The sequence below is a fragment of the Gossypium hirsutum genome, chromosome A04, assembly GCF_007990345.1.
Source record: "Gossypium hirsutum isolate 1008001.06 chromosome A04, Gossypium_hirsutum_v2.1, whole genome shotgun sequence".
NCBI classification, from domain to species: Eukaryota; Viridiplantae; Streptophyta; class Magnoliopsida; order Malvales; family Malvaceae; genus Gossypium; species Gossypium hirsutum.
In genome coordinates this window covers 43,457,007-43,529,095 of record NC_053427.1, presented here as the reverse complement: position 1 = coordinate 43,529,095, position 72,089 = coordinate 43,457,007, and the positions used below count along the sequence as shown (strand labels likewise).

The 72,089-nt window shown below is 34.6% G+C and overlaps 1 long non-coding RNA gene and 2 other non-coding genes across 3 annotated transcripts; 1 reads left to right on the top strand and 2 right to left on the bottom strand.

Moving 5' to 3' along the window:
• The first annotated feature begins 2,871 nt into the window (after positions 1-2,871).
• LOC121228586 (small nucleolar RNA R71) lies at positions 2,872-2,978 on the top strand. The gene has a single exon (XR_005926162.1). It is a non-coding gene; the product is annotated as a small nucleolar RNA R71 (small nucleolar RNA).
• A 16,100-nt stretch (positions 2,979-19,078) lies between these two features.
• Positions 19,079-19,185, bottom strand: LOC121228682 (small nucleolar RNA R71). Its single transcript, XR_005926257.1, has one exon. It is a non-coding gene; the product is annotated as a small nucleolar RNA R71 (small nucleolar RNA).
• A 32,111-nt stretch (positions 19,186-51,296) lies between these two features.
• LOC121228005 (uncharacterized) lies at positions 51,297-51,484 on the bottom strand. The gene is made up of 2 exons (XR_005925540.1): positions 51,440-51,484; positions 51,297-51,345 (listed from the first exon to the last, which is right to left on the bottom strand). It is a non-coding gene; the product is annotated as an uncharacterized lncRNA (long non-coding RNA).
• Between the last annotated feature and the right edge of the window lie 20,605 nt (positions 51,485-72,089).

Here is a 72,089-nt window from a genome sequence, read left to right as displayed (position 1 = left end):
AGTAGAGAAATCATGTAGTGAGTAAGAATTTGAACATGAAAAAGATGATAACTTGTTCTATAAATGAAATTTGTGTGATAGAAAGATGAAAATAACATGAAAAATATAGATTACTATGACAAATAGCATTATAAATCAGTGAAATAAAAGAGAAATGAGTAAACAAACGCTAAAGGAAAGAGATTTGGCATCGAGAATGAAGTTGGGAGCGGCGCACGGGCGTGACAGGGAGGGCGTCCGGACTTGCAGCGGCTAGGGTTAAGGTTTTTTTTGGGTGAAGAAGACAATGAATAGTGCAACCTATTTATAGATTTCAGGTTACACGGCTAAGGAACAAGCCCCTGTTCCCCAATTTCAACCCGTATGATTCGCGAATTTTGAATTTGGGTGCGTCTGACAATTTCCCCGCGCCCGTGTACCTTGGGCGTGTTGGTTCACACGGTCATTTCGCACGACCGTGTCTGGCGTTGTTCGCTTCTCTCACGCCCATGTATGTAGGCCCATGCCCGTGTTAATTTAACAGGTTCGACCACGGTGCTAGGCACAGGCGTGTCGAACGCCCGTGTTAATTTGACAAGTTCGGCCACGATTTCAAGGCACGGGCGTGTCGAATGCCCGTGTTGTTTTGGCAGGTTTGCCCATGGCCATGGTGCACGGCCGTGGCAATTTATCATAGCCCGTGTTGGAGAAATCTTTGCCCTGTTTTCACACGGCCCTAAGTACGCCCATGTGCTTGGCCGTGTATGTATGGAAAAACCTGTATTCAATATCTCAGTTAGTAAGTTAGGTGTTAAATACTAAAATTTAAAGAAATTAATATTGTTAGTGCTCGGGTTACCTCCCGAGAAGGGCTTATTTATAGTCTAAGCTTGACTTACCTCTCCATTGAATGGACATGGTGGTTCGAGGAGTTTATACTCCTCATTTCTGCTATCATTCTTATCAAAATAAGGTTTCAGACGGGTGTTGTTTACCTTAAAAGTGTCGAACTTGGGATGACTTACCTCGATTGTACCGAATGGGAAAATGCTAAGTACCGTAAGAGGGATTTCTTCATTCGGTGTGGTAGTGACAATGTGAGGATCTGCGGCATCTAATAAGACTTTATCTCCAACCTTAAGTTGATATGAGAAGGTGTTGAGCTCGTTCTGGCATAGTTTCGGTTTATCATGTGTTCTCAATTTATGCGTCCACCATTCATATAGCTCCTCGATTTGTAACCTTCGATCTTCATGAATAGGTCCTCTGCTAATGCTTGAGAATGACACTTGTGCTTCCTTCAGACTCATTTCCTGCAAAGTAGGTTGTACCATATTGTCAGTTTTAGTAGAATGGTCTAAACAATCACCTTCAATTTTCGATATGTTGCCAGAATTGTGAGTTTGAAGGGTGATTGTTTTTTCTTCCACATGGAGTGTGAGCTCACCTGTGCCAACATCAATAATCACTTTAGCAGTTGCTAAAAAGGGCCTTCCTAAAATCAAAGGAGTGTTGCTATCCTCTTCTATGTCTAAAACAATGAAGTTAACGGGAAAAATAAATTTATCGATTTTAACTAGCACATCTTCAATAATACCCCTAGGAAATCTTATAGTTTTATCTGCTAATTGAATGCTCATCCTAGTCTGTTTGGGTTTCCCAAGACCTAATTGTTTGAACATTTTGTAGGGCATAACATTAATACTAGCCCCTAAATCAGCTAATGCATTATTAACATCTAAACTACCAATTAAACAAGGAATTATAAAACTCCCTGGATCTTTTAATTTGTTCGGTAGCTTATTTTGTAGAATAGCTGAGCAAACTGCATTTAGCTCCACATGTGACGCTTCGTCCAACTTCCTCTTATTTGCTAAAAGCTCCTTTAAAAATTTTATTGCGTTTGGTATTTGTGATATAGCTTTAATAAACGGTAAGTTAATGTGTAATTTTTTTAAGAGTTTAAGGAATTTACCAAATTGTTCATCTGAGCGGTCTTTCCTTGTCACGTTAGGATATGGCACACGAGGTTTATATTCAACATTCACTGATTTGTTTTTATCATAACCGACCTCACCTTGATCTCTGCTTACCACAGTTTCTTGCCTCGGTTTTGGCTCAGGCTCAATGAATTCTTCTTCATCTTGAACATTAATCGCGTTGAGCTGTTCCTTTGGGTTGGGTTTAGTATTACTTGGCAAGCTACCTTATGGTCATTCAGAGATTAGTTTGGACAGCTGGCCTATCTACGTTTCTAGCCCTTGGATCAACGCTTGTTGATTTTTAAGTGTTGTCTCGGTGTTCTGGAAATGGGTTTCTGACACCGAGATAAATCTAGACAGCACCTCTTCAAGGTTTGGTTTCTTTTCCTGTTGGTAGGGTGGTTTTTGAAAACCTGAAGGATGTTGTGGTCTTTGATTTCCTTGACTGCCCCACGAGAAATTGGGATGATTCCTCCAACCTACATTATAAGTGTTACTATATGGGTTATTTTGGGATCTAGAGTTATTGTTACCCATATATTGGTCTTGTTCCTCCTCGATGCTAGGGTTGAAGGGTTGATATTGTGTGCATGCTCCTCCTCCATTCGTCTCACACCTCATCACTGGCTGTACCTGAGTAGAACCAAGTAAACCATCAAACTTTTTATTTAGAAGTTCTACCTGGTTTGACAGCATAGTAACAGAATCGACGTTATAAACGCCTGCTGTTTTAGTTGGCTTAGTCCTCATGACTTGCCACTGATAGTTATTCAGTGACATATCTTCAATAAACTCATAAGCATCTTCAGGTGTTTTATTATTGGTGGTTTCGCCAGCAACTAGGTCAACCATTTATTGAGTCGAAGGATTCAGGCCATTATGGAATGTTTGAACCTGTAGCCAAAGCGGTAACCCATGGTGAGGGCACCTTCTCAGTAAGTCCTTGTATCTCTTCCATGCATCATAAAGAGTTTCTAAGTTCATCTGCACAAACAAAAAGATATCATTGCGTAATTTGGCTGTTTTAGTCGGCGAAAAATATTTTAATAGAAAATTTTCGGTCATTTGTTCCTAAGTAGTGGTTGACCCTAGTGGTAACGAGTTCAACCACTGTTTAGCTTTGTTCCTCAATGAAAAAGGGAATAACCAAAGACGAATGGAATCATCAGAAACACCATTAATTTTAAATGTATCGTATAGTTCCAAAAAGTTTGCTAAGTGAGCGTTGGGATCCTCATCCTGCAAACCATCAAACTGAACAAATTGTTGTATCATTTGAATTGTTTTAGGTTTTAGTTCAAAAGTATTTGCAGCTACAGTAGGTCTAACTATACTCGATTCAATTCCTGTTAAAGAAGGTTTAACATAATCATACATAGTGCGTGGAGCAGGATTTTGATTAACCACAATTGCAGGAGGTAGCTGATTGTCTTAGTTTTTAGCCATCTCTTCGGTTGGGGGTTGAGTATCGTCCTCTTGCTCATTCACTGTGTATCTTAAGCTTGGCCTTATTTCTCTTTCTTTTTTACGAACTGTGCGATCAATTTCTTCGTCAAAAAGTAGTGGTCCTGATGAGTTTCTTCTAGTCATAAACTATAAAAACCTGCCAAGAGAAAGAAAAATTAAATTAAGAAATAATTAAAATTAAATTGCAAGAAAAATAAATGGCTAAAGTAATAAAAATTGAGCGTTCCTAATATCTTAGTTCCCCGGCAACGGCGCCAAAAACTTGATCGCGATTTTCGTGTGACAGGTTTTAAATATTTATAAAGAATCGTTCTTGAAACTAACTATTATCGCGATGTAGGCAAGTGTACATATCGAACAGTAGTATAGTTTTAGCAAGACCGGATTGTCGAACCCAAAGGAACTCAAAGTACTAGTAATGACTGTCTTTTTATTATCTAGCCTAAGAATAAGGTGGTTTTGTTTTAACTAACTAATTAACTAATCTAAGAATTCACAAAAAGCAGAATTCGGAGATTACTTTTGGAAAACGATTGAATTAAGACAATACCTAAGGAAAAATCCACCTAGACTTTACTTGTTATTCTGCCTCCGAATTGGACAATTTATTCATTCAACTTTTTCCGTCAAGATCCCTAAGTTATGTTATTATCCCTATTCAAGACTAATAACGTCTAATCCCTAGATTGAATAATTGAAACTTTTCTCTAATTAACACTCTAGGGTTGCATTAACTCGATCTATGGATCCCCTATTAGGTTTCACCCTAATCTGGTAAAATTTTGTCACCTTATCTCTAGGCACGCAATCAACTCCGCTTAATTATGACAAATGTACTCTTAGACAGGGTCTATTCTTGCTCTGAATAAGAGCTTATCTTGGATAAGTATCCTAGGATATCAAAACAAGAATTAAGAACACATAATTAAGAACAAGTTAAATATTTATCATACAATTCAGAAAATAATAACAAGATTCGTCTTAGGTTTCATTCCCCTTAGATATTTCGGGGATTTAGTTCATAACTAAAAAGGAAAACATCTCAGAAGAATAATGAATACAAAACATAAAGAAAACCCAAAACTCCTGAAGGGAAATTGAGGGGAGATCTTCAGTCTTGATGATGAATCCAGCTTCTGAGATGGATCAATCGGCTTTATTCGAGTAATTCCTTTCTTCCTCCCTCTGTGTCCCCTTACTTTCCTCCTCTAGGGTGTATTTATAGGCTTTATAATGCCTAGAAGCCCTCAAAATTGGCCTTTTCCAAATTGGACTCAACTTGGGCTCGGCAAGGAAATGCCTGTGTGAGTCGTGCTTCGAATCTGCCAAATTATCACGGCCGTGTGGTCTGCCCGTGTGAGGAGGTCCAAGCCATGTTGAATTCGTACTTTGGCCCATTTTTCTCTATTTTTGGTCCGTTTCTTGTTCCTTTCGCTCTCTATGCTCTCCTAAGTATAAAACATGAAGTTAAAGCATTAGAAGCATCGAATTCACCAATGTTTATCGTAAATCATCCATAAAATGCGTTAAGCATGGGGTAAAAATATGTAAAAATTATGGTTTATCAATACCACTTCATCCGAGACTGCCCTGAATTAGATGAGAAAGAGAAAAAGTAAGATGCAAAGTTGAGTAGTGCTCTTTCGAAGGGTAGACCATATAAGAGTCTTGGAAGTGGGGTTAGCAGTAGAGGTGCGCCAAGAGATGCTACAGTGAGGTCTGAGGGCAGAGTGCCCACAATGACTTATGCTATACATGCCCGCTGTAACATCCCTAACCCGTACCTGTCGCCGGAGGGTTAAAGAGTATTACCAAACAAGCACGAAACTTCATTTAACTATATTTGAATAACTCCCAATGTCACACTTATAAAACTGAATTCCAAATTGTTTTTTTATATATATACAATATACAATATACAAAAGAGTCATCTCAAGATAATGGGCATATTGATTCATTCTTAAGTTCAATTCACAATAAAACATTGAAAACATTAATCAAATATCAAACACACATTCACATTAACTATATGGAATACATATAGTAACTTAACAAGCCATTTTCGCATGGCTATACATATATACATCATCAAAAAGATACTTATTTAACAACAAAAAGACAAGCCTATACATGCCATTATCGAAGTTTAACTACTAAGTACCAAATGGGCTTAGATAGTGTGGACGACTTCGACTTTGGGATCCTCAAGACCGTAGCTAACGAACAAGATCTATAAAACAGAGGATTAAAGCAACATAGTAAGCATTTCTATGCTTAGTAAGTTTTAAGTAATGAAATCATTAAAAAAATTAAGGTATATCATTCATAATGCTTATCATCTTTTCTTTGACCTAATATAAACATGTCTAAATATACTACTATTGTTCATGCCTGTCATTTTAATTTATTCCTTAAACATCAATTCATATCACATAGATAACTTCTTTTTATTCAACCAACTTCATTATTTAGCCGAATACATCTCATCCAATTTCAAGGCTAAATAAATACATATAAGCATATTCACATGTTCATGTTACTTCATACTTCAACCAATATACTTACATACTCAGAGCCAATCTTAACATGTTTTCACTTGAATCAAAATTCATATATCCTGAACAAGTTATATATATACTTCATACAACCATATGCAATGGCCGAAAGAACACTATCCAAATGAATAATCACAATTTAAACCGAATCAATTTTATAACATATATATGGTAATACCTGACCATCTTAGGTTTGTGAGCCCATTTATTTGAGTTATTACAGCAAGATCACACATTTCCAACCCAAATGCCTTCGGAACTTAGCCCAGATATAACATCAGCACGAATGCCTTCGGGACTTAGCCCGGATATAATACCAGCACGAATGCCTTTGGGACTTAACCCGGATATAATATCAGCACGAATGCCTTCGGGACTTAGCCCGGATATAATATCAGTACGAATGCCTTCGGGACTTAGCCCGGATACAAATCTCACACAAGGCCTGCGGGTCTTAGCCCGGTTAAAATCCTCAAATATCGTGCACATATATATATCTTAATACATTAGCATTTCGTTTACCTTACTAGAACACAAGCACAACATGCTTATCAATAATTTCACTTTTGGCTCAATAGCCACATACAAAGAACCCGATTTCATTTCAATATTCAACATGATCTCTATACGCATTCGGATACAATTCATATGTACAAATTATTTATCTCACTACTTAATTCAAGTAGAAACATTAGGTTACAATTTATATATTAAGCTTATATATCATGATTTTATAAAATCATAAGCTAAGTTCCATTAATCAAAAGCTTACCTCGGATATTTTGAATAGTTGCAGATAGGCTACTCAATTGCTTTCTCCTTTCCCCTATCTGAATTAGTTCCTCTTTGCTCTTGAGCTTAATTTAAACAAACGAATTTTGTTCAATTACTTATCAATTAATCAATTTAATTTAATACATATATATATATATATCATATATTTAAGGTACAAATGACCTTACTAAACTAGCTATTTAAACATCATTCATATGCCCTACTCATGCATAATCGAACATATTACTAGGCTACAATCGACAATCACATTTATTCCCAATTAATAAACTAAACTATCAAGGAACATTTTACTAACTTATTACCTTGCATATTCGAATTTCATAAACTAAATTTGCATACAATTTCATGTATTTTATCATGGAGTAAGTGCTGGATTATAATTTGTAACAAAATCAAAATATATCTCTTATCATAATTCCATATACATCATTTCATTTTATAAAATTTATAACATAGTTGAATATTCCTTCGCATATATGCACATAATAACACTTTACTCATGCAAAGACCATAATCGAATCAACCATAGGTAGTACTCAAATCATCAACTATTTTAATGTACTTAACTACTCAAACTTAATATTTCATACACTCATATCCGATGTCATAAGTAATGCCGAATGCCGAATGCCCAATTTAACCAAACTTAAAAATTTAACCTTCATCACTTAATTAAACCCTACCTATTCTCCAAAACTTCAAATAAAAAGTAGTTGTCACCTATACTCTTTTGCCGAATTAGCTAACATTTATAATCCTTAGCCGAGTGTTATTCAACTTAAGCCACCATTATATTTTTACTTATCAAAGCCGAAACCTATGCATAACATTACTCATATCATTCAAAATCACATTCTAAAAAAAATCATGAACAATGCCGAATCCTTAAGTGTTCAAACATCTAATTTACTCAATTCAACATATCGAAACAACATTTGTTCAAGACATCAAGCATTTTTATTTTCGGCTATTACATATATGAGAATTAAAAAAAAATCATATTTTTAGCAAGATCAATTTCTTTCCTCAACACATTCTTCATCAAAACTTAAAGGAAATAATCAAATTCCTTCTTTAATAACCATAGACGAATGCTCCATCCATCCATCAAAATTTAAAAATTTAGCATGGGCTAAGTAAGAACCATGATAATTAACCTAAAACAAGCTAAAATTTCACAACTTTAACACAATATGCTAACCTTCTTAAGCATTCAAATGATCGGAAGTCTTCCCCCTTTTCTTTCTTCAATATTTTCTTTCCCAAATTCGGCAATCAAGAAGAAAGATGAACATCTATTTTTTTTCAACTTTTATTGTTTTACTAATTAATTTCTTTAAAAAATAAAGCCATCACTTATTATAATAGTATAATAAAACATATATTATACATCAACCATCATTTATGGCCGGCCACTAAACAAAATTGGTCCATTTGACATGCAAATCCCTCGTGTCATCATTTCATGCATTATTTGATACTTTAAAATTTACCTATCACACTTTCAAGTTTTATCACATGAGTCCTATCTTATAAATTTCACATATAAATGACCAGATCAAAGCATGAAACTTTCACACATACATTTACACATATAATAAACACAAAATTTAACAGTTAATTATTTTTATGATTCAATTTTGTGGTCCCGAAACCACTTTCCGACTAGGGTCAAATTAGGGCTGTCACACCCGCAAAGAGTCAGAGTCTCCTGATGTGATCACGGGTACCTTTTCTATCCATGATATACTTGTTGTTGCTTTAATTGATCTAGGGTATACCCACTCTTATATTTGTATGGAATTGATATCTCGTATGAACATGTTAGCAGAGTCCACTAAATTTGTGGTAAAAGTGTCCAACCTTTTAGGTAGACATGTGTCAGTTAACCAAGTGTGTAGAAATTGTCCTTTGGTAATTAGAGGTCACTGTTTTTCGGCTAACTTGATCTTATTTCCGTTTAATGAAATTGTCCTTGGAATGGATTGGTTGACTATTCATAATGTTGTAGTGGACTGTGGAAGAAAAGTTATTGAATTGTAAGTGTGAAAGCGGGGATGTTGTTCGAGTTGAATCGAATAAAACGGATAACTTGCTTGTAGCGATATCATTCATGTTGGCAGTAAGATATTTGAGAAAAGTGTATGAGGCATATCTCACTTTTTTTCTCAATACTCAAGTTTCTGGGTCGAAAATTGAATCGATACCAGTGGTTCGTGAGTTTACAGATGTGTTTTCAGAGGAATTACCCGGATTACCTCCCATAAAGGAAGTTAAATTTGGATTCAAGTTAGTCCCCGGTACGGCACCCATCTCGATTGCTCCGTATAGGATGGTTCCTACGAAGTTGAAGGAGTTGAAAGTTCAACTACAAGAGTTAACTGACAAGGGTTTCTCGAGACCGAGTTTTTCCCCATGGGGTGCTCTGGTCTTTTGTGAAGAAGAAAGACGGGTCAATGAGGTTATGTATAGACTATAGATAGCTCAACAAGGTGACTGTGAAGAATAAGTATCCCTTGCCAAGGATCGATGATTTGTTCAATTAGTTGAAGGGAGCTACCGTGTTTTTTAAGATTGACTTAAGGTATGGCTACTACCAGCTAAGGGTTAAGGAACAAGATGTACCAAACACCGTGTTTAAGATGAGGTATGGGCACTACGAGTTTCTTGTTATGCCCTTCGATTTAACAAATGCCCTTGCTGTGTTTATGGATTTGATGAACCGTATTTTTTGGTTATATTTGGATAAGTTCATAATGGTCTTTATTGATGATATACTGATTTACTTGCGTGATGAGAGTGAACACGCGGAGCATCTGAGAACAATTTTACAAATCTTAAGAGATAAGCAGTTATATGCCAAGTTTAGTAAGAGCGAATTTTGGCTTAAAGAGGTTGGATTCCTAGGACACATTGTATTGGGTGATGGGATCAGAGTTGACCCGAGTAAGATCTTGGCTATCGTTGAGTAGAAACTGTCAAGAAATGTAACCGAGGTTCAGAGCTTTTTGGCTTTAGGCTAGGTACTACAGAAGATTTGTGAATGAATTCTCTATGATTGCTACTCTGATGCCAAAGTTGTTACAAAAGGATGTCAAATTCAAATGGACGGATAAGTGCCAACAGAGTTTTGAGAAATTAAAGGCCTTGTTGACCGAAGCTCTAGTTCTAATGTAACTAGAATCGGGGAAAGGATTCATGGTATATAGTGACGCCTCCTTAAAAGGATTGGTGCACGTACTCATGTAAGAAGGCAAAGTGATAGCATATGCCTTGAGACGACTAAAGCCACACGAGAAGAATTACCCAACACACGATTTAGAGTTGGTCGCCATTGTGTTTGTGCTGAAAATTTGGAGACACCATTTGTATGGCAAGAGATACCAAGTGTTCAATGACTATAAGAGTCTAAAGTATTTGATAACTGAGAAGGAGCTGAATTTACGACAACGAAGGTGGTTAGAGTTGATAAAGGATTACAAATTGGTGATTGACTACCATCCCAGAAAAGCGAATATAGTCATCGATGCTTTGAGTAGGAAATCATTATTCACCCTAAAGGCTATGAATACTCAGCTGAAAATGATTGATGATGGATCGATTCTAGCCGAGATGAAAGCTAGACCTATGTTCCTTCAAGAGATTTGTGAGGCTTAAAAAAGTGATGAGGACTTGCAAGCTAAAATGGCTCAGTGCGAGACGGGAAGTGAATCAAAATTTCATATTAGTATCGATGGTTGTATGATGTACCGAGATAGGATCTGTGTACCCAAGGATAAGGAACTTATTCAGAAGATTTTACGAGAGGCACATAGTGGTTGCTTGTTTATCCATCTGGGTAGTGTGAAAATGTACAATGACTTGAAGAAAATGTACTAGTGGTCAGGAATGAAAAGAGACATTTTTGAGTTTGTCTCAAAGTGTCTAGTTTGTCAACAAGTGAAGGTTGAACACCAAGTACCCTCAGCTTTACTTTAGCCTGTGATGGTTCCCGAGTGGAAATGGGACCAAGTAACCATGGATTTCTTATCGGGCTTGCCTTTGACACCAAGGAGAAAGGATTCAGTTTGGGTTGTTGTTGATAGATTTACTAAGTTAGCACATTTTATCCCGGTGCGTACCGACTGTTCCCTTGAGAAATTGGTTGATCTATATGTTTTCGAGATCATGAGACTTCATGGAGTACCTTTGTCAATTATTTTGAATAGAGATTCAAAGTTTACTCATGGTTTTAGAAGAAGTTGCAAGAGGTATTGGGAACAAAACTAAATTTTAGTATAGCATTCCACTTGCAAACCGACGATCAGTCGGAGAGAGTCATTTAGATCTTAGAAGATATGTTACGATGTTATGTTCTCGAGTTCCAAGGCAGATGGGAAAAGTATTTGCATCTAGTCGAATTTGCCTATAACAATAGTTATCAGTCGAGTTTGAAAATGGTTCCTTCTGAGGCTTTGTATGGGCGTAAGTGTCGAACGCCCTTATATTGGACAGAACTTAAAGAGAATTAGATTCACGGGGTTGACTTAGTCAGAGAGACTTAAAAAATAGTTAAGCCAATTCGTGATTGCCTGAGAACCGCATCGGATAGACAGAAATCCTGCGCGGATTTGAAGCGAAAAGAAATCGAGTTTCAAGTTGGTGATAAGGTGTTTTTGAAGGTATCTCTTTGGAGGAAAGTCCTTAGATTCGGTAAAAATGGCAAGTTGAGTCCGCGGTTTACTGGAGCTTATGAGGTGACTGAGAAAATTAGAGCTGTAGCATATCGAATAGCCTTGCCTCGTGAGCTAGGGAAAATTCATGGTGTGTTCTATGTATCGATGTTGCGCCACTGCCGATCCGACCCCTCACACGTGATTTCACCGAAAGAAATTGAAATAAGCCCGGATATGACCTATGCTGAAGAACTGATTAAGATTTTGGATTGAGAGGTCAAACAATTGAGGATTAAAAGTATAGAACTCGTGAAAGTTTTATGGGTTAGACATGGAGTCGAAGAAGCCACGTGGGAACCCAAAGAGACTATGAGAGATTAATAGTTGAACTTATTTACTGGTAAGATTTTCCAGAACGAAAATCCCTAAGAGGGAGAATTGTAACAGCTCGATTTTGGGCCTAGTCGGAACAGTGGTTTTGAGACCACTAACCGAAGTCAGAGAAAATATTTTATTATTAATTTTAAGTTATAACATTTTTATATTAGTGCATGAAAAATTTGGTGAAGTAATTTTAGTGATTGCATGCTTAGTTGTGAAAAAAGGACTAAATCGCATAAAGTGCGAAAGTCCTATTTTGATAGCTATGGGTATCAAATAGCTAGGAAACCTAAAGTAGAGGTCTTTAAAGAGTAATTAGACCCTTTAGAATAGCATGGCAGGCCATAGGAGACAAAGGTGGTCAAAAGTCAAAATTTGGTGAAATTAGGTGTTGAAATTGAATAAAATAAAACAAATAGTAAAAGTTGTCATTTTTTTCTTCTCTCTCTTTCTTCTCCACCAATTTTTCTCCAAGAAAGTGGCCATGGAAGCTTAAAAAATTTTCAGCAACTTAAAGCCTTTGCAAGTAAGTGATTGAGGGTTTTTCTTGAATATTTTTGTAGTTCTGAGGTCCTTGTGGCATGAGCTTTCTAACTAGGGGACTATTTTGCAAAATGGTTTAAAGTCTATGGTTTTTCCATGATAGTAGACATGTTGATTTCTGAAATTTATGGAAGAATATGAGTTATAATTGTGAAATAAACCACTTTTGTGAAGTAGTTTAAATGGAAACCCTAACTAGGGACCATTTTGCATAAGTTGTAAAAGAGGTGATAAATGTGAGAAATAATGAGAATTATAGGCTGTTCCTAGCATGAAAGTATTTGACTAGGCTTAGTTAATAATAAAATATGATAAAAATCAATTTTTCAGGTATAGGGGTAAAATGGTCATTTTCCCCAGTTTTAAATTGTTGAGTACCTAGATCGATAGAGTAATTAAATTTGTGAATTTTTATCATTATAGATCAAGAATTACAAAATTCAGGCCTAGATCAGGGAAAAGCAAAGTTAGCGGACTAAAACCGATTAGTCGCCTACATTTTGTTTACCAAGGTAAGTTGTATGTTAATGCAACTATACCTTTATGACGTGCAATTGAATTGATATGGCATAAATTGTTTTATTTTTGAATATGAGAATACATTGAGGAGTTAGCATAGTAGAGACTTTCGTTGAACATTTGGAATAAACTTGGATGTTGGTACCTTGATATTGGGTGATTGTGTGCTAGTGTAAGACATGACTGGGACATGCATCAACCACAATATGAGAGCCAGTGTAAGACATGTCTGGGACATGCATCGGCATTGAGACGAGAGCTAGTACAAGACATGTTTGGGACATGCATCAGCCTCGCGATAGACAAGCTAGGGTAAGACCTATTTAGGACATGGCATCAGCTTGTCATGTGTCAGTGTAAGACCTGTCTAGGACATGGCATCGACACCGATGGATGAGAGCTAGCGTAAAACCTGTCTGGGACATGGCATCCGCCTCGCTCTATGAAAGTCAGTGTAAGACCATGTCTAGGACATGGCGTAAGCATATTAACAAATGTTAGGGCTATTGAGTATTCGGTAGTATTCCAAATGGTTCAGAAAAAGGTTTATGATTTATATCGAAATCAGAAGAGTTATGATCATGTGATGAGTGGTACAAGTACCTAATTGAAATGTATGAGATATGGGTTCAATGTATGCAATACAAGTTGTATTGGATAGTGACGAGTAAGTTGTATTTACGTCTACTTATAGTGTTATGCATAAGCTATGAAAGGTTATGAGCATATTGCCTTATGATAAATAGTTTTTGTTTATTTTCATGCAACTGGCTAAGCTTTACGCTTACCTCGTTTGTTTCCATTTTCTTATAGTGCTTCCTAATTAGCTCGTGGATCAATGGATGTCGGAGGCATCGATCACACTATCAATCGAAGCACTTGGTATAGTTAGATATTTTATTTTGATTATTGCATGTATAGGATCTTGGATTTTGACTTTTGTATCATTGTTAATTGACCAAATGTGTTGGCTTAATCTAATACTTGATTCATTTTGTATAAGGCCATGGAGAATGGCTAATATTGAAAATCATTATATGAATGCAAAATAGTCATTCATGAATGTGAAGTTGTTGGCATGGTTGAATATAGGAAATGTACATAGGCCTTAGTTATGGTTGTTTGGTTAAAAAAACATATTAAGTTAGACTTGGTATGTTGGCTGGTATTAAATTTGTGTTTCAGGGTGGCAAAGGTCTTGGTAGTAAACACACGGGTAAAGACACAACCGTGTGTCTCAGCTGTGTGGAGGATACGACCTCTGGCCATGGGCGTGTTCCTTGGCCGTGTGCCCTAAATTGGATGCTGACGTTAGAAACAGAATGTCAAGGTTTTTAGACACGAGCTAAGACACGGACGTGTTATGGCCGTGTGAGGGACACAGGCGTGTGCCAGGTTTTGTGAAAACCCCTGTAGGTTCGAATTGAAAAATAAATCTACACGGGTATGGGACACGGGCGTGTCCATAGGTGCTTAGGCCGTGTGTGCCACACGGGCCATCAGCATGGCCATGTCATAGTGGCCACACGGGCGTGTGCCCTTCTTCAAGTTGTATTTTTCAATAGCTTTCAAATATGTTGGGATTAATCCCGGGATATGTCCAAAGCGTGATTTGGGTCTCATAGGCCCATATTAAGAGCTTCTAGATTAAAAAGAAAAAGTTTTAAATTTGGTCAAGTCTTTATGACTCGAAAAAGTTAGAATACATGTGTTAAGTTAGGTGACGCCTCGTATCCCGTTTCAACGTAGAACTCAGGTGCGATGTGTTACAGATGGTGATGACCATTGATCTATGAAAAGGGACAGCTTTGGCTATCGATCTATGAAAAGGGATAGCTTCGGCTATCAAATTAGTAAAAGGGATGGTGACAACCATCGGACAATGGAAAGGGACGGTGATAACCATCAAATTTTGAAAAAGGATAGCTTTGGTTGTCAAACTATGAAAAGGGATAACTTCAGTTATCGAATTACGAAAAGGGATGTGTTAACCATCGTATTATTACCTTGTGTGAACTTCAGTAAGAGCTTTCAATGTAAATTACATTAGTTTGATGAAATGTAGGTAATGTGTACCTAGTGAAAATTAAGAGTATGAATGTACATATATAAGTTTTTGAATTAGTTATTCTCATATTGGATTGGGTTACATGCTTTGTGGTTGTATACTATATTGGCAAGGTTAGACTGTATGTGTTACGAGCTTACTAAGCATGACAGGCTTACTTTGTGTTATTTTTTGTGTTTTGTAGTTGCTGGAAGCTCGTTCGAGTTGAAAAGTCATTGGAGATCTATCACACTATCTATCGGCCTTTCGATACTTATGAATGTTTAATTTGTGGTTCTAATGGCATGTATAGGTATTTTGGCTAATGATGGCCATGTATTTTAGTTGTTGAAATGGCCATTTGGTTTGGCTTGTATCATGGCATTTTTGTGCTGTAATAGATATAGTTTTGGCATGTAAATATTAGTTTTAAAATGGTTGGTGTTTGGCTTGTTATGTTTGAAAGATGGATGAAGGTATGATAGGGTAAATATGCATATGGTAGGTGTTATTTTGAGGTATGTGAATGTGGTGACTTGGTGCATTAGTTATAAGTGAATTATATGACTATTTGGAGCTAATTCTTGAATGTTATATTTAGTATTTTTTTGGTATGTTTTTTATTGGTAAAAAAAGGTACAATTTGGTATAAAATTGGTTAAGCATTAGTTGAACAACTGATCAATTTGTGTTTACATTGGTTCATGTTTTAAATGTTGTTATTTGAGGTGCCATTGGGCATATTGGTTGTATGAAATTATACCATATGTATATAGCTTAATTATGCACGATTTTGGTGCTTTGTTATGGCTTGTGCATATGTGCAATTTTGGTTGTAGGTACATGCCTAGTTGGATGAGAAAAATGGCTTGTAAATTGGCCTATTTTCATCTACACGGACAGAGACATGGGCATGTGTCTCAGCCGTGTGTGACACATAGCCGTGTGTCCCCTATAGCTTTCAAAGTGTTGTAAGTCAGGGTGTTACTGGCACACAGGCGTGTGAGGTTATTCTGAAGGGTACACGACCTAGCACATAGGCGTGTGGCTTGGTCGTGTGACCCAAGTCAGTGAGTTACACGGGCACAAGCACGGGTTGGGAAACGGGTGTGTCTCTTGGCCATGTGAGTCATATGGCCTAGCCACACGGCCGTGTGACCTCTACAGTTTGAAATTTTTTGTTATTTTCTGAAAAATTCTTTAAGTTTCCAATTTAGTCCCAACTTGTTTCTAAAGCGTGTTTAGGGCATCAAGGGCTCGTTTAAGGGACAATATGTATGTTTTGAATTGGTTTTAATGTGTTTATTGATATGATTTGAAACTTTTAAAATTTATGTCCATTTGATTTGAAAACTTTGGTAATGATCCAGAATACTATTCTAGCGACGGATACGAGTTAGAGGTGTTACAAAATCAAAACGAGTGGAAAAAGTCCTTGAAAAGTAAAAGCATTTGTGAGTGAGATGTGTTGAAAAAGAAAAAAATGTGACAAAGTCAAAAAGTAGAAAGGCTAATTCATTAAGTGCACAAAAACTCGTGAGCTAACCATGATTGTTATAATATGTTACAACTTCCTATATGGAGAAATAAGGAAGGTGAGAGAATGAGTGGAAACATGGAAATTTACGTATTTTTGCATACCCTTTTTAACTTAAAATCATACATTTTCGAAAAAATTCTTGTCAAAAATTATTAAAGTGCACTTAAAATATGAACATGTTGAATTTTAGTTAATTTTATAATTAATTTTGATGATTTTTGGTTATTTTTGACATATTTGCACAAAGGACAAAAAATGGCTCGACAGACACTGCTAAAAGCACAAAACCAAGAAGCAATTTGAAGTACCGAGGTGAACTAAATTTCAGCCTAAGACGGTCCAAAATTATATGTATTAATTCATAATATAATTAATTTTAATTTATATCCAATTTATTTGGGTTAATAAATTATTATTAATTAATTATGAAAAAGTGGTCCAGTTGAACCGAACTGAGTGAACCGATCCGCCCAAGAAATGGAAAGCCCAAAACCATCCCAAGAGCTGACCCAAATCAGCTTATTACCTAATTATTTAAGCTTGCAAAGAGGCCGTTGAAGACTTGTTCAAGTTGCATTCAAACCCCTCCACAATTGGTGGCTTTGTAGATTTGCCCCGAGCCAAATTTAGCAAAGTTGAAACCATTAACCTTGCCACATGTGTGGCTGGCCAAGGGATGGCTTTTTGGCTGCTATTTTTAGCTAATTTTAGTAGCCATCTTCAGCTATAAAAACTCCCTTTGGATGATCATTCAACACAGCTCAATTCATTTACATCTTTTCTCTTTTCACCCCACTTTCTTTCTTCTTTGCCATTCTAAATTCTCTTGCTCTCTTGCTAATTTATTCCCTTGGAAAATGGGTGTTCATCAGCCATTTTGGAGCAACACTGAAGTGTTCATAGCAGCTTTGATCGACAAGGACAACAAGAACGAAGAACGGAGCAAACTAGTCAAGCCATGGAAAAACACTGGATTTGATCCGTGTTTCCTATCTCTTTAATTTTTGTTGTTGTTATGATGAACATATCTATGAATATTTATGTTGTTGGAATGGTTAATTTAATCAATTTAGGTTTAGTTTAATTCGTGTTAGGTTGATTGCATTTCATCTTCTTAAATTGTTAAAATTGTGTTTATGTTGTTATAGGCCTCGATAAGATGCTTGATTAAGTAAAATCATGACTAAGTTATTCTTGCATTACAATTGTTAGGTAACTAATGAATTAATTATTTAAACGGATTGAAATTGTAATTAATAGACGCAGTACTTAATCAGTGCATGTTTAATCATCTAAGGTAGCTGAGTGTTAAATTAGCAACGGTATCTGACGATACAATTGCATTGCATAACTTGCAAGATTATTGTGATTAAACTATTTCAAGGTAAGGAGACTTTGTTACCTCACATAGTCTTTTATGTGCTTATTAAATCGAGTTAATTGTTTGAATTGACATAGGGATATGTTTAAGAGATTATTTCAATTTAATAAGTATGTATGTGCTATAACATATTTGCCTATTATAATTTTTTTAATCGATTCTATTGAAATAGAGATATGTCCAAGAGATGAATGGATTTTGGTATGTGAGTATGTCCATAAGTTAGCAAATTCTCGAGTTGCCGTGAATTTTTTCGTAACAATATAAACATGAGTTTAATAATTCTAAGTTAAGAAATGTAATTAATCTAACACAATTATGTCTCCTTGATTAAAATTGTATTTTGAGATTGTGCATTTGAGATTTATTTATTTAGTTTAAAATCTTAGTTTTTAATCACCCTCTTTAAACAAAATATTTTTCCTCACCAGAGTGTTTTAAATAGCATTCATAAATAATTCTTTTCACAGTCCCTGTGGGTACGATAACTCGACATTTACTTGTCACTTTATTACTTGTTGCTGTTGTGTACACTTGCACATTTCCGTCGTTCCAAGTTTTTGGTGCCGTTGCTGGGGACTATGTTTTAAAAAGTCATTATTTGTGAATTTGTTAGTTTTGCATTTTGGTTTAAATTTCTGTTTAAATTCTAACTTAATTAATTTTTCTATGATTATTTTAGGTGTTTATGAGTATTGACCAAATCATCAATTTACTCCCTGTAAACCTTGAGATTGAACGAACTTTTCAACAGAAAAGAAGACAAGCAAGTCAGAGAAGGATCAAAGAAATGAACCTTGAAAATTAAAATCAAGGAAACAGAGCAAACCCTGCTCAAAATCCTATCCTTATTGTTGATGATAGGGATAGAGCTTTAAGACAGTATGCCATGCCAGCGTTTAATGATCTTAATCCGGACATTAGGAGACCCGAAATCGAGGCACAACAGTTCGAGCTGAGGCCAGTCATGTTCTGGATGCTTCAGACAGTGGGCCAATTTAGTGGAATGCCTACTGAAGATCCTCACCTACACTTAAAACTGTATATGGAGGTGAGCGATTCTCTCAAGTTAGCCGGAGTACCCAAAGATGCATTATGATTGAAGTTGTTCCCATATTAACTAAGGGACAGAGCTCGAGCCTGGTTGAACTCATTGCCACCAAACTCAATTTCCACATGGCAAGAGTTAGTAGAAAGATTCCTTATGAAGTATTTCCTACCTAGCAAGAATGCTAAGTTGAGGAAAGAGATCACTGGTTTCCAACAAATGGATAATGAGTCCTTGTATGAGGCATGGGAAAGGTACAAAGAATTATTACGAAAATGCACTCATCATGGAATCCCACATTGCATCCAACTTGAGACATTTTATAATGGCCTCAATGCTCACATGAGGATGGTAATGGACACTTCTGCTAACGGTGCCCTCCTTTCTAAGTCTTATAATGAGGCTTATGAAATCATTAATAGGATTTCCAGCCACAATTATCAATGGTCAACCAATCGAGCAGCATCAGAAAGACAAGTTGCTAGAACACATGAAGTAGACGCTCTTACTTCACTCGCATCTCAGGTATCATCAATATCCTCAATGTTAAAAGATCTTACTATTAACAGGCTTAATAATTTTGTAGCACAGCCACCAAATCAATTGGAAAGTATAGCCAGTGTCTATTGTAGGGAAAGAAATTCGTTCGAAGAATGTCCATTGAATCAAGAATCCATTTATTACATGGGTAACTAGAAAAAAAAATCGAGAAAGGCAAGGACTACAATCTAATTTCTATAACCCATCATGGCGAAACCACCCGAATTTTTCCTGGAGTAACCTAGGGCCTGGAACCAGTAACACTTACGCCCAGCCTAGAGCGACCCAACCACCTAGTTTTCCCCAAAAAGTTTAGAAACCAACCCAAGTTGAACCATCCAATGGCTTAGAAAATTTGTTAAAGGCATACATAGTGAAGAATGATGCCTTAAGTCAAAGGCAAGCAGCTACATTGAAAAACCTAGAAAACCAAATGGGCTAGCTTGCTACTGAACTTAGAAACCAACCACAAGGTGCTTTACCTAGTGATACAGAGAATTGGAGGAACCCAGGGAATGAGCATTATCAAGCACTGACACTGAGGAGCTGAAAGACATTAGAGCCCAACACCGTTGAAGTTTAAAAAAGCCACCTGACGCTCAAGACTCAGAGGAAGTTCAAGAGTGTTGAAATTCTAGTTTCGCCAGAACCAGACTTGGAAAATCTAACAAGATAACCTCAGAACCAGCTAATTCTGATCAATTAATAACTCTGTTAGATGCAAAATTGCCACAGAAGACGAATCAACCAGTTTCAGTAAAGAAACCTCCACCACCTTACCCTTAAAGACTTCAGAAGCAGAAATAAGAAATTCAATTCAAGAAGTTCCTAGACGTACTCAAGCAGCTTCATATCAACATCCCGTTAGTTGAAGCACTTGAACAAATGTCGAACTACATCAAATTCATGAAGGTTATCTTGTCTAAAAAATGAAGGCTTGGAGAATTTAAGACAGTAACCCTAACAAAGGAATGTAGCACATATCTTCAAGACAAATTACCTCCAAAGTTGAAGGATCCTGAATGTTTTACCATACCTTGCAACATTCGAGCAACATATTGTGGTAAGGCACTATGTGACTTAGGTGCGAGTATCAGCTTGATGCCCATGTCAATATTTAGGAAGTTGGGGATAGGTGAAGTTAGACCTACTATGGTTACACTTCAATTAGCAGATCGATCTTTAGCACATCTAGAAGGAAAAATCAATGACGTATTGATAAGTGTAGACAAATTTATCTTTCTTGCTGACTTTGTGATTCTAGACTTTGAAGCAGACAAAGAGGTGTCAATCATCTTAGGAAGGCCTTTCTTAGAAATCGGAAGGATCCTTATTGATGTACAGAAGGGCGAGCTTACTATGTGTGTTCAAGATGATCAGGTAAAATTTAACATTTTTAAGTCTATACGATTTCCTAACACAATTGATGATTGTTCTGCAATGTCTGATTTAGAGGAGTTAATCATGGAAAAGGAACTCAACTATGTTGAGGAACCATTGGAACGAATGTTGACATCAGATCCTCTAAATGATGAAAAGAAGGATGAATACTTAGCTTTGTTAGAAGCTAATCAAAATTTTATCAGCAATCCTATTTTGAATCTTTGGAATTAGAGAAAAAGGATTATGCCCAACCAAAAGCGTCAATCGAGGAGTAACCTAAATTAGAACTGAAGGTACTTCCCTCACATTTGAAATATGTTTATTTAGGTAACTCTTCTACTCTGCCAGTGATTGTTTTAGTAGAATTAACTACTGAGCAAGAAGAGAAACTCATCATGAAGTTGAAACAATTCAAGAAGGCTATCAGATGGACTATAACCGATATTTGTGTTATTAGTCGATCTGTATGCATGCACAAGATTATCTTGGAAAATGGTGAAAAAGGGACGATTGATTGACAACGAAGACTAAACCCCATCATGAAGGACGTAGTTAAGAAAGAAATCCTCAAGTGGTTAGATGCAGGTATAATTTACCCCATCTCAGATGGTTCATGGGTAAGTCTGGTTCAGTGCATGCCAAAGAAAGGAGGTATCACGGTCATTGAAAACGAGAATAACGAGTTGATATTTACTAGAACGGTTACTGGATGGAGAAATTGCATCGATTGTTGAATGCTGAACAAGGCGACTAGGAAAGATCACTTTCCTTTGCCATTTTTTTTCTCGATGGATACTCGGGGTATAATCAGATTACAGTAGCACTAGAAGATTGACACAAGACAACATTCACCTGTCCGTACGGTACATTTGCATTTAGACACATGCCATTTGGTTTATGTAATGCACATGCTACATTTCAAAGATGTATGATGTCTATTTTTACTAACATGGTTGAGAAATATTTGAAAGTTTTTATGGATGATTTTTCAGTATTTGGAGATACATATGATGATTGCGTAGACAGTCTAGCCAAGGTAATGAGATGATGCGAAGAAAAAAACCCTGTACTTAACTGGGAAAAGTGCCATTTCATGGTACAAGAAGGTACCAAAGTGACTCTTTATACGGACCACTCGGTGATTAAGTATTTGTTTGCCAAGAAAGATGCTAAGTCGAGACTGAACTGATGGGTACTTCTACTTCAAGAGTTTGATTTAGAAATTCAAGATCAAAAGGGAGTAGAAAACCAAGTGGCAGACCACATGTCCAGATTGGAGCCGTAAGAAGGGAATTCTCCACTTACACCCATACAGGAAACATTTCTAAATGAACACATACTGAAGGTAAATCATGTCCATAATACCCCTTGGTTTGCTGATATTGCTAGCTTTTTAGCTTGTGGGTTGATGCCGATTGATAAGACGTATCATCAAAAGAAAAATTTTCTTCACGATGTGAAGTAATATTTCTGGGAAGAGTCGTATTTGTTTAAAAAGTGTGCAATCAAATGATCAGGAGATGCGTGGCAGAAGATGAAGTACATAGGATTTTATACCATTATCACTCAACTACGAGTGGGGGACACTTCGGAGGTACACGTATTGTAGCCAAGGTATTGCAAGCCAGATTCTTTTGGCCAACAATATTCAAAGACGCATACGCTTACGTAAAGAGTTGTGATAGATGTGAAAGGGTTGGAATTATCACTAACAGAAATGAGATGCCTCAAACAAACATCATTGAGGTAGAGTTATTCAATGTTTGGGGTATTAACTTTCTAAGTCCTTTCCCTCCGTCTTTTGGTCACAAGTACATATTAGTTGTAGTAGACCATGTGTCTAAGTAGGCTAAGCCAGAGTCATATCCGACAAACAATGCTAAGGTTGTGATGAAGTTTTTGTAGAAGCATGTGTTCACAAGGTTTGGAACCCCAAGAGCCATCATCAGTGATGAAAGGTCCCATTTTGTGAAAAAGTTGTTGAAATGGTTACTTGACAAACATGGAGTGAAGTACAAGGTTGCCTTAGCTTACCATCCGCAGAAGAATGGGCAAGCTAAACTGGCAAACAAGGAGATCAAAGGCATACTTGAGAAGGTAGTTTGCCCGAACTGACGAGATTGGTCCAAAAGACTGGACGATGCTTTGTGGGCTTACAGGACAACATACAAGACACCTTTAGGGATGTCACCCTATAGGTTAGTCTTTGGGAAAGCCTGCCATCTACCCTTGGAGTTAAAACACAAAGCTTACTGGGCTCTCTGACAACTCAATTTGGATCTTAAGCTTGCTAAAGAGAAACGGATGCTCCAGCTCAATGAGTTAGAAGATTTTTTAATGTTCTCATACGAAAATGCCAAATTGCTCAAAGAGAGACTTAAAAAATGGCATGACAAGCACATTCAAGTTCGTGAATTCGAAGCAGGTCAGCAAGTTTTTTTATTTAATTCCAAACTAAAGTTCTTTCTAGGTAAGTTAAAATCATGTTGGTCCGGTCCATTTACGATTTATCGAGTCTATCCATACAGAGTTATTGAACTTCAAGATAAGGGAGGTAATTTTCAAGTTAATGCTTAACGCTTGAAACATTACTGGGGAGATAAAATTGAATGGAATCAAATCTCGTTCCTTTTATCAGATATTTAAATTTTCTTGTTCTTCTTTTTGAATAAATGATTTAGGGTATATTTTTGGGATTAGTATGTTTAAATAAATTCTGTCTATGAGATTGGAACTTAAGCGGGACCGCTTGTGACCCCTCCAATCTTTCTTGGAAATTGATTTTGACATAATTTTCTGAGAAATTATCCCCTAAATGGTAAAATAAATTTTCAAATTTTCAAATAAAAGGGTCAATTTTGATCCAAGTTGTAAATTGGCAACTCAATTTCAAAATTTCATTAAGTCTAGGAACTTGATTGAACTATTTTTATAATTGGGTTACTCTTTTGTAAATATTAAAAATTAGATGCCTCTTTTTGTAAATTTATAAAAAGGCTTCTAGAATAAATATTTTTAGTTTAATAAGAAAAAGATGATAATTATTAATATATAATTATATCTATTATAATATATATTAATTATTATCAACTTTACATAGATTTAGGATTAGTTTTAATTTAATCATATTTTTTATAAGTATTTTTCTTAATAAATTAATAGCAAATAATAATTTTTATTAATTGTTATCTACTTTGAGTAGAATTAGAACTTAAGACTTTATAATTATTACATTAAGAATTCTACTTTAGTTCCTACTCCTTTCACTATAAATTCTACCCATCTATTCTTATTTTTTTCATTCATACACCATTCCCTCCAAAAACACCAAAACCCTTAAGTGCCGAAACCTCCTAGCAATTCCTTAGCTACAGCATCGCCCAGCTGATCAGTCAGAAGAACGCTGCACACCTAACTCGTGCACACCTGCTCCATCGCGTGCTGTATTGCGCGCCTAGTCTTGCCCAGCACTGAGCTGCTCCTTCGTGTGCCTACTGCTCCAGCCCCAGCTGCCTAGGCCGTGTCCTGTACCAGTGCCCAACTTACGCGCTCGCCCACACCAAGCTTACTCAACGATTCACACACTTCTTACATCCCCTGCTGTGCGCTGCTGCTTTGCACACCCGAGCAATACACCACCCTTTCACCCATCCTTAGCCAAAAACCTCCCTACCTCTTTTAATTTCCCATCTTTTGATTCAAAATTATTTTTCTTAAGAGCTCATAATTTTTACAAAAAAGGTGATAAGACCAATTTCTCTCCTAAATTTCAATTTTATTTAATTATTTAATTATTTAATTTTTTAATTTATTGAATTATTAATAATTTTAATTTTGAGAAAATAAATCTTCCCATCTTATATTCAGGTTACTCATGCCTCGCAAGAGAACTCGTGCATCCGCCCAAATTGATGAATCACAAAACAAGTTCCACTATGAAGAAGCCAAAGCAAGATACGAGAGTATCTTCAAGAATCAACAGATGCATCTAGAGAAAGGCTTCACCTTGAAAGAAAGCAACTATATTGATTTTATGGCGCGTATTCATCAGGCTGCTGAAACTCTCAATTGGGAGTTATTTTATGATAAGAGACCTAGTGTGGATGAGGAGTTAATGTGCAAGTTCTATGTGAATTTAACTGTAACACCCCTAACTTGTATCCGTCGCCAGAATAGGGTTAAGAGGCATTACTAATCAATACACATCATTCACATAAATTTATGCATTTCAATATAAAAATACATTCATCTCAATCATATTGTCCCTTCTAAGGTCTTACGAGACCTTAAAACATGCTTAGAAGTGGTTCAAGACTAAACTGATAACATTCAAAAACTTTTAGAAACTTACAAACTTTTCAAAACTTTAAAAGGTCACATGTCCGTGTGAACAGGTTGTGTGCCTCACACAATTACCAAACAGGCCCGTATCACATGCCGTTTGAAAACAGGGCATACATACTGACTTGTACCACACGACCGAAGACACGCCTGTGTGCCAGGCCATGTAAAATTTAAGGGGGTTACTGACTTGGGTCACATGGCCGACTACACGCCCATGTGCCAGCCCATGTGCCACACATGGCCAGTAGACATGCCCATTTGTCTAGGCCATGTCAAAACTATAGGGTATACTGACTTTAATTCGAAGGGTACCCCAGGCGACACACGGCCGTGTAACATGACCGTGTGTCGCACATGGCTAAGAGACACACCTCTATCTCTGCCCGTGTGGAAAAAATAAGCAATTTGCAAGGCCAATTTTCCACCCTTTTCTCATGCTCACCTAGCTATCAAAATGGTATCATTTCATCACAACTATAAGCATCCGAAACATGCCAATTCACAAACATTTCATTCCATTTCATAAACAACCATTTCAATACATAAATTCTCAACCAAATTCATAACAAAACAATATACCAAAATCATTAAACCATATCAACAACCATAACACATACCAAAACACAAGACAACATATATACATCACATATACTTATCATTGCATAACTCAAACCAAATTAATAGCCAAACACACACCAACATGTGTAATAGCCCAAAATTGGGTCTAGTTGGAACAGAGGTTTCGGGACCACAAAATCTGAGATAGAAATAATTATTTTATGATTATTTTGAGGTCTATGATATGATTGCATGGTTTTGTGAAACTTTCGTGAAGAAATTCTATGCATAAAGTGCTCAATTTGAAGTTAGGGACTAAATTGAATAAGTTACAAAACCTGCATTCTAGAAGTTTCTAGTATGAAATTGCTTTGAAATATTAATTAGGAGGTCTTAAATAGAAATTTGACCAATTTCTAAGTGATGGACAAAAATTGGACATGGATGGAATTTTTGAAAGTTTAGTAAGGAAGGGCATTTTGGTCATTTGGTAATTAAAAGAAATAAAAAGGGAAAATAAAGCCAAAATTGACTCATCTTTTTCAGGAAGCCTGAAATTAGCATGGGGGAAGCAATGGCTAGGGTTTTCAAGCTTTCCAAGCTCAATAGTAAGTCCGTTCTAACCCCATTTTTCAAGTTCTTTACGTTTTTAGAATCCCGGTAATTTGATTAAGCTTATTCTAGCATTAATTTGAGCTAGGGTTCATATTTGGAAAAATACCCATAGGTGAAATGTGTTTATTTTTCTATTTTATGATAGAATATGAGGTTTTAAATTATGTTAGACAACTTGTGCTACTCGGTTTTGAGTGAAAACGAGTAAAAGGGCTTAATCAGTAAAAATACCTAATAGTCATAAGTATATGTTAGAGTGAGAATTTGAAGTTGTCATAGAAGGAAAAAGTGATCATCATGTCATAAAACATGAGGATAAGGGATGAAATTTAATTCCTGAGCCTAGGGGAAAAAGTGTAAATATGCAAAAGTTTAGGGGCAAAATTGTAATTTTGCCAAAGTTTGAGTTAAGGACTATTTTGAATAGTACATTAATTAAATAAGTAAAATATGATGTTTTAGATCCTGGAAAATGAGATTTGAACCTAGAATGAGAGAAAAATCGAAAATTGGGAAAGTTGGTAAAATGGTCGTTTTAGTATCGAGGTAAGTTCATATGTATAATAAGCATTAATTTATGCATGTTTCAATGTAAAATTGATATATTTATTATAATTTTCGAGGTGTTGAAAGTATGTAAGTTGGTATGATAATAATACAGCAATAATGCTGTAATTTATATTTGAAAGTTAAATTTAGTGAATTAATTGAATTATGTTAAATTAAATGATTATGGTGCCAAGTTTATGAATTGATTTAAAAATATGTCTATGGTACATGAAGTGCATTGAATTATCTTACATAAATGTGATTTCTATGATTATGGATATTATGGGAAATTGTAAGTTCATATGATTTTTAATAAGGCAATGTGTAATTTAATGTTATTGCCTTGATATTAAATGAGATGTAAGTTTATATGTACGTAATACATCAATATTACTTGTATTATGATATTTTATAATAATATTGGAAATATGTTTGTGGATAATTACTTGATTAGTGAAATTGTTGGAAAAGAGAGAGAAATCCTGGTTGAACCTTCGGAAAGATTGGATGATACAGATAGTATGTAGCTAGGTCACATGTATGGTGCTGGGTGCACATCATGTGTACAAGAGAGCTACAAGACATTATTATGTAGCTAGGTCACATGGGTGATACTATGTGTCCACCATGTAGACAAGAGAGCTACGGGATATATGTAGCTAGGTCGCATGCGTGGTTCCAGGTGAAGGACACCATGTAGACAAGAGAGCTACGAGATAAATTGGCTAGGTCACATGGGTGGTACTTAGTGTTCACCATGTGTACAAGAGAGCCGAACTATATGATGGGTGGAGCTATGTGCTAAAACCACCAAGTATCGAGGATAGATCCAAAGTGTTCAACGGGAGACTCTCTATGTATTGCTTTGTGAGTTTTGTGATGAATAAGTGCAGGAACTTGGTTATGTGAATGATGTGTTCATTAAGTGACCAGGATGTGGTAAGGTTATAAACAAGTAAGTTATACATGAGGATGATTTCATGGTGACCCTGTGATCATGGGCCTATACTTGTGATGTGTGAAATGTGGTGAAAATGATTTGTGATATGTATGTTAAAATGAGGTTAATACAAAGAAAGTGTGAAACAGTGAATTAGCAATAAAACTGTTTTGGACAGTAGCAGTGATGTGATTTTGAAAAATCACCAAAAATAGTAGAAATTGAATCAGAGACTCAATGAGATATCAAATTAAACCTTAATGCATCTATTTTCATATAAAAGAAACAAAGCAAGAAAAGGATTTCTATATTTTGAGATATTTATGTTTTTGTGAGACTAGTTCAAAATGATTACGTGATCCCCTGTTGTGACTTTGGAAAATCAAAACAATTTGGATAAAAATAATTATAGGATTAAACTTATATTTTTAAAATCCCTAATGAGTTTATTTTCAATATAAATCAACAAGAACATTATCCAAGTTCTGTACTGTGAGATAATTAATTTTTAGTGAAGAGAGGTCAGAACTGTCAGAAAGTGATACAGGGGAAATTTTAATGAATAAACTGTACTAATTGGCTGAACCAAAAATTATGAACATTTTATGGTGGAAAGATATGTGAGTCTAGTTTTAGGGGAAATTTACGGATCTTAATTTGGATCTCTGTATCTCGAATTATAAATAAGTAAGTGACTATGACTCGTGTGGACAATTTGATGTGAGCATTTATTAGTAAATTGTGAAATCGTACTTACAAGAATGCTATATACATTAAGGATGTGGAATGGAGAGGAGGAGGAGGAAAATAAATATATGTGGAATACATGGAAACTATGGTATATGAAACATTGATATAATGAAATAAATGATATGTGTTTATAAGAAAACAGAAAGAGAATGATACGTATCATGACATATATATATATGACTAGTCTCAATGTAATGCTTGTTGGGTATGGAGTTGAATTGAAATGTTTCAGGCAAACATGTTATTTTGCGCATTTGAATTGTGGTATTTTATAAAGATATGATCTAGTTTTAAATATGAATGCTTGATCATTAAGCTGAAGATATTTGGTAAGATGATAATCTTGGTATAAATGTATAAGTGGTACTATAATAAACAAGGTAAAATGAGTATGAGAGACACATGTATGATGACATACAAATGCTATGTTTGTGGTTTAATTGAGAATATTTAATCATTAAATGAATATCATGTTATATGCTTTTGATTTTGTATAAGTGTGTAAGAGATTAAGGTTGACCAAAGCTTGGAAAATAGCCTAGGTATATTCCACACAGGCAGAAACACGACCATGTGTCTCAGCCGTGTATGGAACACGACTTTGGGACACAGGCATGTGGAGCCTTAAAGCATGAAATTTCCAAGATTTTTATAAGTTCTCGGTTTAGTCCCGAACCCTTTCTAAAGTATATTTTTGGGCTTCGTAGACTCAAATAAGGGACTATGTGTAAGTAAATGAACGTTTTGAAATATGAATGAAATTTTATGGCCTATATTTTAGTTTAATGTTTGTATGTTTGTCCAGTAACGCCTCGTACCCTATCCTGGCCTCGGGTACGGGTAAGGGGTGTTACAACATGTATATCATTTGCAAGTCAAATATCATGGCTAAAGTCATGTTTCAAAACTTATCAACATCTCACTAGCCTATACATGCCATATAGCATATTTAAAAAGCTTCAAAAGTACCAACCAATTGATAGTTAGTGTGATGATGTTTCCTAACGATCCCCGAGTTCGAACTACCTTCGATAATCTATAAAACAGAGAATGAACAACAAAGTAAGCTTTAAAAGCTTAGTAAGCCATATGCAAATAATTCTATACAATAATCAATATCATTCTCATCAATTAAGCAAATTATAACTAAACACATTTAGATACACAAACCTTTCTCAAAGTACATCAATTCCAATTCACATGTAAATTCATCAAATACTTACTCTTTTCAATTCTCGTATGAGTCTCGTATGTACCTGAATCACTTACTCAATCTCATAATCAATCTTGACTTAACTTTGCCCGTTGAACCCTTCAAAATCACTAAGGATACTCGGGTGTCTTGTAGAGCTCATACAATGCCATATCCCATATATGGTCTTACATGTTATCATATATTGATGCCAACATCCCAAACGTGGTCTTACACGAAACCATGTAACGATGCCAATGTCCCAGACATGGTCTTACACATAAACACCATACAATGCCAATGTCCCATACATGGTCTTACATGTAATTTCATCACGATAAACCTAATGTCATGACATTTGCATCCTAAGCATTCCTAAGGTTTGTACGGGGCTTTCGGACGTCGTAATTCTGTCATTTCTTGCTCGTAGTTGCTCGTTCATTCTCATTGCAATTCATTGACAAATAATACATATCTAATTCAATTTAAAAGCATGTATTTACATATGAACTTACCTCGTAGTTGGAATAAACAAAAGGAATCGACTATTCATCAACTTTGAATTTTCCTCGATCTAAATTCATTTTGTTTTGTTCTTGATCTATATACATTCAAAATTAACTCTTTTATTCATCTACACATTCAATTTAGTCCACAAACACATATTTGAGCATTTTTTCACTTTAGCCCCTTAAGTTACACACTTATTCAATTTAGTCCTTATTTCATAAATACATAAAATTCACAAAAGTTGGCAAAACTCATGCTTGGCCGAATTCTCTATAGGTCCCTAGCAGCCCTTATTTTTTATTTATTTCAAAATTTAACCCATCAATTTACACTTTTCTCAATTTAATCCCTAATTGACATTTTTTTCAAAAAATCACTTTACAAAACATGTATTTCAAACACCAAGCTTGCATAATTCATCATCAAACATACCTCAAAACATACCTCAATCAAGCTAGAGAAGTTCCGAACCCTAAAAAAAATTTATTCTTTATTCTTCCACCATATTCGGCCAAAGATGAATGAAAATGAAGCTTAATTTAGCTTTTGTTTTAAGTATTTAAGCTTTAAGAATCAAATACCAAATTTACCCTTAATGAAAACATTACAAAATCACCTATTATATGCCCATTGATGAAAAATTCCACTATCAATGGTCTAATTACAACATATGGACCTTTCATTTAATAAGTCATGACATTTAAGCACTTTAACAAATGGAATTCAACTTTTGCATTTTACGCGATTTAGTCCTTTAATCAAATTAACCACCTAAACGATAAAATTAACACACAAAGCTTTCACACATACATAGTCACATGATATAAACTCCAAAAATAATATTAAAATAATTTTCTGACCTCAGATTTCTGGTTCTAAAACCACTGTTCTGATTTAACTAAAATCGGGCTGTTACATTAACCTTAAGCGAGTTGACAGAAGTTCCAGTTCGCGGAATCTAGGTACCAATAACTTCAAACACAATTAATGAGTTCTTTGAATTGCTTTATTTCGAAAATGACAAATATTCTTCCTTAATGATCAATATAGAGCCTAAAAATTTGCAAGAAATTCTCGAGGAGCTTACAGTTCTAGGTTCTAAGTGGACTGTGTCAAAGCAAGGAATCAACACTTGTCGAAGAGAATATTTGACACAACTCTCAAAGTTATGGTTCTATTTCATCTGTTTCAGTCTTATGCCTAGCTCATATGGGACTACAATTTCATTAGAGCAAATGGTCTTATTATACTCGATTTTAACTGGGAAGACCATTGATGTGGGAAAAATCATCCTGAGGGAGATGCAAAATTTTGCCGTTAGACGTTCTGGCCCAGCTTACTTTCCTTTTAAAATAAGAATTTTGTGCTTGAAAGCTAAAATTCTTGCAAATGTAAAGAAGATAGGCTATAGCCAGGGCATAATCACAGATTAGGACCTCTACCGAATAGCTGGAGAATCTATTCTACAGCAACGAGTTCAAGAAAGTGAGGACCCTGAAGAAGAAGAAGAATATCCCACAATGCAATTAGCTGAAGTCCCAGATAAGGTAGAACCAACGGAACCAGAAGCTGAACCTAATGTCAAAACTTCAATTCTTAGAGCTCAATCACGTCACCCAGATCTTCAAGATAAGCTGTCAAAGTTGATGGACATAATGCAACATATGCAGTGGCAGCAAGAAGCTTACTGGAGATACTCAAAAATAAGGGATGACTCAATGAGAAGCGCTTTTATGAAAATATACAATGACCCATTTATTTTTGTGCCTGAGTTTCCAGATTTCATATTTGAACCATGGAGTTGACTATCGAAGAAGGAGCGAAGCGATCCATGCAAAGGCCATAATGATGGAGCAAAAGATGAATTAAATTTGGAAGGATCTTGACTTTATTTTATTTCTGTTTTTAGGTCAATTTAGGATTAAGCTTAATTAGAAATTTTTATTTTTGCATAATTAAGAAAGACATGAAAATCATGAATAAAAATGAACAAGTCGCAAAGTATAAAGTGTGGTAATAGGTATATACATGTCTAGGATTGGATCTAAAGAGAGCTTGGTACTTAAGCAGTCAATTTGACTCACCTCATTTTTTCTAGAATCCTATCTGGTGTATAGTATCTATTCACTTTAAAGAATGAGGACATTGTTCATCTTAAGTAGGGGACCAAAAAATTGAAATTATTTCCACTCAGAATAAATTTTTCTTTTAATTATGATTAGGATATATTTTGTTCAATAAATTTGAAATTTTTTTAAGTATGCTAAATTCAATATTAATAAAGTTCGAATATTTCAATAATTATTAGGTTATCTTAATAATGACATAAATGTATTTTTTAATAAAGCATGCAAATCATACCATAAAATTTTTAGTTTCTTAGGAAAGTTAGACGTGCGTGAAAGTTTAAGTCTTTAGAATTGACTTAGTAGTTTCTTGAGGCGAAATCCTGGGAAGCATGGAACGTTGAAAATGATTTAGGCAACTATTTTCTGGACCATTTAAGTCTTTCAAGCCAACCATGATGAAATTTTTATCCTTTAAAACCCAACTTTGAGACTATATGGCCTAATTTTATTTGAACCGTTGCAATATTTAGCCATTGCTTCTCTCATTAATTATCTTTAAATTGTCCCAAACACTAAGACTCAGTACTAAGCAAAATATTCTTTGAAAATAAGTTTTGGGGAGTTGAAAAGAAGTATCAAATGCTCTAAAATTGTAGTACATTCAGTAAAATGCTCGTGTTAATTAAGAAAAAGAGAAAGCATATGTTCTTAAAAAAAATGTACAGAAGAGCATATGAAAGCAAAGTAAGTTGGTGTATTGAGGGAAATTATTCTGAAGGTCCAAGTGAAGCTGAGTCTAAGGTTTAAAAGCCTAGATTTATCTATCTTTTACCTACCCCAAAGCCCAGCCACCTTACAACCTTGTTAAAGACCTATTGATTCAAAGTTCCAATGCTACCTACATTGTGGAGAGAAATTGCTACGTTCAACATATGAAGGCATAAGTTAAACTTAATGATTATAGCTTAATCTTGAATTAGGGAATAAAATTAAATCGGTAAGGGTTTACTTGGCTTTATAAGAAAACATTTAGTCTAATTTTTAGCTATCATAAGAATGATTGAGATTAATTTGAATGATATGTATACTTAGATAGCATAAGTATCAAATTTCTTGTCTTTGAGCATAAGTATACCAAATTCATGATTGTTGGGAAGAATGTCATTCTAAAGGAGTTTTTAAAAGGTGTTTTCAAAAAATTCTTTTCAAATTTGTGCATTACTTTGGATGAGAAATGAATTAAGTTTGGGAGTGTGGAAACACGAAAATTTATAAATTTTTACATACCCTTTTTAACTTAAAATCATACAGTTTCGATAAAAATCTTGTCGAAAAATAATTAATTTTTATAAAATTATTAAAGTGCAGTTAAAATATGAACATGTTTAACTTTAGTTAATTTTATAATTAATTTTGATGAACTTTGGTTATTTTCAACATATTTGCACAAATGGCGAAAAATAGCTTGGCAAACACTGCTAGAAGCACAAAATCGAGAAGCAATTTGAAGTACCGAGGCAAACTAAATTTTAGCCTAAGACGGTCCAAAATTATATTTATTAATTCATAATATAATTAATTTTAATTTATATCCAATTTTATTTGGGTTAATAAATTATTATTAATTAATTATGAAAAAGTGGTCTAGTTGAACCGAATCGAGTGAACCGAACGGCCAAAGAAATGGACAGCCCAAAATTGTCCCAAGAGCTGACCCAAATCAGCTTATTACCTGATTATTTAAGCTTGCAAAGAGGCCCTAGAAGACTTGTTCAAGTTGCATTCAAACCCCTCCACAATTGGTGGCTTTGTATATTTGCCCCAAGCCAAATTTAGCAAAGTTGAAACCATCAAACTTGCCACATGTGTGGCTGGCCAAGGGATGGCTCTTTGGCTTCTATTTTTAGCTAATTTATGCAGCCATCTTCAGCTATAACCCCCCATTGGCTGATTATTCAACACAGCTCAATTCATTTACATCTTTTCTCTTTTCACCCCACTTTCTTTCTTCTTTGCCATTCTAAATTCTCTTGCTCTCTTGCTAATTTATTCCCTTGGAAAAGGGGTGTTCATCAGCCATTTTGGAGCAACACTGAAGTGTTCATAGCAGCTTTGATCGACAAGGACAACAAGAACGAAGAACGGAGCAAACTAGTCAAGCCATGGAAAAACACTGGATTTGATCCGTGTTTCCTATCTCTTTAATTTTTGTTGTTGTTATGATGAACATATCTATGAATATTTATGTTGTTGGAATGGTTAATTTAATCAATTTAGGTTGAGTTTAATTCGTGTTAGGTTGATTGCATTTCATCTTCTTAAATTGTTAAAATTATGTTTATGTTGTTATAGGCCTCGATAAGATGCTTGATTAAGTAAAATCATGACTAAGTTATTCTTGCATTACAATTGTTAGGTAACTAATGAATTAATTATTTAAACAGATTGAAATTGTAATTAATAGACGCAGTACTTAATCAGTGCATGTTTAATCATCTAAGGTAGCTGAGTGTTAAATTAGCAACGGTATCTGACGATACAATTGCATTGCATAACTTGCAAGATTATTGTGATTAAACTATTTCAAGGTAAGGAGACTTTGTTACCTCACATAGTCTTTTATGTGCTTATTAAATGGAGTTAATTGCTTGAATTGACATAAGGATATGTTTAAGAGATTATTTCAATTTAATAAGCATGTATGTGTTATAACATATTTGCCTATTAAGATTTGTTTAATTGATTGAATTGACATAGAGATATGTCCAAGAGATGAATGGATTTTGGTAGGTGAGTATGTTCATAAGTTAGCAAATTGTCGAGTTGTCGTGAATTTATTCATAACAATATAAACAAGAGTTTAATAATTCTAAGTTAAGAAATGTAATTAATCTAACATAATTATGTCTTCTTGGTTAAAATCGTATTTTGAAATCGTGCATTTGAGATTTATTTATTTAGTTTAAAATCTTTGTTTTTAATCACCCTTTTTAAACAAAATATTTTTCCTCACCAAAGTGTTTTAAATAGCATTCATAAATAATTCTTTTCACATTCTTTACCGGTACGATAACTCGACATTTACTTGTTGCGATTGTGTACACTTGCACATTTCCATCGTTCCAATGAGACATAAGGCGGTGAGCGGGAAATGATTACTAAGGGGCAGAATAGGGGACAATATGATGTGCTAAACTATTTTTGTGCTTAAAAATTTTTAACACTTACTATTCTTGAAATCCATATCTGTCTTAAACCTTAGAATGTTTCAAGCCAAAAAGCCCTATGTGATCTAGGTAGACTTATTCACAATTTAAAATCATATTGAGCAATTGCATTTATGACTATTTGTATTCTTCTAGGATAATCAAATTACTTGTATGATTTGTTGATGAATTCCTACATGTGAGACCTTTAATGTTTGTATACTTTGTAATGTATTGAACTTAGATGTTTGAAGTCAAAAGTGGTAAGTCAAGTATTTATCATGTTAAAATTATTTGTAAAGATGAAATGCCTAGTCATATGGTCCAAAGTCAATGCTTGTATCATATTTTCTCAATGGTCATCTTTTTTATTTCTTGTTTTTGTTTGTGTTGTTTAAGGATAAATAATGACTTAACTGTGGGGGAGTTTGATCAACCATAATTTTATATAGAAAATTAAACTAATTTCCGCACTTTTATTATCATTAGACTAATAATTATCATTAGGTTTTAATTATGTTTTAGTAACTTTAATTAAATTCAATAAAGTGTACAAAATAGAGTCTTTTATTGACCTTAGGGGCCGAATGAGGCCTAAAGGTGAGATAATGAACTTTGTGAGTGTGCAGGAGACATTAGAGGCATGGTAAACTGATACTAGTCACTATGTCGGAACATAGAGGATTCAATATCACAACATAGGGACAAAAATAGAGGAATTATGAGATTTCCTTTTGTGTCACAACATACCCCTGAAGGCATCCTGAAGAGAAGCATACTGACTTCTATGTCGCATCACAAGTCCTAATGTGTTGTGACATCAGCTCTGGACGGGAATTAAAGTGAGCCAAATGTGTTTTTTTCCACACAGTCCAAGTTTAAGCTTGGGAATGTCAGCTAAACTAGAGTTATGGACAACAACCACCTCAAATCTATAAATAGGCTCGTTTGGCACATGTTACGGACATCAAATACTCAGCTTGGAGTTTCTCTTTTAATTTTAGTTTAGGTTTTTCCTTCCTTAGGTTTTAGCTTTTCTTTCAGTTTGTTTTTTGTTTTATTTCGAGAGATCTAATTTTTGGATGCAATCAAACCTTGTGGATTCAACTTTCATCCATAATACAAATCAGGCTTTTCTTAAACTTTATTCTTTTGATTAAATTATTGTATCTATGCGTTATATAGGGTTTGTATTGTTTATGAAAACCATGAGGAACTAATCCCTCTATGGGGGATGAGCGAGTGGAGGTATGATCTATTAATTATTTTGTAGGGATACTCAATGAATTAAATATTTCAGAAAGTCAAAGCCTAAACCTTAGGCTTGACAACCCTAGGAAGTTATCAAGGTTGGAATTAACCCAAAATTGGTATGGCCTATCCATGAACACCTTAACCCTGAACCACTCTAGACTGTGAGTGGACATATGAGAAGGTCCTGCTAGGATATCAACTAGTTGAATGACGAGGAACCTAAAGCGGTAGTTATTGAAGATTATAGAAGTGAGCTAATAATCCATAATTACATTTGTTCGATTTCACTTTTCAATTTCTTGATATTTTTTCTTTTTTGATATTTTAAAACCCCTAAAAATCCTTATTATTTATATTTAATAATATAACCTATTTTAAGTACTAATTAGACCTTTTGGTGTTTGTATTAAAATTTATCTAGTACTAGTCGCCCTTGGGTACGATCCTCGGAGTACTCACTCCGTTGTAATTATATTACAACTGGACCTGTATACTTGTGGATATCACCTCATTCATATATATATATATCTTTTATTGTAGTATTCACACTCTGGACATTAGTACGTCTGGAGATGGTCACTAGGATTGACATCGTGTAAAAGATTGCAACCAATAATATTATTATCCCTTTTTTATCTTAATGGGTATATCTTCAACCTTATTTCAACCTGATTCATTCCTCGTACATGGATCTGTGGTTGATGATCATCGAAATTATTGTTCTACTGTGCCTCAAAGTATACTGGCGATCCAGCAGTGCTGATAGAAGCTAAAATGTGTAGTCGAAGTCGTCCATGGCACTATTGAATTAATTCTAGCAATTACTACTACTGGTTTCCCCTCCTTATTAAAGGTGTGTGCAAGATCTCTTGAAGAAAGAAAAGTGTTAGTAATATAAATAAAATAACTAAATAAAATGAACTGAAAAAAAATCATATCTATACTTTAAAATTTTCTTAATTTTTCTATTGAATGCAAAAATTAAAATTAATCTAATGACGTTGCCTCCCTGACAACGACGCTAATAACTTGACAACCTCCGGACGTACTAACGTCCAAAGTAGAAATCCTGCACCAAATATGTCAAATAGGTGGTGTCCACAAGTATACGGGTCAAGTTGTAATATAGTTACAACAAAGTAAGTGAGTACTCCAAGGATCGTACCCAAGGGAAGTGAGCACAAAATTAACCCTAACCTCAACACAAATAAAGCTAATTAGTACTTTAAATAAATTATATTATGACTAAACATAAAGAAAGATTTTTTGTATTTTTATAACCAAATAATAAAATAATATACATGGAAAAACTTTGGGAAATTTGCTATGGAAACTGAATCAGATTGAGCATGGGTGACTAGCTCACTTCGGTAATCATAACTAACTATTTCTTTGAGTTCCCTATTTAATCAACTAGTCATTACCCCAACAGGATCTCTTGATCTTCCACTAGAATAATGAGTTAACAATAACTACTTATCTCTCGACATCACAATCCAGACTGGTTTGGGGTTAAGGTGTTCACAAATAGGTCATACTAGGTTTGGCTTAATTCCTACCTAGATGACTTCCTAGGGTTGTCAAGCCTAGGGTTTAAGTTCTTCCTCTCCCAAATAGCTAACCCACTAAGAAAACCCTGTACAACAATTAATAAATCATACCTCTAATTACTAATCCCCCGTAAAGGGTTAGTTCCTCATGGATATCGAAAATAGAAAAAACTTGATATAAAAGATGAACATTAATAGAAAATCAAGAGACAAAGGTTTAAAATAAGCCTTAATTGTATTTTATTGAAGCACAAAATCCATAAAGAGTTTGAGTATTTATACTATATTACAACCTGACCCATATACTTGCGGACACCACCTCTATATTTCATATATTTTAGTTTGAGTATTCATACTCTGGACATAGTATGTTTAGAGGCAGTCAAGTTGATGGCACCGTTGCTGGGGAGGCAACATTACTGAGATGATTTTAATTTTTAAATTCTAATAGAATAATTAGGAAATTTATAAATTATATATATAAATCTTATTTTATTTTTTCCAACATATTTTATTTATTTATCTTTTTTCTTTCTGATTTCAGTGTATGACTCATAGGAGAGAGAGCTAGCCATTGATTTAGAGAAAATAATCTGTTGGAATCGTCGACAGCAACAGCAGCAATAGTTGATGCAAGATCAACCACCTGCTGCAAGCAATTTACCACGAGATTATGTACTACCACCTACAAACATATGTATAGCATGCAAAGAAAGAACCCTGAGGGATTATGTACTACCGAATCTAGAAATGGTTTAAGGAAGCATCACAAGGCCGACCATCACGACTAATAACATTGAGATAAAACTAGCCATGGTCAGATGATCCAAACTAATTTGCAGTTTAGAAGCATAATGAAAGAGGTCCCAAATCAACAGTTAAAATGGTTCCTTCAACTTTGTGATACATTTAAATATAACAAGGTCACTGATGATGCACTTCATCTTCGATTGTTCCCTTTTTCCTTAATTGATAATGCGTTTACTCGGTTAGACTCGCAGGCACGAGGATCTATCACGACATGGAACGAACTCGTTGTCTTTCATATCAGCAAAATAGTCTAACTGAAGAGGGAGATTGCGACATTTAAATAGTTAACAGGAGAGAGCATTTTAAAACACTAATACAAAGATACCCACACCATGGATTACCTGATTGGTTGAGGCTGCAGGTGTTCTATAATGGGTTGGATTCACATGCAAATTCAAGATTAAATGGAGTAGCAGGAGAAGCCCTAATGAATAGGATATACGAGGAGTCGTATGACCTAATTGAAAATATGCAAAGAATTCCTACCAATGGCCAAATGAAATATTCACTTATGGCCAGAGAACATCAATGTAAAAGCTGTCCAGGAGGATGATAGATATCTACAAATATAGACTCAACCACATAGAGTCCTTATCGAATATGTCATATATATATGAAGGAGACAAAGCTCTCTTCCATTAAATTAATAATCCACCGAGGATCTCAACTACGTCGGGAATAGGGGAGAATACCCCTATTCAAACACTTATAATACTGGCTAGAGAGAACACCCAAACTTGAGATTGGGTGGAAACAAAGGAGGAGGTAACAATACAAACAAATTAAAAATACTAATTATCAACCTCATTATTTACAGAATCCTCAAGAAAGGGCCAACCCAAATGACTATACTATAAATGGTCAATGCCTGGATCAGATCGAGGGGGAGATGTAGTTGATGGGAAATAAAGTAAAACAACTTTAGTTTAACACCTTTAACCTGTATCTGTTGTTGGAACAGGGCTAGTGAGCATTATAGAATTTTATAGTTCAATTACAATTAATTTATGCCATTTACTATTTTTTCCAAAAAGCAATCATAATCAATCAAAATGTCCCGTATATAGGTCCTTAAGGCCCAAAATACATATTAGAATTGTATCGAGACTAAACCGAGACACAATAAATGTTTCGTAAAATCCTAAAATTTTTCTTAGGTACAGGGGACACACGCTCGTGTGGCCAAACCGTATGGCTCACACGGCCAATGACACGCCCGTGTCCCAAGTCGTGTGGGCATTCAATGTAAGGCACATAGCCGTGTCCCAGCCCATGTCCTCACCCGTGTAACTCTTTGACTTAGGTCACACAGCCAGCTACACTCTCGTGGGTTAGGCTATGTGGTTAATTTTAATTTTTAAGATTTAAGTATAGGTTTCACATGGCCAAGACACAAGCCTGTGTGCTAAGCCATATGTCACACACGGCTGAGACACACGCCCGTGTCTCTGCCTGTGTGATCAATTATGAGCATTATGTTCCCTAATTTTTAAGATGCAGGGGACACAGTACCAAACCACATGCCCATGTGTATGACCTTGTGTCACACATGGTTGAGACACACGCTCGTGTGTCTGCCTGTATGGACAGAATAAGGCTATTTTTCAAGCCTTATTTCTCACCCTTTTTACCTTGCACCTACATCAACAATTCAATAAATTCACCATCCAATTCAAGGCATATAAATCAAACTAATATTCAAGTTTTATACATGACATGTTGCTCACACTTTCAAGTATTTACCTTACCCTTTTCTAATCATATACTTACCCAAGTGTGATTATATGTAAGTTACTAATCCAAACATACTCATATACCAAGCATGATATAACTTCATGCATCAATATGTTAAATATGTTATTACTAGCCATTCCAATGGCTAATTATAGCCAAAACATTTACATACCCTTACTTGTCACCATTAGTCTATACATGCCATTATACCAAAGTAAGTTTCCTATTTATACCAAAACAAGCTAGAAGATAGTGTGCTGATACTCCAACCACTCTCTAACCTTTACAAGCTTTCGAGTACTATAAAACAGAGGAAAGAAAACCTAGTAAGCATCTAATGCTTAGTAAGTACGTATAATAGGAATTTAACTTACCATCTTTATTCATTTAAAGTAAACATACAAATCATGCATCCAAATCATTTTGGCCAATTTTCTAATCACATGCATTCACCCAACATGTTAGTCATGTAAATAACATAAAATTTCAAGCAAACAGAGATGAGCTCATCACGCTACAAATTTCCAAGTGTTTTAGAATTGTTCGAGATATAAATCACTTAACTCATAGTTTCTCATTTCAAGAGTCTTATCCGTTGAATCATTAAAATTTCGACGGATAATCAAGTAGTACACTAAAGGTGTACAAAACAATAATCCGTCAATTCGTATACAGGGGTACCCATTAGGGCACATAATTAGGAAGCACTCTCTTGAGCCATGTAACAGGATGCTCATGTGAGCCATGAATCAGGAAGCTGATCCGGGTTAAACAGGAAACTCATAAGAGTTTTAATTAGGGAGCTCATAAAGCTTAACATGTAACTTCGAAGAGTTATATTCAGGGAGCACCGAATAGTCATTTAACAAGAAATTCAAGTGAGCCATATCAAGAAGCTCATAAGAGCCTATATCTGGACACTCACGAAGAGCTGCGTTTGTGTCTACAATATATGTTGCATCACAACTGATTGAATCATGTAATAGGACGCTCATAAAGAGTTGCGGTAGAGTACAACACATGCAGGATCACTACCAATTAGGATGCTCGTAGGAACTATATAACAGGACGTTCGAGAGGGCTTATAATAGGATTGCTTATCCGAGCTGTAGTCTGTTTGCAACATATACAGGACTATAATCAATATGGGAAAATACTGTATCCATCAAATTTCATTATTCATACAGAACTCAACATTTATCAAGCTTTATCGATCATGTATTTAATTTCACATTCCTAGCATTTACACAATTCATACATACAACATTCAATTTAAGCATATAAATAAACACGATTTAGTTACACGAACTTACCTCATTACTTGTTCGTATACAGAAATCTACTAATCCTATAACACCACCAACGTGTATCCGTTGCCAGAACAGGGTTACAAAGTATTACCGGAGTTTACAGAACATTCACAAATAATTTATACTAGTTAATAAACATTTTTAGATATCAATCATAATGTCCCTTAAATGGACCCTTGAAGCCTAATATGAACATTAGAAATGAATCGAGACTCAATTGGGATCTCATAAAATATTCCTCAAAATTTTAAAATTTTGGTTACGAACAGTACCCACACGCCCGTGTGGTCTAGGGACACGCCCGTATGGTCAGGCCGTGTGACTACACATGCATGTGTCCCTAACCCGTGAAACTCTCTAACTTGTAAGGCATGAAGAAATTGAAGTCACAGGGCCAAGTCACACGCTCGTTTGCTAGGCTATGTGTTGAATTTTTTTTTCGAAATTTAGGTGCAGTTTTCACATAGCAGTGTAACACGCTTGTGTTCAAGGCCGTGTCAACCACACGGCTGAGACACATGTCGTCTCTATCCGTGTGCCCAGTTCTGAGCATTCTGTTTCTCATTTTTAAGATGCAGGGGACACACGACTGGACCACATGCCCATTGGACGAGCCGTGTGTCACACATGGCTAAGACACACGCCTGTGTGGACAAAATGAAGCCATTTTCTAGCCTCATTTGTTATCCAAAACTTACAATTTTCCTGCACCAAAACTCACAAGCATATATCTACCAATCCAACATAATATAAAATTAGTCATCAATCATGTGGTATTATCTCATGCATCAATGGATATAAACCCATATGCTAACATAACTGCATCAAACCAACACACAATAAGTATTTGTGTAATAACCAAAACATAACTTTTAAGATAACCAAGTTAGATCATCACTAGCCACTCCAATCACTACAGGAAAACAGACTTTTAGCGGCGCTTTTTTTAGCCTTTAGCGGCTCTTTTAGGCGCCCCTAAAACTTTTAGCGGCGCTTTCTAAAACGCCGCAAAAAACGCTGCTATATGTAACGCCACAAAATTTTGTGGCGTTTATTGGAAAAAACGCCGCTAAAAGTCAAGGCTTTTAGCGGCGTTTGTGGGAAAAGCGCCGCTAAAGGTCAAGGCTTTTAGCGGCGTTTGTGGGAAAAGCGCCGCTAAAGGTCAAGGCTTTTAGCGGCGTTTGTGGTAAAAGCGCCGCTATAGGTCAAGGCTTTTAGCGGCGTTTGTGGGAAAAACGCCGCTAAACGTCAAGGCTTTTAGCGGCCCTTTTTTTACAAACGCCGCTAAATTTGGCAGATTTGTAATATTTTTTTTCACCAATATCCAGCCCTTCCTGCATTAAAATCCAACCAAATACAACAAATATAATATAAAATGCAGCCAAAAACAGTAAATTTAACATAAAAAATACAACCAAAAATATTAATTCTAAATGATACTTCAAATTTAACTAAAGATATATGATATAATTAATAATAAAGTATAATTTAAAATATTTTTACAATAATGTTAAACGTGACAAAACTTAAAAACATTCTTACAATAAGAAAGCTAATGTCTAAGACAGCGGCTTTTGCGATTGTTGAAACATATGCATCATCTGCTGAAGCTGTAGCTGGAGGTCATCGTACTTTTTGCTCTGTTCTGCTACCATCGCTCGTGCCTCTGCCTCTTTCGCTGCAACCGCTGCCTCCCTCTCTGCTGCCTCTGCTCTAAGTTGTTGCTGGAGTTCTTCATATTTTCGTTGAACCTCGGCAATTTGCTCAACCGTGTTCGCTTGCATCTGAGCTATCTAGTCTCTTAACCTCTGAACTTCAGCTTGAGCTTGACTTCCGGAAGGCATGTATTGCTGGGAGCCGGATCCAAAATATTGGGTCGAGGTAACACCAGATCCTTGAAATCGAACCCGACCGTACCTTTCAGGACCCAAAACTTCAGTGATAATTCTGTTATCAATGTTCTCAAGATTAACAGAACTATCACTCGAAGCAATCGCTTCATATTCTGCCTTCTTCTCCTTTAGTTTCTCCTAAAAAATCAATTAAAGAGTTAGAAACGAAATATATAATAAAAAGAAATGCAACATAACTTAACATTTTTTAAAACTACTAATGATGAATTGAATTAAACAATTATAATTAAAGATTATAAATATTTAGAATAAATCAAATATTATTAAGTGAATATACCATAATTTCTCCAGCTTCGGATGTCATAGGAGATCCATCTTTCTTCTTATGCGTAATCTCAAAAAGCTGAAGGCGTCCAACTTTTTGTCCGGATTTGACTTCCTACAATATAGTAGTAAGAATATTATTTAATAATAAAAAGTTATTAATATTTGAAAGAATTAATAAATTCATAATACCTCGGCCTCAGCTACAGAAGCAAAACTTCTCGACCCTGCCGTGTGCGTGAATTTTTGTTTTTGCCTGCTGCTTGTTCCAACTCGCTCACGGTCCTACATAATAAAATTATTATTACGTATATAGTAAACACTATATATAAGAGTTTGGAAATACGCAATACCTCTCCTTTCTTTGAATTCCAAAATCTAACCGCATCTTTCCATTGATACCTCAGCATTCCTGGCGGAACATTTCTCAGTTTTTCCTCGAGGCTTATGTCTTTCTTAAAATATTGTTTCTTTAAAGTTCTTTTATTGTCTCTCCATCTTTTACCTAATGCCTTCTTGATATAATCATCAGAGACTTCTAAAGCAAATCTCTCCTAAAAAACATAAGTTTAGAATGTAAATATAAATGAAACTTAAACCAAAGTATTATAAATTGCATTCACATTTTGTTACCTTAATATTAGCGAGAGCCTGATTTTTGTTGCTATCAGGCATGTGATGCCATGATTCGTAGTTGATGGGCAACATATTTTCATTTCGTGCTAAAATGCCCAAATAGCCTGCTAAAAGTCGCCTTCAGATCCAACAGGCTGACCATGAGTATTTCTACTTACTTTAACACGCTCAACAGGATCTAAGTCGTATAAATCTCTAAGTAGCGTACGTCCTCGAACTCTGCGCGTCCCACCACTTTCAGCTGAAAAATGATATACTATTATTATAGTAAAATTAACAAATAATTCAATAATAAAAGTCAACACATGTAAAATGAACATAATATTACTTTGAAATTCTTCAGGCTCATCAAGTGTCTCCGGCACATTCGAAGATCCAACAACTGTCTGTTGTTCACTATTTCTTTCTTCCGAATTTGGAGTATTCTGGACAATACTTAAATCTCGTACTCTGCTTCTACGCATTTTTCCTGCAATACACATAAAATAATTAAAGTTTTAGTAACAAATTACAACAATAGTAGTACATATAAAATAGTTAAATTATATAACATGACAAAGATTAAAAATATAATATTACATATAATTAAAAAATTGTAAAATCTTACTACATCATTATTCGTAAATATCTTCATCCACATCATGCCGAACCCATTGATGTTGTGTATTAGTACTAGGGATATTTTCATCTAAGTTTTGTTCTGGAAAAGGTAATGTTTCTGATCTTTCGACGATGTCATCTCTACTTCCATTACCCATGTCAAACAAGTCTCTAGGGGTGTTCCGGAGTACAACATACCAACCCTCATCAGTTGGATCTTTCGAATAAAAAACTTGTTTCACTTGAGAGGAAAATACATATGGCTCGTCCATCAATTGTTGTCCACTGTGAATCAAGCGAGAGAAATTCACCATTGTAAACCCAAATTGATCTTTTTTAATTCCTCGAGCAGTATTAACATTTGCCCAATCACACCGAAATAAGATAATTTCCATCTGCCATAGTAATCCAACTCAACAATGTCGGTAAGAAGTCCGTAATACTCCACATTACCCTCAACCGGATTACTATCCCTAGCACTAGCATAACTTGTAATTGAAGAATTAACAACAACTCCACAATTTTGAGTTCTCCTCATTCTCTCGCGATACTTTGTATGAAATCTGTATCCATTGATGAGGAAGGCACTATATCTTTTTATTACTCTGTTCGGACCTTGGGAAAGCCATTTAACTTCGTCATTGACATCCTTCCCACTCCAAACCTATTGAATCGAAAGTAAATTAAATAATTAAAAATGTATTATGTAAAAACATTCTTATTTGATTAACTAAATTTCGCGATTATATGTAACTTATTAACTTTAGTTACATACCGTTTGACTTAACCATTCATGAAAAGATTCTATGAATAACTTATTAATCTCTCGATGTTGTAATCTTCGAGAGCGTGCACGAGATCTCAAAATTTGTTTGTACTCACTATATTAAAAACAAGTTTAATTGGTTAGAAGATAAACAAATCAAAACGACGAATATGTAAGACAATTTTATAACTTACTTGCGCAACGGTTCAATTGAATCGTGGTTAAAAAGTACATATCGATGTGCTTGTATCCACGATATATCATCTAATTCTACAATTTCAACTTTGCCGATTGGTTCTCCATAACTTTGAAATAAATAAGTTTCGGCCAAGTCATTATCATTGAGCCCAGCATTTCTACTTGGTCTATTCAATCGTGTTTCAGCATCTTCTAAATATCTAGAACAGAAGGTCATGCACTCTTCTGCCAAGTAGCCTTCAGCAATTGATCCTTCTGGATAACGCTTATTGCGACAATATGACTTCAATTTGCTTAGGAACCTAAACACGATATACAATATTTATCAAAAGCTGTAACTAAATGTATAGAGGTGAATGAATGAATACTTGAGAAATAAATTAGCACCTTTCTATAGGATACATCCATCGATAAAAAACCGGTCCACCAAGGATTGCTTCGTGAGGGAGATGGATTACCAAGTGCACCATAATAGTGAAGAAGGAAGGTGGAAAGATCTTCTCTAAATTGCATAAAGTCAAAGCCGCTCGATCCTGTACTTTCTCAAGTTCTTCGACATTCAAAACTTTGCCACAGATAGCTTTCATTATATTGGATAGTTTAATTATACAGGACGTTACATTTTTTGACATACAGCACCGTAAAGCAATTGGGAGTAAATCTTGCATCAAGATGTGGTAATCATGTGATTTTAATGAATATAATCTTCTATCTTTGAAACTCACACATCGAGATATATTTGACGCATACGCATCTGGGACCTTTATATCCTTCAACACCATGCAGAAAACTTCTTTCTCTTTCTTTGACATTGAAAAAATAGAAGGCGGCAACCGATATTTCCCATTCGGAAGTACTTGAGGATGAAGATCACGCCGGATTCTCATGTCAACTAAATCAAGTCGGCTCTGAAGATTGTCTTTTGATTTTCCATCGACATTTAAAATTGTCCCAATTATGTTCTCGCAGACATTCTTCTCAATATGCATGACATCAAGATTGTGGCGTAAAATGTTGTGCTCCCAATAAGGCAACTAAAAAAAAATACTCCTTTTCTTCCACAACTCCGCCTCATTAGGATCATCCTCTTCGTCAGATTCATCATCAGATTCATCCCTCAATCTTCTCCTCGTTTGCGTGATAGGTGGTTGATTCATCTTCCCGTAACTAAAGTTGATATCTTTTAACATAAACAAGATTTCAGATCCAACGGTCTGCTCAAGAGCTCCTCTGTACTCTTCAGTACCGTCAAATAGAGTCCTCTAAAATCTAAATTTATGATTTTCATCTAACCATCGACGATGGCCCATGTAAGAGAACTTCTTCCCATTATACAACCACTTCGAACAAGTTTGCGCAGCACAACAAGGACAGGCATAATGTCCTTTAGTACTCCAACCCGATAAATTAGCATAAGCCGGGAAATCATTAATTGTCCACAATAAAGCTGCACGTAAATTAAAGTTCTCCTTTCTCAATCCATCATATGTCTCAACACCCGACCATAATTGTTTTAACTCTTCAATAAGTGGCTGCAAATAGATGTCAATATCATTTCCGGGACCTTTCTCTCCAGGGATAATCATTGATAAAATAAATGAAGATTGCTTCATGCAAATCCATGGAGGCAAATTGTAAGGAACAAGCACTACAGGCCCAGTACTGTACGAAGTACTCATGATTTTAAATGGATTAAAGCCATTAGCTGCTAGCCCAAGCCTCACATTCCGAGGATCGCTTGCAAAGCTTGGAAATTTACTGTCAAATGATTTCCAAGCTAAATAATCCGCAGGATGTCTTAATAATCCATCATCGGTCCGTTGATCATTATGCCACGTCATAGATTCGGCTGTCTTTGAGGACATGAAAAGCCTTTGAAGTCTTGGTATCAGGGGAAAATATCGCAAGACCTTGACTGGCTTCTTTCTTAACTGTGCCCCACCTTCATCCGTATTCACATCTTCTGTATTACTATTCATCCAACGAGACTTACCGCAAACATGACAAGATTGTTGGTTTTTTTTATCACCCCAGTACAACATGTAGTCATTTGGGCAACTATGAATTTTATCATACCCAAGGCCCAAATCTTGTATTAGTCTCTTCATGTCTTGACAAGACTGGGGAATTTTTGCAAACGGAAACATCTCTCTTAGAAACTCTAGCAGCATTGTAAAAGAGTTTCCAGTCCACCCTCCCATACATTTTAAATGAAATAGACGAATGCAGAATGACAATTTCGAATATTTTGATCCCTCGTAAAGTTCTTCATTCATTTTATTAAGTAAATTGTAGAACTTAGCCGCTTCTTCACTTGGCTCCTCATTAGGTGCACTTGTTCCCGTTTCGCAAAAAACATTTCCACCAATATTACAATCCTCAGATATAATAAAGTCAGGTGGAAACGATTGCTCACCATGACTACGCATATTAAATGCATCCCGCAACATATCTTCCATGTCATATTGTCTAACATACTGATGGTAATCAGTATCAGGATATGTCAGATTAATCGTTGAAGAAGTTCCACTAGATGTACACTCTCCATGGAAAATCCATTTTTTATACCCCCGAATAAAGCCATCAACAATTAGATGTTCGTAGACAACTTCACGAAAATGCCAGTAGATGTTGCCACACTTCTTACACGAGCAAAGAATCATATTCTCTTGGCTTGCATTTTGAAATGCAAAATTTAGAAAATTTTGTACTCCATTTTGATAGGCATTGCTTACCCTTGACAATTTCATCCAACTCCTATCCATTTTGTAGTTCTTGAAATCTAAAGTTGACAACATATTACAGTTACTTAAATGTTCTCAATTGATTTAAATCATATCATTATAGTAAATATCAAGTCTCTAATGGGTATAAACTAATTTAGGCAAGTTGCAGGATTTTCAACTATAGATTTATGTATTATGTAAGTTAAGTAAATTTTGTAAACTAGTTATGTATGATACGATATATATTTAAGTATTATGTAAGTTATGTAATTTATGATATGATATATATTTATGTAAATTATATATTTATCTAAGTTATAAAAGTTATGTAAGTTATGTAATTTATGGTATAAAATATATTTAAGTATTATGTAAGTTATGTAAGTTATATATTTATCTAAGTTATATAAGTTATGTAGGTTATATAAGTTATGTAAGTTATATATGTTATATAAGTTATGTAAATTATGATATCAAATATATTTATGTATTATGTAAGTTTTTTATTTCACGATGTGGAAAATCACATGGATAATACATATCAAATATCAAGTATCTACAGGTAAGTAGCGGGATTAAATAATATTTAATTAAATAATATTTATAAAAATTATTTTAATTAAATAATATACATGTCGTTCGTTTTTATTTGACAAATCACATGTGCAGTTAAAATAGTCCACACTTAATTTAATTTATGTTTTACAAGTCATCTTTTCTTAAGTACATATTAAAGCACTGTGTGGACATCCGTATTTAGCTTAAAAGCTATGATTTAGTTTGAATAAAAAGTTTAACTTAAATGGTAAAACGGACGATAATATTTGTAATAAAACGGAGAATAATATTTGTGATAAAACGGACGAGAATATTTCAATAATAATTTAAATTTAAGTTAAAAACTATATAAAATATTTTATTAAATATTTGTATATTAGATGGGACATATTAAATTGAAACATTTGAATTTTTTAAGATTCATCATACGTGGCGTTGTTACACCTAGGGAGGATCCATTATATCTTGCAGCTCGATATAAGGCAACCCGTCAGGTTTCCAGCCTACGTACTTTGAATCTTTAAAATATTTAAAATAAGGTTGGAGAGAAGGTCAGCTATTGTTGTAATTTTGATAAAAAGTAGTTATAACTTTTAAAGAAATTTAAAAATATTAAATATTAAAATAAAACATTATTAATATAAAAAATAGTAATTTGAATATAATAATATCAAAAAAGAATCGTAGTTTAATTTTATAAGTAAATTGGAAATAAATTAAGGTTATATAAATATTTAATAGTAAATGAGCTCGATAGAACTTTTTTCAAGTCTTTTTGAATTTTTTAAGATTCATCATACGTGGCGTTGTTACACCTAGGAAGGATCCATTATATCTTGCAGCTCGATATAAGGCAACCCGTCAGGTTTCCAGCCTATATACTTTGAATCTTTAAAATATTTAAAATAAGGTTGGAGAGAAGGTCAGCTATTGTTGTAATTTTGATAAAAAGTAGTTATAACTTTTAAAGAAATTTAAAAATATTAAATATTAAAATAAAACATTATTAATATAAAAAAATAGTAATTTGAATATAATAATATCAAAAAAGAATCGTAGTTTAATTTTTATAAGTAAATTGGAAATAAATTAAGGTTATATAAATATTCAATAGTAAACTTTTTTCAAGTCTTTTTGAATTTTTTAAGATTCATCATACGTGGCGTTGTTACACCTAGGGAGGATCCATTATATCTTGCAGCTCGATATAAGGCAACCCGTCAGGTTTTCAGCCTATATACTTTGAATCTTTAAAATATTTAAAATAAGGTTGGAGAGAAGGTCAGCTATTGTTGTAATTATAATGGACAAGCAAGCTACATATATGGTAATAAAATTAATTCATACTTATTCATACTTCAAATAAGTAATACTATAAGGTCAGGTTTCCAGCCTATATACTTTGAATCTTTAAAATATTTAAAACGTACCTTAATAAAACGTACCTGGTCTGCTCCACTATCACCAGCAAACAGAGGCTGGAGTCCAAAAAGTAATATTTGTTAAGTAATTTAAAGTGAAAATGCATAGAAATAAGGAAAAAAAATTAGCAACTAAACGGCCTGTACGTACCTAGAACAAATGTCAATGGCTGTGGTGTATTTAGTTGCACCAAATATTGTTTCAGGTGCTCGATAGTACGTAGAACAGATGTAAGATTATAAGAGTAGCACCAAATATATTTCAGTTTAAGAAAATATAAAAACTTTATCTATATCAGTACCAAATTTTAATTCGAAGATTAAATGGCAGCTTCAGTTGAACCAATACTTGGAGGAGGAGCAGGAAGCAGTAAATGAAGCTGTACCCCTCAGCAAAATCTGGCAAAACTGCACATCTTTTCAAACCATTTCTGCAAAAAAATACAAAATCTTTTATGAGCATACAAATGACTTCCACCTCTGCCAAAAAATTGTAAATACAAGGCACATAACACAATTAGCAAATCTAGTCACCTGTTTCTTCAAACCTTGACTTTCCTAAAGTGCCCAAATCGAACACATTATCCTACATCTGAAAACAGGTTTCAGAATAAGTACAAGAAAATACTAGCATGCTCATTCCCACTCACACATGAATCAGAGCATCATAGGAAATAATATCAATATTCTAAAGACAGAAAGCATAAGAAAAAACTCCAATACTAACAATTTCGTTTAAGGACAACAGCCACCTCTTGTTCTCTTGACTCTCATCAAGAATTTTCAGCATGGCAGGCAATTCTCTTCTTTTTTGGTTTATTACCAACATTTCAGGAACATTATTTATAAAATTTCACAACCATCATTTTTATTAAGTTCTAGGTTTGGTGAACACAAACAATATAATGAAAAAAATATCTTAGAACTTTTGACTTTGTCTCACAGAGCACTTCCTTTTTGGTAGTATGGAGGGTATGAAACTAAAAAGAATCCAACAGGAAACAAGTGAGGATAAAATGATTGACACAGAACTAGACATGAACAGGTTAACAACCCAATGTGTAGGTTCCCAAAAGAACATGAAAAATTACTCTCGCAAGCAAGTAAGGTGTCTTTTTCTTGCATGCTAAAATTCTTTTATTTGATTCAAAATGCATGAAAAGGAAAAATCAATATTAGGCTAGACTCTAGAGACAGCCGAGGAGAAATTTAGAAAGAATCTTCACATAATTTCAAGAATGGTGAAATAGTACATAATGCCAATAAAACTGTAAATTCATATAAACCTGGTTTTACTGCAGAGATTGAAAAACCAAATAACAGCCCAGTAAGCTCAAAACTGAAAAGGTCCCTTTCCAGGACGCAGAACAGTAAATGCAGTTTTTAACATTCAGTACCAGGCAAATAAATGCAGAACTACCCCAGGACAATTCCAATTCAAACAATAAAAAATAATAAACAAATGGGTAAGAAAGCAGTCAAAGCACAGCCAATTTCTTCACATAACTGAAAGAAAATGAATAGAGGAACTGAACAATATAAAACGTGAGCAACAAGACAGCAATAAACTCTTAAATCAATCTAAGTCCACACTAAAGACATAAGTTGGATAGAAACATGAAAAACAGACCAAAAGAACATCTAAATAACCAAAATATAACAATTTTATTATATAAAACGTGAGCAACAAGACAGCAATAAACTCTTAAATCAATCTAAGTCCACACTAAACACATAAGTTGGATAGAAACATGAAAACAGACCAAAATAACATCTAAATAACCAAAATGGAATCACCATTATTATGTAAACATGAAAATGCACAGATTGAAACAAACCAACTTTGCATGTGCAGAATCATACTCCACAAAACCCATAAACATTAACTTCTCCTAACCAGAATACCAACTTTATATTTACAGAGGCCTTGATGGAAACTAACATAACTGTTGATATATAACTTATCTAATAAGAATCACAGAATATGTAGAAAGTACCTAAGTATTTAGTATCAAGAGAACCATGTATTCAAAGGAAAAGAGCCAGAAATTGATCAATGTATGCAAAACTTGGTCTATATTTCAAAACTGGAATAAAGCTTTCATCTAGTACCAAATACATACATATATAGAGACACAAACACACAGGCATACATCTTCCATTACCTAAATCTGTTTCTTGAAAATAAAAGATAAGTAAGCTTCTACAGGAAACTTAACGAAGGAAGCCAAATCGAGACAAAACACAAAAAAGAGTGGATGAAATAAGCTTAAAAATTTAGGAATGTAATTAAAATGTTAATTAAATGTTAGGAAAAACATTAAAACTTTAGGAATGTAATTAAATGTTAATTAAACATTGAAAACATAAAAGGAAAAACATGTTGAAAGAAACATAAATGTTAGGAAAAAAAATGTTACCTTGATTGAAATGGAAATGTTTTCTTGAGGGTTTATTTAGAGATGCTTGGGATTGATCTCTAATAATGTCGAGAGACTTCCCTACTCATTGTATTTGAAGAACAAAAGTCTGTTTCTGGTCGACAAAACAATCAAATGAGTTCTAAAAATAAACAATATTTAATGATTGGTATAATATTAATTATATTGCATAATAACAGGTGGGAATAAACAAATAAAATGATTAAAAAAACAGCCAGCAATATGGTATAACATTAACAGGAGAAATAGGACCAAGCTCAATACCATTAAAAGACAGTAAGTTACATTGTATACATATTAAAAGACAGTAAGCTGTTGTTGCTCCAGTAAATTTCAAAGCTGTCCATATATTTGGAAACATAGTAGATCAAATATATATAAGCACTAACAATATTACTGTTAATGCCAAAGACCGTTTTTTACTCTCCGTGAGAGGAGCTGATCCCTCAAACACCAAGTTATCCACAGTTTGCCGTAGAGAAAAGTGAATAACAGGGAAAACCAGAACCAAATGAAGACCAAATATAATTCAAAGCAGTGCTAAAACGAATTCCCAGATTCCTATCAAAATTGGTCAAAATATCACCTTCGAGCTCATTGTATATAGGTTGAACATTGAAATGGCAAACATATGCATTAGTCATAATAGGGATAACTACTAGTAAATCCAAAATTGCCATTTTCAATCCAAAATCTAGGCTCCTCCTTGGAGCCTCTATCTTCCCTTCAATAAGCTTAATGAATGCAACAGCAAAGCAAACCACAATTAAAACAACAGCGAGAGCTATCGAAGCAACCAAAGTCATGCTCAATGAATCAATCCTATCTAACACGCAAAGTGGAGCAAGAAAACAACCATAACAACCAAAACCAATAACTTCCTATGATCCCCAAAACTAGTCCTAACCACTGATCGAGAACCCCAATATGACGAACCGAACCAGACATAACATCACCCAGACATTACGAACCGAACCAGTCCTAACCACTGATCGAGAATCCCTAAAACAAGCCCCAGAACCTTCATAGTAGCAGGTAAAGCCATGATTCTAGCACCAATAATTGTGGTGGTTCAGTTCAAAACAGCACTAGAAACACCAGATCCGGTATTGGGTTTACTTAAAACAAGGGTATAATCATTGAGATCAACATCAACATCAGTATCAACATCATTAATCTAAAATCCCAAAAAAATAAAAGCCAACTAATACAGTAACTACACATTAATCTAAAGGGGACTAAAAAACTAACCATTTAAAACCCATGAACCATCTGACCGTCGACGACAGGAAAGGGAAAACAAGTAAGGGATTTCGGGAATGGGGGGAACAGATTAAGGGAAAAAAAGAGGACTTGGGGAAAATGTTAGGGATTTCGGGTTTGGGGAATTAGGGGATGATTTGGGGAAAAAAAGAGAGGTTTTGTTTTAGGGATTTGGGGATGGAATACGAGATGGGGAAAAGGACTTAGCAAAAAAATGAAACCGATTTCGGGTAAAGGGCATAAACCTCAAGAGAGAAAAAACGACGCCGTTTCAAATAAGCAAAATTTGTGGCGTTTTTAGCAACGCGCCGCTAATAAGACCTTTTGAGGCGTTTTCAGCAAAGCGCCACTAATACCTATTTTATATACACAATAAAACAACGCCGTTCTAATACGCGTTGTGGCGTTTATTATAGAAACGCCGCTAAAGCCACTACTATTCAGAGGAAACGACGCCGTTTTACTGTAATGTATAATGAAATTTTGTGGGGTTTTCTAAAAAAAGCCGCTATTTTCTATCTTTTGCGGCGTTTTATGTATAAACGCCGCTAATACCTGAATATTTTATAGAAATTGATCAAAATTTAAAACTATATATTTAGAATTTCTTTTAAAATATATATAAACCCTAAAACCCTAACTATAGTTGAAACTTTAATTTTGATTTAATACACATTTTAAAATACATATTATGTATGCATATAAATTAATTAATTAAATAAAAACATGATGATGTTTATTATATCAATAACGTGTAAATTAATATTTTACAAGATCTAGATCAAATTACAGTTCATGTACACAATTGCACACTAAACCACTTTCCATATATATATTTATATATTTTTAAAATAATATTTTATATATATTTATCTTATATACATTTATCTTCTAAATTAAAATCCAAAATTATACTCTAAATTTGAAACCCTAAACCTGATACTCTAAACCCTAAACCTTAGACCACAAACAAAAAACCCCTCACCCCAAACTTTAAACCCCAAAACCATTCGGTAACCCCTAAACCAACCTAACTCCTGGACCATAAAGCCCAAACTATAAAGTATATATACTCTAAAAAACTGTTAACCCTAAACCATAATAAACATATTTTTGGGAATTCGTGTGGCCAATGTTAATGTAGTACAAATTAAAACACATATATATATGTTTATATTCTTATATTAAATAATATTATGAGTACGTATATACAAAATAACATGAATCTTAGTAAAATCCAAATTATGTTCTTCAGTTAATATCTAGCTAATAGTATCATTTTCTTAAACCCTTAACCTAAACTTAATTTTTAACATATTTTATTTCAGACATTCTATTTAATCTAAATATATTTAAACAAAAAAATAGATAATTAAAAATACACAATAGCATTATTATTTATACAAAGTTACATAACTTTAATAAAACAATTAATTCTCTATTGGAACACTCTAGTTATAATGTCCACTCTGTAAGATATTTCTATGTTATATAAGCTTGGAATTTATACATAGTTCAACAAATGCTAATTCCACATTCAAAATCACCCTTTCTTAATATATAGCATCCCAAGTAAGAATCTGGAAAGGAAATTATCTCTTAAGAAGATAATAGTAATTGTCCCACTCTAAACTTTAACCCTAACCTTTAAACCCTAAATCATAATCCATAAACCCTGAATTCATCATAAACCTTCAAATATTAGTTAACTCCTAAACCTTAAACCATAGTTAACGATCATAATTGAACCTGCTTAAACCATATATCTTAAACCATAATCCTTAAAATATAATGATAATTAATTTAATATTTTAAATTCAATACTATCTCTTTTATGATTATATAAGAAAATATTCAATATATTGTATAATCATAAATTTTAATAATTATTGTTTTAGAGGTTAGAGATTAGTGTTTATGATTCTTTTTGAGGTTTAGGGGTTATGGGGTTTTTAGCGGCGTTTTACCTAAAGCGCCGCTAATGCTCTGGTTTTTAGCGGCGTTTTACCTAAAGCGCCGCTAATGCTCTGTTTTTAGCAGCGTTTTAGTAAAAAATGCCGCGAATGCTCTATTTTTACCGGCGTTTTTTTTGGAACGCCGCTATTGCTCTGAATTTTAAAATTTTGGCGGCGTTTTTTAATAAAACGCCACTAAAAACGCCGCTAAAGCCCTATTTTCCTGTAGTGAATGGTTAGTTTACAAAACAAAACAACAATTACAAGCCATCATTGGCCAAATAAGCTTATACATGCCATTATACCAAAATGAGATAGTGGATAGTATGATGATTGCTTCGACTGACTTCCAACCTTCACGAGCTTTTGAGCAGTATAAAATAAGGAGAATTAAACGGAGTAAGTACTTTATGCTTAGTAAGTTCGTATAACAAAAAATAAACTTACCAATCATATTTATCAATACAAGCATACATAGTCATTTTTCCCATAAATTTTGGGTGAGTTTACCTAAACAGAAACACTTAATCAAACAAGTTAATTAAATAACCTCATACAAGAATCAAGTAAACATGGATGAGCTCATCATATTACCAGCATCCATTACTTTCACCTTTCCACTCTTCAAGAGTCTTTTCTGTTGAACTATTGAAATTTCGATGGATGTTTGGGTAATATACTCATGTGTAAAAGTACCCATTAGGGTGCATAACAAAAGGCACAATCTTAAGCTGCACATTTTATAGTAGGATTACAAGTCCAGGCTAAATCCTATCCGTAGCATATGCTCTAGAGAGCTTAATTTGGATTACCCGTTCATGCTAAATCCAATTTATAACCTAAGCTCAAGAGGGCTTACATTAGAATTACCCATTCGGGCTAAATTCTATCTGCAACATATGCAATATTATTCTTATTCAAGAAATCACCTTAATCCATCAAAATTCAACATTCAACTGGAACATGACAATTTGCCCATATTTCACAACTTCTGACTATTTCATTATGTATATCATCTCATACATATCAACACAATCATACAATTCAATTCAAGCATATTAACATACATATTTAAGTTACACGAACTTACCTTGAAAATGGTTCGTATTTGAATTTTAACTAATCTGAAACCTTCGTAGTTGGCCTTTTTAGATCTATATGGGTAAATTTAACTATTAATCTATCACATTTCATATACATTTGGATCGTATTACATCCTAGGCAAAATTACCATTTTGCTCCTATCTTTTTCAAAAATTTTGATTTCATCCCTAGGCTTAGAAAATGAAATTCATGAAATTTAACCTACTTTCCAAGCCTAGCTAAAATTTATATACTACATTTAGAAGACATACATTTCACAAATTTCAGAATTTTCCATGGGTTTACCACTTTTTCATTTTAGTCCTTAAATCAAGTTTTCATTAAAAATTGCTTTGTAAAAGTTGTTTATCTATGAATAAGTTTTCATTTTCTACCATAAATTTCTAATTTTCAGCATATTCATCCATGACCCAAATTTCATACCTTGATAACTTTTCAAATAAATCCCCTAAATAGGAAGATTAGACTATCCCAATTCCAAAAATATAGAAATTACTAAAAACAGGACTTGATTTCATACATTTTTAAGCTTGAAAAGTTTTCTTCCTCTCTCCTAAGGTTTCCTTAGAAAACTTGGGGAAGATGATATGAAAATAGATGATTTTTTTCTTAATTATCATCTATTAATTTTATTGATATCCAATTTAATCCCTAACCTTTTCTAATTTTTCTATGGGTGGGTCATTAAAATATCTGCTAACTACTTTTCAATGGTTTAATTACCATATAAGGACCTTAATTTTTGAATTCCATAGCTATTTGATACATATAGCTATTAGGACCCAACTTTTGCATTTTATGCAATTTAGTCCATTCCCTAATTAAACACAAAATCGGTAAAATTTTCATATCAATATTTTCATGTGACCTTCCTATTAATATGTCAACCATAAAATAAAAATAAGATAAATTTTTATTTTTGGCTCAGATTTGTGGTCCCAAACCACTATTCTGTCTCACCAAAAATGGGCTGTTACAAATCCGACACTTTTTCTTTTCCTCGATCTAACTTCGTATTTGAGTTTTTTGGATCTATATAAATGAGTTTAACATCAATTTAATCCATTTCATACTCAATTAAACTCAATTCACTTCTTAGGCAAAATTACTTTTTTGCCCCTATACTTTTCACAAATGACAATTTTGTCCCTAGGCTCGGAAAATAAAATTCATGCAATTTAATCCTTATTCCAAGCCTAACCGATTTTTACATGCTACAAAAATAGCCCATGAATTTTACAAAAATCATAATTTTCTATGGGTTTTACCACTTTTCAATTTAGTCTCTAAATAATGATGTTATCAAAATTCGCTTTGTAAAAGTTGTTTATCTATTAACAACCTTTCATTTTCTACCATAAATTTCAAAATTTCAGCATCTAAATCCATGGAAAAATTTCTATACTTTGATATTTTTGCAAATTAATCCCAAAAATAGAAAGATTAAACTATTTTGAACTCGAAAATATAAAAATTACTAAAAACGGGACAAGATTACTTACCCAATTAAGCCAAGAAAGATTGCTTTCTCTTCCCTAGGGTTTTCATTTATTTTCGGGGAAGAAGATGATATAAAATGATGATATTAAACATTTATTTAATTTATCATCTTTTATTTATTTCATTTCCAATTTAGTTCTTTTCTTTTTCTAATTTTCCATGGATGAATCATCAAAAATATCTACTAACTTTTCTTAATGGTCTAATTACCATATAAGGACCTCAAATTTTGAATTTCATAGCTATTTGATCTTTTTAGATACTAGAACTCAACTTTTGGATTTTATGGAATTTGGTCCTTTCCCTAATTAAACATGATATCGGTAAAATTTTGTTATCAAAACTTTCATACATATTTCATATCATAATGTAGACCATGCAATGACATTAAAATAAAATTTCTTTTTAACTCGGATTTGTGGTCTCGAAACCACTATTCCAATTTCACTGAAAATGGGCTATTACAACTCTCGCCCTTAAAGAATTTTTGTCCTCAAAAATCTTACCAGTAAAGAGGTTCAGATATTGCTTTCTCATTGTATCCTTCGATTCCCATGTAGCCTCTTCTATACCATGTCGTTGCCAGAGAACTTTTACTAAAGCTACCTTTTTATTTCTTAACTCTTTTGTCTCATGTGCTAGAATTTTGATTGGTTCCTCACTATAGGTCATGTCAGGCTGAATCTCAACTTCTGTCGGAGATATAACATGTGAAGGATCTGACCGGTACCGTTGTAACATGGACATGTGAAATACATTATAAATTCTGTCAAGTTCTGGTGGTAATGCCAATCGATACGCAACAAGTCCAATTCTTTTTGTAATCTCATATGGCTCGATGAACTGTGGACTCAGTTTTCCTTTACGACCAAATCAGAGAACTTTCTTCCAAGGTGATACTTTCAAGAATACCTTATCACCGACCTGGAATTCTGTCTCTTTCCTTTTAAGATTAGCATAAGACTTTTGACAATCAGAGGTTGTTTTCAAACTATCCTGAATTACTTTCATCTTTTCTTCAGTCTCATAGACTAAATCAACCCTGTGTACTTTTTCTCATTGAGTTCTATCCAGTACAATGGAGTTCTACATTTACGACCATACAGAGCCTCATACAGTGCCATTTTAATGCTCAACTGATAACTATTATTATATACAAATACAATCAAATGTAGGTATTTTTTCTAGTTACCTTCGAATTCCAAAACACAACACTAGAGCATATCGTCTAAAATTTGTATTACACGTTCAAATTGGCCATAAGCATGAGGATGGAATGCGGTACTGAAATGTAACTGTGCACCTAGAGCTTCTTGTAACTTATTCCAGAATCAGGATGTAAATCGAGGATCTCTGTCTGAAATAATAGAGACTGGCACTCTATGTAATCTAACAATCTCAAAAACATATAATTCAGCCAACCTATCCAAAAAGAAATCCATATGTACCGGAATAAAGTGTGCAGACTTTGTTAATTGGTCGACGATTACCCAAAAAGTATATTTCTTCTTCAGAGATAGGGGTAATCCTGATACAAAATCCATGATAATTCTTTCCCATTTCGATTCTAGTATCGTAACTGGTTGTAATAATCCTGAAGCACCTGATATTCAGCTTTTACCTGCTGACATATTAGACATTTAGATACAAATTCAGAAATAACTCGCTTCAATCCTGGTCACCAATACATCTTTTTCAAATCATTATACATTTTGTTACATCCCTGATGAACAGACATAGTACCATTATGAGCTTCATGCAAAATCTTCTGTATCAGATTTAAATTCTTCGGTACACATATTCAGTATCTGAAAAATAGACAATCATCAAAACCAATCTAAAATTCAAAATCAAAAATTGATCTAGCTTTTAACTCAACTACAATCGATTCATCATTAGACAAAGACAAATGAATGTTCATTGCTCTCAAAGTAAACAAAGATTTTCTGCTTAGAGATCAGCAACCATATTGGCTTTTCCGAGATGGTAATCAATAACTAAATCATAATCATTTAATAAATCAAGCCACCTTCACTGTCTCAAATTCAAGTCTTTTTACGACATCAAATACATCAAACTTTTATGATCAGTGAATATGTGACACTTTTCACCAAACAAGTAATGCTACCGAATTTTCAATGCAAACACAATAGTTGCTAATTCAAGATCGTGTATTGGGTAGTTATTTTTATGTGGTTTTAGTTGTCTAGAAGCATAGGCTATTACTTTACCTTCTTGCATCAAGACATAGCCTAAACCATTCAATGGTGCATCACTGTAAATTAAAAAAATCCTTACCCGATTCAGGTTGAACTAGTACTGGTGCTTCAATCAACAAAGCATTCAATCTATCAAAACTCTATTGACATTTATCAGACCACTTAAATTTCACATCTTTTTGTAATAAACAAGTCATTGGAGAAGCGATCATTGAAAACCCATGAACAAACCTTTAATAATATCCTGCTAGTCCTAGAAAACTTTTGAATTCGGACGCATTTTTCGATGGTTTCCAATTAAAAATTGTTGAAATTTTATTCGGATCCACCTTGACACCTTCAGCAGATACTTTATGTCCAAGGAAAGCAACTTCCCGAAGCAAAAATTCATATTTACTAAATTTGGCATATAATTGTTTTCCAAGCAGAGTTGGCAACACAAGTCTCAGATGTTCAGCATGTTCATTTTCATCTCAGGAGTATACTAGAATATCATCAATAAACACCACCACAAACTTGTGTAGATACGACTGAAAATTTTGTTCATTAAATCCATGAATACTGTAGGTGCATTCGTCAAACCAAACACATCACAATGAACTCATAGCGTCTATACCTAGTTTTAAAGCTGTCTTTGGTACATTTGAATCTTTCACTCGCAACTGATAGTATCCAGAATGGAGATCTATTTTAGAGAACACAGTGGCACCCTTCAGCTGATCAAACAGGTCATCAATTCGAGGCAAAGGGTACTTGTTCTTGATTGCAACCTTGTTGAGCTGCCTGTAATCAATGCACAGCCTCAACGATCTATCTTTCTTCTTTACAAATAGAACCGGTGCACCCCAAGGTGAATGACTAGGTCGAGCAAAGCCCTTATCTGTCAATTTTCCAACTGTGCTTTCAACTCTTTTAATTCTGTTTGAGCCATTTGATAAAGTGCTATAAATATATGTGTTGTTCTTGGAACAAGATCTATAGAAAATTCCACCTCTCTGACTGGCGGTAATCTGGGTAATTCTTCCAAAAACACATCAAGAAACTTACAAACAACTGGTATTGACTTGATCTTCAATCTGGATACTTTAGTGTCCAACACATATGCAAGATAAGCATCATACCCTTTTTTGACATATTTCTGTGCTGGTATAGCTAAGATTATATTAAATAACCCATCCAATTTATCAGATTCAACATGAAGTAATTCACCATTCTGACATTTTAACAAATGTATTTCTATTTACAATTTACCAGTGCATCATGTTGAGTTAGCCAGTCTATTCCCAAAATTAAATCAAATTCATCAAAAGGCAGTAGCACCAAATCAGTTGAAAGACAATAACCTTTTACCATCAACAGACAATTTTTACAAATTCTATCCACCATAACATACTGGCCCAGGGGGTTTGAAACTTTAACGACAAATTCAGTGAACGTAAATTTTTAACAGACACTGCATATGTATGAGTGTGTTGAACCAGGATTAATCAAAGCTGTAATATCAGTATCAAGTAGAGAAAATGTACCAGCAATGATGTCTGGTGTGGAAACATCTTCTTTAACATGAATAGCATATGTCCTTGCCGGTGCTCTTGCTTCAGATTTAAATGTTGAATCTTTTGTAGCACATTGGCTACCACTTGCATTGTCAGGATGACGAGGTGGTCTACCTCTCAATGTGGGGTTACTCAGCTTCAAAGTCTGATTAGTATCTTTTTCAATCCTTTTTGGACAATTTTTGAGAAAATGATCAAGAGAACCACATCTATAGCAAGTTCGCTTCTCATATTACACTCCCCAAAATGAAATTTATTACACTGTCTATATCTAGGTTTGGGGTTCCCAACACTTCCAACACTTGTTACAAATGGAGACGGAGATCTCAGATTAGAGCGTTGAGAGCCTCGTTCTTTTCTAGAATACCTCGTAAATGTGGTAGAATGATCATGGTATTTCTTTGATTTCTTTGAAGCAAATGCTTGTGACTTCCCCATAAATCTCTTATTAGAAATCCTGGCTTCTCTCTCTGCTTGTCTCTTCTCTTTGCTTAATTCTTTAGCTTTGTGTGCCCTATTAGCCAGTTCTACAAATTCTCTTAATTCAAAAATTCCTATCAATAGCTTGATATCTTCATTTAATCCTTCTTCAAAATGTTTACACATATCAGCCTCAGTTGAAACCCATTCTCTGGCATACATGCTTAACCGAACGAATCCCCGCTCATATTCAGATACTGTTATATTTCCCTATTTAAGCTCTAAAAACTGTTTCTTTTTCTGATCCAAAAATCTCTGGCTAATATACTTCTTTTTGAATTCTATTTGGAAAAACTCCCATGTAACATTTTCCCTTGGCACAACAAAAATCAAAGTATTCCACCACTGATAAGCTGTGTCTTTCAACAATGATACACCACATTTTAGGCACTCATCTGGTGTGCATGATAATTCATCTAAAACCCTGATAGTATTTTCCAGCCAAAATTCAGCCCTCTCCGGATTATCTTCAACAGTAGCCCTAATCTTCTGCTCCATACTTACGGATTTTATCTACTAGAGGCTTACCAGATCTAATAGGTTTAGCACCTTGTGGATGTCAGGAACGGTTGAGGAGCAGGAGGAGGAGGTTGTTGTATAGCAAGATTTGTTCTTATGAATTCTGTGAACCATTCATTCATTATTTGGAAGAAGGCTTCTTTCACCTCCTTACCTCGGCCCTCAAATACGGGCCTTTTACTACTACTAGATGCAACTTTTTGTACAAAAGCTTGAGCAGTGCTCTCAGCTTCCTCAGATTCAGCTCTAGCTTTGTTGAATGACATTACTATATGAAAAACACAATTAAAATGGTTAGGAGATATCACACTATTACAAATCATATAATGGCATGTATAACTAAACTCATACTTGCTATGTTAGTCTAAGAATCGGCTAAACCGTAGCTCTGATACTAATAAATGTAACACCCCTAACCCGTATTTGTCGTCGAAATAGGGTTACGGAGCATTATCAGAGTTTACAGTTCAATTATAATTAATTTATGTCATTTACTATTCATTTTCGAGAATCAATCATAATCAATCATAAAGTCCCTCATATCGGTCCTCGAGGCCCAAAATACATATTAGAATCATATCGAAACTAACTCAGGATCACAGTAATTTTTTTACAAAATCTTAAATTTTTTCTCAGGTGAAGGGGACACACGCTCGTGTTGCCAAGCCGTGTGGCTCACATGGCCAATGACACCCCCGTGTCCCAAGCCATGTTGGCATTCGATGTGAGGAACACGTCCGTGTCCCAGCCCGTGTCCGTGTTACATGGCCAGCCATATGCCCGTGTGTTAAGCCGTGTCGTTAATTTTAATTTTCAAAATTTAGGTGCAGGTTTCACATAGCCAAGACACACGCTTGTGTGCTAAGCCATGTGTCACACACGCTATGACACACGCTCGTATGATCAATTTTGAGCATTCTGTTCCATTATTTTTAAGATACAGGGGACACACGGCCAAACCACACGCCCGTGCGTATGGCCGTGTGTCAACACACGGTTGAGGCACACACCCGTGTGTCTGCCCGTTTGGACAAAATAAGACCATTTTCCAAGTCTTGTTTCTCACACTTTTTACCTTGCACCTACATCAACAATTCAATATATTCACCAACCAATTCAAGGCATATAAACCAAACTAATATTCAAGTTTTATACATGACATGTTGCTCACACTATCAAGTTAAATTACTTAAAAGACAAGATAAGTATATATTTGATATGAACAAATGAAAAATGCATTATGAAAGTGAGAATTATATATGTTTATGAACTTATGTGTATTCGTTCAAGTTAATATAATTACATACCGTTCATGTAATGCTATATGAGTTTTAAGCATGAAAAATGTGTATTTGAATATAAATTACTTAATTCAGTCTAGTTGATTCAATACTAATATTCATTTAATGATTTATTTGCTTATTACTTACTAAAAAATAGCTTACTGTGTATGTTCTTGTTTACCTCTATTTTATATATTTTGGATTCAAGTTACGAGCTTGGGGATCGTCAGGAAAGTCTATCACACTATCAACTGTCTTCGGTATTTTTATAAGTGAATTTTCGAATCAATGGCATGTATAGGCTGGATTATATTTTTGAAATGTTGGATTTTGGGTTCATGTATAATTTAAGCCATGTGAAAATAGCTTAACTTCTATGCTTGAATTTGGTTATGTTTGATTAGGGTTTAAGTTCATTTTAGTTACAATGTTCTGTGTCATGGATGAAAGGTACTTGTGATATGTGTTTTATACATTCAAAATGGTTGATAAGTTTGGATGTATATGTATTTGGTTGACTAGTCTATGGTATATGCATTAGTGATAATATATGTGAATTTGGTTGTTGAGCTGTGATAAGTAACACAAATAGTTTATAATTAGCATCAATTATGGTAAGTTTGAAATATGATATGTATTATCTTGTGAATGGTTTAGTAATTTGGGCTTAGTAATGGAATATAATGTTGATGATTTAGATATAAATTATATATATATATTTGAGTGTGTATTAGTCTTTTTTATTAGGTTTGTAACGAAAATGTATGTGCATATATTATGCTTGGTTGGTTGATAAATTAGGTGCGGTTGATGACTATAAATATTGAGTTATATATATTGAGTTGATAATGTATTATATTTGTGGATTAAATATAATAATTTAATTTATAATTCGTCTTCTAAGTTTTTCTTGGAATTGATAATGTTTCGCCTAATGTATGGAAAAATGACCAAATGAATAGTGAAATTTTTATTGATAATACCTATAGATAATATGAATGTTATATGATACATATATGTTCGTTATGGTTAAAATTGATGTTTAAATAGTGTATAGATTATTCCTTAAATGATGAGCATAAATTGGTAGATATAATAGTAAATTAGTTCATGGTTTAATTCATTTAAATTATATATAGTAGTGTATATGTGTCGAATATGATATGGTTAAATTGATATGATCATGTCTACTTAATTATGTAATAGTTAATTACGTATAATATCTAGCATGCAAATGTGGTATACTATGAGTTATATTTTGTGTTTATTTAATGATTCATAGTGGTATGATAAATTGTGTATTATTTATATATGGTATTAAAGATATATTCAGCCATATAGTAATGTTTGACTCTTTAAAGCTGTGTATGGATTGGTAATGCCTCGTAACCCTAATCCTGTGATGGATATGGGCTAGGGGTGTTACACAACTAATCCCAAAAAGCTTCTGACTTCAGACACGTTTCTTGGTGGTTTCCAATCCACAACTGCTGAAATCTTACTCGGATCAACTCAGATGCCTTCCGCTAAAACAATATGTCCCATAAATCCAATTTCTCAGAGCCAAAACTCACATTTGCTGAATTTATCAAACAGTTGCTTATCTCTTAAGGTTTGTAATACAATCCTCAAATGCTCGACATGTTCTGATTCGTCTCAAGAATAAATCAGAATTTCATCAATAAATACAACTATGAATCTATCCAAATATGGTCTAAAAATTCTATTCATCAAATTCATAAAAATTGCAAGAGCATTAGTTAATCCGAATGGCATGACAAGAAATTCACAATGCACGTACCTTGTTTAGAATGTAGTTTCTGGCACATCTGAATCTTTAACTCTCAACTGATAACAACCAAATTGCAAATCAATCATTGAAAATATTGTTCCTCCTTTCAACTGATCGAACAAATCATCAATTCTCGGTAAAGGATACTTATTCTTAATTGTAACCTTGTTAAGTTGAAGATAATCGATACACAATCTCATCGATCCATCTTTCTTCTTTACAAATAACACTAGTGCACCCCAGGGCAAAAAACTAGGTCGCACAAAACCTCTATCTGTTAACTCTTGCAACTGAGTTTTCACTTCTTTTAATTCTGTTGGAGCCATTCTGTATGGAGATATCGATATCAGTGATGTTCCCAGTACTAATTCAATAGTAAATTCGACTTCTCTAATTGGTGGCAATCCATGTAACTCTTCTAGGAACACATCCGAATATTCACAAACCACTGGCACTGATTCAATCTTTGATTCAGACACTTTTTTATCCAGTACATACTCAAGGTAAGCATAACAACCTTTTTTCACATATTTCTGAGCTAGCATTATCGATATCATAATAGGCAACCAACTCGAATCATCAGATTCAATTTAAAGAATTTCACTATTCTGACATTTCAATTCAATAGCCTTTCATCTACAATTCACAAACAGCATCATGCAGAGTCAACCAATCCATACCCAAAATCACATCAAATTCATCAAACGATAAAAGCATCAAATTTTCCAAAAAACAGTAAGCCCGAGTCATCAAAGGACAATTCTTGCAAACTTTATCAACTAGGACATACTTGGCTAAGGGGTTCGATACTTTAATCACAAATTCGATAGACTCAATAGGTAAATTCTTACTAGACACTAAATTCTTGCAAAATATGAATGAGTTTATCCAGGATCAATTAAAGCAATTACATAAGTGTCATAGAGAGAAAATGTACCTGTGATAACATCTGGTGATTACGCATCTTCGTGAGTGCGAATAGCTTAAGCTCTGGCTGGTGCTCGAGCCTCGGATCTCACTGCAGAATCCTTTGTCGCACCTTTGCTACTAGTCACATTTCTCGTATTTCTAGGTGGTCTCCTTTTTGCAGCTGTATTGCTTATTCTTGTATTCAGAAATTTGTCTTTCTCAAGTAACTCGGGACAATCCCGAATAAAATAATCTTGCAAGCCACATTCGAAACAAGCTTTGTTATTCATCCAACAATCTCCACAATGCTATCTTCCACATTGTTGACACTCAGGTTTGTTGGTTCTGACACTACCAAACTCGATATTGAGGTGGCTTAAGCTTTAGGACTCGTGTATTGCTTCCCACGATCTCTATTAGAATACCCCACTGAAGCATTCAAACGATTATATGAATTCCATGATTTATTTGAAGAAAAATGATAGGGTTTATTTATTGGCCTCTTTCTCAAATCTCTAGCCTCGAAATTAGCTTTTCTCTTTTCTTTGCCAAGTTCCTCGGCTTTGCAAGCTCATCAACAAACACAACAAATTCTTTTAAGTCAAGAATCCCGACTAGAAGCTTAATATCTTTGTTTAACCCATCTTTGAACCGCTTACACATAATCTCTTCAGTGGAAACACATTCTCGATCGTATTTACTGAGTCACACAAATTCTCTTTCGTACTCGGTCACAGACATACGACCTTATTTCAACTCCAAAAATTCTTTACTTTTTTTATCAATAAACTATTGGCTTATATATTTCTTTCTAAACTCGGTCTGAAAGAATTCCTAAGTGACTCTTTCTTTCAGCACCATAAATATCAAAGTGTTCCACCACTGATATGCAGTATCTCTCAAGAATGATACAGCGCATTTTACACATTCTGCTGGTGTACAAGAAAATTCATTAAATACTCGATTTGTATTCTCAAGCCAAAACTCGGCTCTCTCAGGATCATCATCAACTGTAACTCTAAACTCTTCAGCCCTATATTTTCAAATTTTATCAATAGGTGGCTTACTTAAACGTAAAGGTTCCAAACCTTGAGGAGCTACGGGAACCAATTGGGGAATAGTTAGGGGTAGAGGTTACTGAGCAGCCGGATTAGTTCGGACAAATTCAGTGAACCATTCGTTCATCATTTGGAAGAAGGATTCCTTAGCCTCTCCTCCCTGACTCCCAGATAAAGATCTCATTTAGACGGCGCTGCTCTGTGAACAGAGGCTGGCGCATTACTTTCTACATCATCAGCAACTGGTCGATTGGGATCCATTACTATATGAAAACACAATTTAAAACTGTCAAGAGATGTCACACTATCATAGGTTAAATATGGCATGACTCACATACACTACGTTAGTCCTAGAATCAACTAAACCGTAGCTCTGATGCCAGTAAATGTAACACCCATAGCTCGTATCCGTCGCCAAAATAGGGTTACGAAGCATTGCTGAATTAATCTCATAAGCAATCATACAATTTGAATTACAATTATAATATCAATTAAAAAACATACAAAAAAATCATATAATCCCTAACACAAGCCCTCGAGGCCAAAAACAAGAGCCAGAAACAAGTATTAGAAGTAGTTCGAGACTAAACCGATAAATCAGGAAATTTTTGGAAAACATAGAAAATTTTTCTGAATATAGGGGACACACGCCCATGTGGCTCAGTCCTGTGTCTCACAAGGCCAAAGACACGCCCGTGTCACAGGCCGTGTGGAAATTCAAAATGAGATCACATGGTTGTGTCCCCACCCATGTCTGACCCTGTATAACCCTCTGACTTGAGTCACATGACCAACCACACACCCGTGTGACTAGCCCGTGTACCCTTCAAAATAGCCTCACATGCCCGTATGCCAGGCCGTGTACTAGGCTGTGCCAAAACTGTAGGGTATACTGACATATGCCACACGGCTAAGTCACACATCCGTCTGCTGGACCGTGTGGAGCTACTGACTTGGTTTCTAAATAAACATTAGGGGACACACGGCCATGACACCTAACCGAGTATCACACACGGCTGAGACACTTGCCCGTGTCTCTATCCGTGTGGACAAAAATAAGCTATTATCCAAGCCATCTTTCTCACCTAAACTTACATTCACCTAAACATGTCAAATAGCATAAGACCATATCATCAAATGGCATTCAAACCAATCTCAATTAAGCCTAGGTCATGCTATTTCAATACCAACCACCATATTGCTCATAATATCATGTTTTGCCAATTCAAAACATACCAAATTCACATATAAAAATCACCTAAATGGTCACTTTCTGTAACACCCCTAATGCGTATCCGTTGCTGAAATAGGGTTATGAGGCATTACCTATCAATTTACAACATAAAACATACAATCTCATAAACCGTTCAACACAATCACTTTGTCCCTTATAAGGGCCTACGAGGCCTTAATCATGCTTTAGAAGTGGTTCAGGACTAACCAGATAACATACAAAAGTTTTAGAAAAACTTAGAAATTTTTCAATCATACAAGGGTCACACGCCTATGTGAATAGGCTGTGTGCCTCACACGACTAGTAGACACGCCCATGTCTTAGGCCATGTGAAACAGGGCATACATACTGGCTTGCATCACATGGATGAGGACACGCCCATGTGTCAGGCCGTGTGAAAACTGAAGAGTATACTGACTTGGGTCATTAGGCCAACCACACGCATGTGTGCCCTTTAGGGGGTATACTGACTTATACCACATGGCCAGTAACACGCCCGTGTGTGAGACCGTGTGGGGCATACTGACTTCAATTCAATTTCAACATCAGGGGACACACGGTCGTGTACCATAAATGTGTGTCGCCCACGGCTGAGACACACGCTCGTGTCTCTGCCTGTGTGGACAAAAATAGGCCATTTGCAAGGCCAATTTGCCACCCATTTTGCACATACCTAAAAACACTCAAATGGTACCATTCGTCACATAAATAGGCCACCAAAATCATCTAACAAATGCACAATTAATACCATTATACTCTCATCTATTCCAATTCTCAATTCACTACTATTTACTTAACCAAATACATGCTAAAACAAAATCAATCGTTATGGTTCATCTATTATAATTCACACATACATAATTTATAATGCCTTAAAATTTTAATTTTTTATTTCGTGTATGTGTGACACATAAGTGTGTATTTGCTTCAGTGGTTAAGTGTTCTCGGTGTGTGTGAGAGGTCCCAAGTTCAAGCCTTACTTGGGAAAATTTTGGTATTTTTATAAATAAAGCCTTAACCTTGTGCAAAGGGCTTAAGTTTAATTGTTGGTAAGTTTATATCAGAATACGCCTGCTGGTCTAGTTAGGTGGAGTGTTGGAGGTCTTGTGTTCAATTCTCTGTGATGGCGTGGAGACAGTAATTTTGTTCTAATTTCGACTAAGAGTTGTGTTGGGGCAAAATTCTGAGTAGTTGTGTTTTAATGGGTTAATAGGGAGTGATTTTAGGAGATAATTGGGGAGAGGTTATTAGAAAATAATCTGATTATCTTTTTGTTGCAAAAAAAAATAGATTTTTGATTTTCTCTCCAATTCCCCAAACTGTTTCTGATGTTTTCTTCTTCTTCTTCTTCTTTTCTCTCCTTTACCGATTATTTCCCTTAGTTGCTGCCGAAATTTCCATTATTTTCCCCCTTATTTTTTTTTCCAATTGATCTGGTTGTTCATCGTTGGTTGCACATGTTCCGTAAGTAACAGTTTTGTCTATTGT